The 62094-nt window shown below is 40.1% G+C and overlaps 1 protein-coding gene across 2 annotated transcripts; it reads left to right on the top strand.

Moving 5' to 3' along the window:
• The first annotated feature begins 6297 nt into the window (after positions 1–6297).
• On the top strand, positions 6298–56283 carry CDH17 (cadherin 17). Of its 2 annotated transcripts, XM_026690862.2 has the most exons (18): positions 6298–6402; positions 6747–6823; positions 20216–20317; positions 20508–20645; positions 28677–28815; positions 30371–30526; positions 31589–31788; positions 33347–33481; positions 33805–33955; positions 39009–39224; positions 40830–40906; positions 43745–43936; positions 45100–45344; positions 47243–47373; positions 48046–48270; positions 49630–49746; positions 49855–49974; positions 55926–56165. In XM_026690862.2, the coding sequence occupies exons 2-18, from the start codon at positions 6773–6775 to the stop codon at positions 56030–56032; spliced, it is 2502 nt and encodes an 833-aa protein (XP_026546647.2). In that variant the 5' UTR covers positions 6298–6402; positions 6747–6772; the 3' UTR covers positions 56033–56165. The 2 variants fall into 2 exon arrangements, with proteins under 2 accessions (XP_026546647.2, XP_087818133.1); XM_087962007.1 differs by lacking the exon at positions 6298–6402 and having other exon boundaries at positions 6512–6823; positions 55926–56283.
• The last annotated feature ends 5811 nt before the right edge of the window (positions 56284–62094 follow it).

The raw sequence follows: 62094 nt of genomic DNA, 5'->3' as shown, positions 1-62094 counted from the left end.
CACACATTTCCCTGTTAGGTTGCCTTGAGAGCTCCTATCAGTTTGGTCTACAGCCCTTGAATTTGTTGCAGGCTAACCTCAGTGGTGGATTGTCTATTTTGTAGAAGGCAGAGCCAATGTTAGCTTTCTTTAGCATGGAAGAAGGCTGGGTGATTTTGGACAAACTGCTCCCTCTCTTATCCCAACCCATCTTGCAGGGTTGTGTTGTGGGGAAAACAGGAGGAGAAGAACACCACCATAAGTTGTACCAAAATAAAGGCAGGTCATGAATCTAGTAAATAAAGAAAAGATAGCTTTTGTTTTCAGTCTTGCAATGAATATAGTAAAAGTATAACCAGTAAAAAGTTTGCTTGTTGGTTGAATGTTGGTGATTGGAATCCCATCAAAATTTCATATATATATATATATATAGCTTTCTACGTCTCTCACATCTGAGATGTGAAACAAAAGATTCATCCTCAGCACTCAGATACATCAAACGGCCCAGTAGAAATGACAATACAAAGGAACATACAGTGGTCCCGGTGACCAACCCAGATTGAATCCTGCAACAAAACAACATCGGGTGTGGTTTCTAGGCAGGGGTGGGATTCAAATTTTTTAACGACCGGTTCTGTGGGCATGGCTTAGTTGGTGGGCGTGGCTTGGTGGTCATGTTATTGGCTGGATGTGGCCAACTCAATATCACTCACATCGAGGTGAAGCGGAGGAAGAACAGGGATGAAATATATCTTTCATATAAAAATATCTAAAACATTATTCTATTACTATGAGCAAGCCATATTAAGAAATACCTGTAGCTTCCTGTAGCGAGTCATATTAAGAAACATTTGTAACTTCCTATATTCCAACTGTACTGAGGAACTAAAGCTCACCACATAGCTGTAAACAAGGGTGAAACATGGAAAATAACCAAATGGTATAAGATAACTGGAAACTCTGAAATGAACTCTGAAATGAACTTTTTATTTCCTCTACTATAATCCATATATAGAAACATGTAATAGAAATATGTATAACCGTCCTTATTTGGTGAATAGTGTTAAGAATAACGCCCAGATTCTAGCTGATGTCATTTTGGGTATAAAAGCAATGTTTCAGGAAGAGATGGGGGTTCAGAATTTGTCATGTGAATGCTCTGAACGCTTTGCGCAAAATAAACAGCTGTACTCTCCAACCTTTCGTGGTCTTGTGTCCTGATTTGGAAACAGGATTTGCTGCAACAGAGGCACAGATCTCCTCGCCTGGCCTCTCATGACCGTGGGGATGCTGCAACAGTCGTAAGTGTGAAAAATGGTCATAAGTCATCCCCACAGTCATGAGAGGCCAGGCGAGGAGATGCGTGCCTCGATGTGAGTGATATTGAGTTGGCCACATCCAGCCAATAACATGACCACCAAGCCATGTCCACCCAGTCACATGACCACCAAGCCACGGCCACCACCACACCCAAAGAACCAGTTGTTAAAATTTTGAATCCCACCCCTGGTGCCATTGTAACTTTGAATGGTCATTCCATACAAGCAAAGTACCAGCAAAGGAGGGGAAAAAAACTCCAGAGACATTCCTGAGATAGGAAGTCTAGTCCTGCCAATAATGTAACAAGGGTTAACAGAGAGGCAGTTTCTATAAGCAATACCAGAATGTTTCCTTCCTGCCTTCCTTACAGGATTAGGCCAGTAATTTCTTCTAACAACCGGTTCTCCGAACTGCTTAGAATGTTAACAACCGGTTCTAGCGAATAGGTGTGAACTGGTTGAATCCTACCCCTATTTCTAGGGTATTCATGTCACAAGGGTAGTACTGAATTTCCTAAGGGTCCCTCCCCCTCCTATATTTGCCTTCCAGAAGATGTAAAGAGGATGGGAAGGTGTTGAGGAAATGTTTTGCAATTGCTTTTTTGGAAAAGAGGAGAGGAATAGCCTAAATAGTAAGTGTGGCTAAGCCCACAGCCTGATTTCAGTTTTTCAATGGAAATTGGAAGCAACCAGGAGGACAGGATTTCATTTCATGTAGGGTACGAACTGGGAGGTCTTGAAGTTGGTTGACACAAATATTCTTTTCCAAGTTTGACGCAGAATCAGCCATTGAGCTATGGATTGCAAAGGCCTGTTTGCCTCCACTATACTCTGCTTGTATATTTTCAAACAAAACAGATTTTATAAGGCATCTTAAATCTTCCGACTTCTCTTTCATCCAAGAAATTTAAATCTGCCAGCTCTGCTCCTTAATCCTCTCCCTGCTTAGAGAAGAGGGAACTGAGCCCATAACACCATAAATTCTGTTTTCTTTCATACTTACAATATTTATTTCATAAATATTTGATCATCGGAATAGTCTCCTATTAAGAAATTAAGGCTGAATTTTTTAAAATTAAAATGATGACTACATTTTTATCATAAGTTTAAAAATGGAAGAGTAGTTACACTATTTCAAAGGAATAAATAAAAGATGCTCCCTTCCTCAGTTGCATTGTATTTTACAAAGAATATGAATAAAACTTGGGTTTGTTATATCCACATTTAAGGTAGAAAAGCAATTAGCTTGGAGTTGTTCACTGATATGTTGCCCACAAGTATGGGCTAAGTATGATATGAAGAAACCAATTTGGACACAGAATCAAGGAACAAATAAACCATGTTTATTTCTACACAAAAGCGGGATAAGAGGATGAGCACACCAGAAATCAGGCACATTTTAATACAATTTAATATAGGAAACAAAAGTAAGAGATTGCTGACTGGTCACAAAATTTTAATGATAGACACATATGCACACAAAGCAAAGCTATCTCCTAAATACCCCATTACTTATTTAATCCTATTTCATTATCGTAAATGTTGACTATTTTGGGGTGTTTTACTATGCCAAAAATGAGTTTTATTTACCTGTATGCCTTTGTCTGAACCCATCTGACCATTGCTTAATCTAATTATGATACCCTCCTTGATTTCAGTAATGCATTTGTTTGCAAAGTGTTTTAGCTGAGTGTTAAAGCCACAATCTATTAACTAGTCTATGTGGGAGACATTTGTGAGCAGCCATAGAGCGTTTATGGTAGACCCCTCTAGCTCTTGCTTGCAGGTGTTAAATTAATGCTATTTCTAGCAGACAAAAACACAACTAATAACTCTGGCTAAAATTAATTCATAGCTTACAAAAGCTTCTAATTATTTCTTAATAAGCTAAGAAAAACTAGGCAAATTTCTACTCATCCTACAGATATATATAAAAGGGGAAAAGACCACAGATATTCCAGAGAAATGGAAAAATGAGCAACATGAACAGAGGAAACAGAAATCAACTGAGGTAAGAAAAAAAGCAAGAAGAAAGTTAATGGATAGCAGGGAAAGCATAAGCACAAAAAAGTTGTATATGGAAAAACTGACTCAAGCATTAAACATCTTACTGCTCTATGTGTTTTCATCACTCACACTCAAAAATGTGACTGAGAGAGAAAGATATTTTCTTTTGTTGCTAATTTTCTTTCACTTAGAGCTATAAAAATGCTTGATTTGGATTATTTTTAAAGTTTTATTTCCTAATATCCATGCTCTCCTTCGTTTTTGATTTATTTTGCTATACTCTGGAGATGCTTTTAATTATGGAACGTTACCTCTATCAACTAAATAATCTTTCAGGAGGTGAATTTTCTTCAGAAGGTTGTTACTTAGAGTAGAGAAGGCCATATTCCCCTGTCAAAATTGTTTTTGCCCCATTAATGGTCCTAAATGGAAGTCTAACATTACATTCCTTCATCATTTTCAGTTTCAGCTAATTTCTAAAATACAATTAATATGGGCATTCAGATTAGACTTCTTAGATTTTGAAGCCCACTGTATCCTGAGTTGATGGAGCAAGAGATTTGAGGAGGGATCCCAATAAATCTCCTACTTGATCTTGATCTGGTTACAGGGATCCATCTTTAGCAATTATGATCTGTGCTCTCTTAGGAGAAACAGCCAACTAGCAAGGATCACACAGCATATACAGAATAACCATTGTTTTAGTGGTTTATTCCCTCCAAAATCAAAATTAAAAGCCTATGTATATCCTTTCCCTGGTTCTTCCATTATGTTATGTGGGAAGAACTTAAATGAAATTAAGCTGGCTATTCTACTGCCATCTTTTTAAACATTAACAACTATCATACTTTTATCTATAAAACAACTGAGTAGTTAAACAGCAAGAAAAAAAATGTCCCTGTATTTACTTTCTTTTGCCAGAACTAGAGTTTGGCACTAAAGAGAAAATTTTTATAAGACTATTCAGTAATGAACAGGAAGGTATAAAGTAACTTGGACTTGTAAAGTTAGTTTTGATTAGAGGAACAGGAGCACTATACTACTGGAAAATGCAGTGTGGAAATATTGCAGCAAATAATTGGTTTTTTAAAATCACTATATTTGAAAGGAATAGTTCTGATTACAATTGTTAAAATTCTTTGCTGATGCAATAACTTTATTAAAGGCTATTGTCCAGGAGAAAACACTTCTGAATAATATTTTTTTTTAAATTTCATCTTGTATTTTCAATGTATCCAATATTTTACATAGCAGGAAAGAAACTGACTTTCTTTGTAATGCTTTTTGGTCTACTTGCTGATTGCTATCTTGGGAATAGGAATATACCCTATTTCTATTCATTCACCCAGGCAATTTTCAGGATATTTGCCAAGTTTGGAAAAGGATTACTCATTTCCAAAAGTTTTGAGTATCATTCACTTCTGACATTTGTCCTGCAATGTTGAATGATATCGTAACAAACAATTGTCTTCAGTTTTGCATTTCTAATGTTATGAATTGTCTTCTGATAGCCCTTATGTGTTCAGGTTTAAGTGAGGGACATATTTATCTGAATATGTGCTATCAATAGACACATAGACAAACTAGGCATACTAGGCAAAAGAGACAATCAATAAGCCAAAAAGAAAACAAAAAGACCAGAATACCTCCCCACCAGCAATCAGCACACAGATGAGCATAGATTAACTCCACAATTAACATCAGACCAACAGTCAAGAAGTAAATAATATCCCAAACAAAGAACTGCCAAACAAGCTAATAGTAAACAGCCCAACCAAACAACTTCTAAGATTACTCCCACCAACACCGACAGGGCAAGTGACTAAAACAAGGGTCTCCAAACTTGGCAAGTTTAAGACTTGTGGACTTCAACTTCCAGAATTCCCGATCTAATATGACTGGAGGAGGAATTCTGGGAGTTACAGTCCACAAGTCTTAAAGCTGTCAAGTTTGAAGACCCCCGCACTAGAACATAAACTGAGAGCAAACTCCTCACTAGCACTAATGAAGTTACCTAATTTGGGTAATGAAATGTCTGCAAGAAAACAAGTAAAAATTAGAGAACACCCAGGTTTAAATCACTATTCTCCAGGTATTGCCTTTTAGTCAAATATCTCAGGAGTGTCTGGCTTAAATTAACCGAGGTCATTATTATGTTAATTATGTTACTTTAAAAAATCTATTAAAATAATACCTTCTGAAACTTGTTTGTTGATAATGTCTATAATTTATTTTTTTAAAAAAAGGAAAATATCATAAGTTTGCACGGAGGGATCCATGGAAAATGTACCTAGCCTTTTCATATTTTATTGCTATGGTTGCTTGTTGTAAATCACGCCCTGATGTTAAAGATCAGGGGTTGTCCTGGTAGAAAGTTAATGTTTGATTACACATATAAATCTCCAGGTATTCTGAGAAACTACCAGGAGAATTCAGAGGCGAAGTCAAGCAGGTGTTATTTTAAAACAATTTGAAATTTTTATTCCCCAGGTAAGACATAATCTTTTTACCAATTTTCATAGATTTTATATAGTACCTGATACCTGTTTAATTGTTCTATCAGCCTGACTTGTAAAATATGCCACTTCTCCAATAGGCCACTTCTCCATTTGTTGTCAAGTGCATTTTTCTAGATATTTGTTTTACTTTTGATTGATTTATCTAAGATCATGTTCCTTTTTTACGTATGAATTAAATTTCATATTGCTACTAGTAGGACAGCGGTAGGTTGATTGGAGAACTTGACAATAAATGAAGCATAAAGGGATTGAATGTAAGTACTTTCTTCCCCCATGTTGGGAAGACAGTTTCATAAATTTAACAGTGAGCAGCTATAGCGGCACTTGTGATAACACCATTATACAGTATTCAGTAGCCCCTGCCCTTTCCACCATTTTGGATTACTTTGCCTTTTCCAGAAATATTTCTCTGCTTCTGCCCTCTCTCCTTTGAATCTTTTTTTCTTATTTGTTTCAAACAGAATCATCCTTTACCTTCCATTAGAATCTGTATCCATGTTATATCTTTAGAGGAAGGACAAACTATTGTTTGGCTCCAAAATTTTCTTCAAGTCTCTTGCTACAAGGAGAATTCTCAGGTATATGACACTTTCTTCGTCACACAAAGGGAAACTTTGTGTCTAACAGGTTGTTTGCTGAGGGTTGTGTAAAGCAAAAGGGTTTCCTTTTCTCTTTTAATAATAATCTTATGGTATTTTCAAGTGTCTTCTCACTTCCTTTCTGTTGTCTGTGTTTATTTCAAAATAAAAATCCCATGCTGAAAACAAAAACAAATCAAAAGAGAGACAAATTCCTGTAAAGGTTTCCTGCCTAGAAAAGAAACTAGGGCAGTACAATTGACAGAAGTGAATAGCATACTTGCTGGAATGAGATTTTAACAGTTTTGAATCAGTGCTCAAAAATTTGTTTCAACTGTTAATAGGAATCTAAAGAGGAAGCCTTAACAAGATGTTTAAGCTAAATGGACTTAATTTACTGTGTCTCCTTAGTCTTCACCAGGTAAGTGACAAAAACTTTCATTTCCCTTTAATAAATCTGATTTGGAATGTACGGGAAAACAGTTGTTTTATATTGGAAATTATTGAGATAGGGGAAATAGTACATTGCCTGCTTTTTAAAAGAAAGTTCATAGTCTAATTATGGCAGACAAATTATTCAGTTTCCCCCAATCGCAACTGGTGATACTGTCTCTTACCAACTCTTAGCATTTATTTGGTTTTATTTGTGTGGGTATATTAATTGCAATTTTGTTGCTGTTTTTTTGATCCATGCTCATAACTCTATCTCTTGTTAGGATTCACATTCTCTAATATGTAAAATTTTATTTCCCTTGTATAAATAGCAGCATATAGAAGTTGAATAATGGCAATTACTTAGAATGCATATTAAATATCAAACATTCTGCATTCAAATTCAGAATGTTTTTTTAATTTACTTCTGATTTTCATTTATTGTATGCAGGTTTCACTTTTCTTAAAAACAGGTGGGAGATAGATGTGTTTATCATTTAGATTGTGTCTACATTGCAGGTACCACTTATGGCTGTGAAAGCATTATTTGTCCTTTTTTATGGAATCCAACTTTTTATCGGAAGGGCATGTCTGCTTTTAAAATAAAGAGTCATGAGAAAGGAGAGAAATGTATCATTGACCTTCAAAAACTGGAAAGCAGGCAGGCTAAACAGAGGTCATCTGCTCGCAGACTGTCTATTATGTTGAGAGGCATGATACATTTCTACTTAAGTTATATTAATTCAAAATGTATATTTTTGCTAGAGACGGGCAAGTGTTTTGCTTTTTTAGAAGTTGGAAACATTCCAAGACAATCAACCCAAGTGGCTCCTACTAATCAGAGTAATTCAATCATTCTAATGAATGGGCAACTGAGTTGGGGATGATAGTTTGCTACTTCAGAATGTATCACTTTATGGATCTTGTAAATCTTAGGAATACAAATAGGAGTCCCCAGACTTTTGGAGGTTGATGAGTAACCTTGGAGGTCTGTGAACATATTATGGGAACTTTTGCAAAATGGTTGTCATGGAATAGCTTTGGGGGGGTGGAGTCAATCAAAAACCCCTTTTATCAGAAGACAACTGGTGGGGTTAGTTCTCACCATCAGCTTGAATTTCTCCTTTTTTTTCTGCACAAGTAGTAGCTGAGACAAATCATTGGGCTCTAGACCCCACACATTTTAATTTCCTAAGAAAATCTATGGAGTTTATGTGGGGCCCAGATACAATCTTGGAAATAAAAACTATCCTATGGCCTATCTTGCTTTTTTACTATGCCGATTTCTAATGAAAAGTTGAAAACTGGATTTTGTTTTAAGTCTGGTGAGTCAGGGAGTTTGGCAGGCATGATGGAAATCTCTGTTGTCACACTGCTAGACATTGGATCAGGTTAAACATCAATTTAATCCTTTCTGAAACGTTTGTTCTTGTAACGGCACCTGTATGACTGTAATGTCATCCAGCAGGTCCAGCAGGAGAGGCATGTTGTGGGTCCTGGCAGCCAGAGGGTTTTGTCAGATAGGACTTGAGAGAAAAACCTTTTCTGCTGTGGCTGCCACTCTATGGAATATCAGCATCATGAGGCTGGCCCCCAACCCTATTTTGCCCTTTTGAAGAGCCCAATAAAACATGGTTCTGTCAACTAGCTTGGAAACTCAGTATAGAGTGAAGTGTGCTAGATGGCGATATGATAATTATTTCAATGCACTCTTTTGTATGTTTTTCTTGTCATTTTTGGTCTTTTAAAAAAATATTTAAATTAGTTGTTGGCTTTTAAAGTACTTTGATGGGTTTACTATATACGCCACTAGAGTCACTATGTGAGATGGGCAGCTCTAACAAATGTGATAGATAAATAAATAAACAAATAAATACAGTTCTCTCTTAGGAATAGCTAATTAGAGGAATGATGTTTCTAAACATTTAGGTTCCATTTATTCTGTTAGGTTTAGTAGCAGTCATTAGGGACAGAAGTTTTGCTTGACATGTTTAACTTCTTGAAGATTTAATGATTGTTGCCATAGGTCAAGCTTTCAGAACGCCTGGGTAAAGCACAGAGAGTTAGATTGGGCAGGTTAGCCTGTGTAAGAATGCAGAATGAGTTCTGTTTCTTCTCTACTTGGTAGGAGTCCTGATTCTTATTACTAAGACTCCCAGCCCTTTGAAAGCAACAGAATGCTCTGCCCCAAGCTTACTTGGGTATCACTGCGTACATGTTACTGTGGGTGAAATTTGAAGGAAGCCAAAATAGTATTTTCTGCATGCCAAGTGGAAAGTATCAGGAACAGATTTGAAGATTCTCAATGTTTGCAGAAATATACGTATATATAAACAAACAATTAGAGAAAGAGAAAAAATGGTTGCAAGAACAGAAAAGTATAGAGGTATATGGTTGGCATAAATTAGCTTCAGGTTCTTTTCATTTATCATCTAATTCTTCTTAATAGTAAATGGGTTACTCTTTTTTTTATACCACCTCTGGGTTTTGCATAATGTTGTTGACCCCAAAGTAGAATAGCATGAGGGACATGTATATTGTACATGTCAAAAAAAGTCTTCTGTTTTTCTGTATCCATAGAAATCTATTATAACTGCAAGAAGGATAGGTTGTATATTCCATTCTTTGGGTGGGAGTTCCACATAAGCCAATGGTATTGCTTAAAACATCTATATATACCCATCATACAACTCAATTTTGGGGTAAGTGCAAAATACGGAAACATTATAAGAAGCAGTAAGCCAAAGAAATTAGGAACAAAATATAAAAAGGGAAACAAAGCTAAACCTAACATACCTTATCAACACCATTCAGTATACTTCTATATTTTTATTTTATTTTATTTTATTTGTCAATCGCTTACAAGAAATAGGTATAAGGATAAACATAGTTATGAATACATGAAATGAATACATATAAGAAAATAAAAGAAACAATAGGACAGGGACGGTAGGCACGTTGGTGCGCTTATGCACACCCCCTACAGACCTCTTAGGAAAGGGGTGAGGTCAATAGTAGAAAGTCTAAGGTTAAAGTTTTTGGGGTTTGGGGAAGAAACCACAGAGTCAGGTAGAGAATTCCAGACATTGACCACTCTGTTGCTAGTCGTATTTCCTGCAATCAATTTTGGTGCTGTTAACCTTGAGTTTGTATCTATTGTGTGCTCTTGTATTGTTATGGTTGAAGCTGAAGTATTCATTGACAAGTAAGACATTGCAATGTATGATTTTATATACTATATGTAGATTGGACCAAAGATGGCATAGTTCTAGATTTTCTAGATCTAGAATTTCAAGTCTGGTAGCATAAGGCAGTGATCCCCAACCTTTTATGAGTAGATCAGGCGCGCCCGTCGCAGCTATAGAACTCTTTTCTTGTGAAATATTTTCTGGACCCTTTATTCTGCAAAATATTTCTGTGTGTAATATCAGATACGTAATGTGGGTTCCAGACTGATGAGCTGTATTCGAGTATTGGTCTAGCAAATGTTTTGTATGCTCTAGTTAGTAGTGTGATATTACCAGAGAAAAAGCTACATAGGATTAGATTAACAACTCTTAATGCCTTTTTGCCTATGTAGTTACAGTGGGCTCTAGCACTTAGATCATTAGAGATGAGTATTTCAAGGCCCTTGACAGAGTTTGGATCATCAACAAGGTCTTGACTATTCAGCTTGTATTTTATTTTCTGATTTTTTTTTTTGCCAATATGTAAGACAGAGCATTTATTTGTTGAGATTTGAAGTTGCCATTTGTTTGACCATTCTGATACATATTTGAGGTCTTTTTGAAGGGTAGCAGTATTGTCTGTGGTGTTGAATAGCTTTACATCATCAGCGAAGAGAACGCAGTTGCTCTTAATATGATCACAGAGGTCATTTATGTAGAGTATGAAGAGAGTTGGTCCTAGAACACTGACCTGGGGGACACCACTGTTGACAGGTACAGAATTTGATAAGACGGTCCCAATTTTGACCATTTGTTGTCTGTTTGACAAGAATACTTCTATCCAGTTATGCAGTTGTCCAGAGATACCATACGATTTTAGTTTTAGTAGTAGTTTGTCGTGTACCATTGAATCAAAGACTTTACAGAAGTCTAGGTAGATTGTGTCTATTGCTTTGCCCCGATCAAGTTGTGTAGTCCATATGTTTTTGCAGTGTAAGAGTTGCAGATTACAAAATAGTTTTTTTCTGAAACCAAATTGTTTGTTAGAGAGTAGGTTGTTTGTCTCTAAGTGGAGGATAATGGATTGATTAATAATTGATTCCATGACTTTACAGGTGATGCAGCATAAAGAGATTGGTCTGTAGTTTTTAACTAGGCTGGGCTCTCCCTTTTTGAGGATGGGGATGACCATGGCCAATGACCATAGGTTAGGCAAGAAGCTGGTCCTGAAAGATTTTTCAAAGATTATGCTTAGAGGTTCTGCTATGGCAGTGGAAAGCTTTTTTAAGAAGTAGGCACATATTCCATCTGGTCCAGTAGATAGATATGGTTTTAGATTGCGTAGTGCTTTTTCAACATTGTCTTCTGTAAAATCGATATGTATTAGATCATTGTAGTTTTGTGTAGCTTGACTAAGAAACTTTGCAAATCATTTTGTTTCTATATACAGTATCTGTACATTGATACCATGAATTAATGAGTATAAAAATCATATAATAAATATATGTAGGAATAGCAAATTCCATCTATTCACTGTTTTTTGGTCTTTTCCTCCTACTTGATCAATTTATTTAAGCTTACTGTTCCTTCCCCATTTCAACATATGTTTTTCATAATGGTGACTCTCTTGAATTCAATCCATATTCATTCAGTACCCATCCTATTTCTCCTTGTTTCACCATCTCCATCTTTTAGGAGGTTGGTATGGCAGGAGAAATTTATACCAGCCGTTGTCTTTTTCTCAATAGATAAATATGACCTCTCTTATTTGCACAGAGCAGCATTCTCAACAACTTCAGGCCACAGAATCTGTTAATTAAAAAAAATAAAATCCTGGAGCCTTGATTCAGGAGGCAAAAAGCTCTAGTAATAGAAAGTTGACTCTAGAAAAGTGAACATTTTTTTTGGAAGACCATAACAAGTTCTCAAGGAACCCTAAGGTTTTGTGGCATACAATTTAAAAACCCTGACAAAAGCATAGTCAACCTCTCCCCCACCAGATAAGAAAGATGGTGCACACTTCCTGTATCTTATAGATGAAGATTACCTTCAATTTTTTTTACACTGAGCTTTTGCCTTGGACACATTTTTTTATTTTTATTTTATTTATTTATTTTGATTTATCAATCACTTACAAGATAATAGGTATAAGTATATACATAGTTATGAATACATGAAATGGGTACATATAAGAAAAATAAAAGAAACAATAGGACAGGGATGGTAGGCACGTTGGTACACTTATGCAAGCCCCCTACAGACCTCTTAGGAAAGGGGTGAGGTCAATAGTAGACAGTCTAAGGTTAAAGTTTTTGGGGTTTGGGGAAGAAACCACAGAGTCAGGTAGAGTATTCCAGACATTGACCACTGTTGCTGAAGTCATATTTCCTGCAATCAAGTTTGGTGCGGTTAACCTTGAGTTTGTATCTATTGTTTGCTCTTGTGTTGTTATAGTTGAAGTTGAAGTATTCATTGACAGGTAGGACATTACAATGATTTTATATACCATACTTAGATCAGACCGAAGACAGCGTAATTCAAGGTTTTCTAGGTCTAGAATTTCAAGTTTGGTGGCATAAGGTATTCTACAACGAGTAGAGGAGTGGAGAACTCTTCTTGTGAAATATTTCTGGACTTTCTCAACTGTGCTAATATGAGATACGTAATGTGGGTTCCAGACTGATGAGCTGTATTTGAATATTGGTCTAGCAAATGTTTTGTATGCATATACATGATATGAATGTCTGTGTCATGATGGCTAATTTCACTCTAACATCAGATACTGAATAGGACTTGGTCACATATAGTTCAAGTTCTTTGAATCAAAAGTGCGACAGGTGTTCAAACACTTCTTTGCAGAGCTCTTGTGCAACCAATTTTCAATAAATTGAACACAGGAAAAACCCAGAAGGAACCACCCTTTATTGTTCCTATGTTACATTATGATCCATCTTTTATAGCTCACATAAAACCAATCCAACAGACACGGAAGAGTCAGCACAATGATATGTAATTTAATATTTGATCTTTGCAATACGTTGAAGACTTTGATCTTTCTAAATGTTTCCCCAGAAAGTACAACAAAGGCTTCTTGTTTCCTGCATTACAGCCTTCAGCTACTTATTTTTTGTGTGTAATCTGGGTGAAAATGAAACTACTTTAAGAATTCTGGATTTCAGCTCCTTTTTTTCAATTTATCTTTTTGTCTTGGAGCCTTGATTAGAAAATTCCAGATTTTTTTCAGCCCCTCTTGGATTGTTTACAAAAAAGAAAATTCCACCATTTTATCATTTTTCCTATTAGGGCTAGAAGGGGAAAGTGCCAAGTACTTGTGAATTCCACATGGTTAAAAGAAACATTGTTTTATCATATAACATTTTAAATGCTAATTTTTATATTTCCACTGATCAACTTGTAATAAACAAACATACAAACAAAGTAAGTAAATACGTAAGTAAGGCTGGAGGAGGCAATGACCACTGATGAGACAGAAAACAGGGAGAAAACAGAACTGCTTACTTCATTTTTTTTTTTTTTTGGAAAAATACTTTATTAGTTTTACCTTTAAAAGCACAACACAACTACAAGTTATGTACAACAAAAAGACAAACAGGCCTTAGCATAGGCCAAGAGGGAAAGAGGGGAAAGCCTAAGAGAGGAAAAAGGGAAGAATAAGGGAGGGGAAGGGTAGAGTAGGGAAAACAGTTAAAATAAAACCATATTTTGTGACTGTCTGTAAGATCCTTACTTCATTTTTTTGTATCTGTCTTTACATAAAAAGAAAAAACAGTCCAACCTGTCAAATAAAACACTGTAAAATGCAAATTAAGAATGCAAGTCAAAATAAGCAAGAAAATGGTAAGAGAATATCTATCTAATCTAGACTTCAAATCACCAAGACCAGATGGATTAAACCCCACGGTTCTTAAGAAACTGGCAGATATGATCTTAGAACCACTGAACCATATTTTTCGAAGATCCTGGAGCAGTGGGAACTACCAGATGACTGGAAAAGGGCTGATGTGGTTCCCATTTTTTAAAAAGGGGGGGAAATGGATCCAGGAAACTACAGATCTATCAGTGTGACATCAATACCTAGAAGATTCTTGAAAAGATGATCAAGCAACAAATTTGCAAACACCTAGAGGCAAACAAAGTCATAATCAGAAATCAACATGGGTTTGTCAAAAACAGTTCATGCCAGACAAATCTTATTGCATTCCTTGACTATGTGGCAAAATTAGTGGAGGAGCAAAATGCTTCAGCAATGATTTAGACAAAAGGATAGAAAAGAAACTCAACAAATTTTCAGATGACACCAACCTGGTAGGAATAGCCAACAGTCCAGAAGATAAGTTCAAAATCCAGAAGGATCTCAACAGACTTGAACATTGGCCCTATTTAACAAAATGAAATTCAATGATCAGAAAAATAAAATTCTACATTTAGGCAAGAAAAACCAAATGTGCATGTATAAAATAGTAGGTAACATTATTTTCCCAAGTAATTGTGAAATGCAAGTTTAAATTTCTTTACATTGGAAACATTAATCTTGCAGTTACAATAAATAGCTTACTTTTCATACTTTTCTTAAGTGGAAGATCTCTCTGGGACAACAACTAAGAGGACTTTTTGTGAAATTAAAATAACTTTAATATATACATTTGCACGGATAAGTTAAAGTGAACAGATGTTTTATTTTATTGAGAGTCTTATGTCTCTAAAACTAGATTAGAGTTCCTGGAATATTTTTAATTGGTTCTACAGCCTGAAACAAATCGAAAAGCCCTAAACTAGAGTATATAAATTAGATTTATTAAAGGAGAGAAATTAGACTGGTTAAATTTAGGGGTAGTTATTGGGCATTTATCTTGGAAACACATCCTATTTTCCCCATTCCTGCGCTGAGATCATTTCTTCATCGAATCAAGCAATAGCTTGCTTCCAAAGCAGAATTAGAGAATCATTTCAAGGTACACTGAAATGTAACGGAACACTGAAAATATGGGGAATTGGAATGTAGAAGCAAAGGAGCTCTTTGAGGTAATTTAGATAGAAAACTGAAACCAAAACTACAAGAACTTCAATTCTGAGATGCCTTCTGTATCCCATTCCTCCTTTGGACTCAGATTTTATTTATCAGATTGTCCTGAAGATGAGAAATATGTTTTTCTTTTCATTAGATTCAGAGGAATGGAATGCCTTTAAAACTGTTTATGAAAAGGAAGAAAAGATGCAGACCATTGTCTCATTTCTTCCATACTAATAGGTGTACTATTACATACTAATAGGCGACATTTTCAGTCTACAATTGTGGAAGCTTTCTGAATCATGGAATCGCAGAAAATGTGGATTGGCAGGACATTGAGGACATTGAGTTTAACTGCAAGCAGGTGAATGCCCAAAGTTCCTTTTGCACATGCACAGGATCAGGTTGCATATGGGCAACCATCCCCTCCCTCCCTGTTGCCACAACACATACCACTGCCACTGTTGGTCCACAAAAGGGTTGGAGACCACTAAACCATCCCCACAAGAGGCTCTCCACCTCCACTTGAAAACGTCTATAAACAGACATTCCACTACTGTTCTTGTCAGGCTGTCCCACTGCTTCACAGCTCTTAACCAGAGGTGATATTCAGCAGATTCTGACCAGTTCTAGAGAACCGGTAGCGGAAATTTTGAGTAGTTCGGAGAACCGGCAAATACCACCTCTGACTGGAGATTTTACAGTATCCTTCCCCTGCCACGACCACCAAGCTACGCCCACAGAACTGGTAGTGAAAAAAATTGAATCCCACCACTTCTCTTAACCAAGACATTCTTCCTAAGAATCTGAATCTCCTGAATTTCAACTGCTTGATCTTTGTCCTACTCTCTCAGTTTTAGTAGAGAAGATGCCTCTCCCCTCTTGCGTGGGACAATATTGTAGATATTGGTAGTTATAATCTCATATCCGGATCCTTTCATCATTATTTGTCATCCAGATAACAGAAATCTTGTTCCAGCTTTTCCAATGTCCCTTTCTAGGTGTGGTTCTCAGAATGGTATGCAGGATAGTACTCCCTGTTCAAAGGGCAACTTTTTCTTATGTCTTTCCCACTTGAGAATAAGAAAGAAATGTAATGATAAAGGGTGCCATAAGAAAGAGAGAAGTACTATTTACATTAGCATAGCTAAAGTCTGCCTTAGTCATGGGCTGGGGAAAAATTGAAGGTGATGTCATGGGAGCGTAGCCCAAAAGGGGGAGGGGGGAAGATGTTGGCAGGACATGTTTGTGTTGTAAGTAGGTTCAGGTAAGAAGAAGCTCTAATTTATGCCTGAATGTGGAATTTTAATCAGATTCAAACCCCGAATACTACAGGGGAATAAAAACTGTGGATCAAGATCATGTACGTACATATTTATAGGACTTATATGGCCACTAATCTCATATAATGACAGTAGGTGACAATAAGGGTGCTTACTGCAAGGTGATAGAGAGTTTGGTGAAGTGGTGTAATGCTAACAACCTTGATTTAAATGTTAGAAAAACTAAAGAGATCATTGTTGATTTCAGAAAAGGCAGCCACAGCCACACTGCTCTGTGTATAAATGATTTACCTGTGGAGATAGTTACGGTAGCAACATCAAATTTCTGGGTGTGCAGCTAACGAGAAGGCTGGCTTGGTTGCTCAACAGCAAGACACTGGTGAAGTGGGCACAGCTGTGCCCGCATTTCCTGTGTCGCATGAGAAAAGTACATCTTCCTCCCCCTGTCCTTACCACTTATGCCACCAGACTTGAAATTCTAGACCTAGAAAATCTAGAACTACAACGCCTTCGATCCGATCTAAGTATAGTATATAAAATCATACATTGCAATGTCCTACCTGTCAATGAATACTTCAGCTTCAACCATAACAATACAAGAGCACACAATAGATACAAACTCAAGGTTAACCGCACCAAACTTGATTGCAGGAAATACGACTTCAGCAACAGAGTGGTCAATGTCTGGAATGCTCTACCTGACTCTGTGGTTTCTTCCCCAAACCCCAAAAACTTTAACCTTAGACTTTCTACTATTGACCTCACCCCTTTCCTAAGAGGTCTGTAGGGGGTGTGCATAAGCGCACCAACGTGCCTACCGTCCCTGTCCTATTGTTTCTTTTTTATTTTTATTTCTTTTATTTTTCTTATATGTATCCATTTCATGTATCCATAGCTATGTTTCTACTTATACCTGTTATCTTATAATTGCTTGACAAAATAAATAAATAAAATAAATAAACAATTGAGAGCATCCTATCATGTTGCATTACTATCTGGTTCGGAAGCATTACTGCTTCAGACAGGAAGGCGGTGTAGAGAGTGGTGAGGATGGCAGAAAAGATTATTGGCAGTTCACTCCCTTCTATCCAGGACAAAGCATATAAGCGATGCTTAGGTAGGGTCTGAAGGATTATCTGGGATGCTACACATCCTCTTCATGACCTGTTTTCCTTGTTACCTTCTGGGACGAGGCTGTTCTGACCTAGGCTTCCCCAACAGCACAAAGACGACACCTCATCCCGATAAACCCCTTTTATTGAGTTTCCAGTGAATTCCTCTCCTGCAAAATCCCAGCCAACAGTCTTTCAAGATATTTCCCAATTATAGAACTTTATCAGGCTTGGGAAGTTGCCAGGTCAATATCTTTCAGATGTTACACTGTAGCAAGAATGCAGGAACAGATCTTCACCCAAATGAACTAATTATTTCCTGCAAAACCCCACTCTCCTTTTGCTCCTTTTTTATTCCCTGTGGGGAATTCACCATCCACCTGTGGTTTTGCTCCCAAGTCAATCCTTGTTCCTTAGCTGTTCCCTTCTGGCAACTCTGTGCATGTGCAAACTGGGAACAGGCTCCAGATGTTCTTCTGCCTCACTAATGTCGACTCTAAAAGCAGCTGATAACTTTCAGATGGCCCTGGCTCCATCTCTGCCTCCGACACACAACACTTGTCAGAGCCTTCCCCAGACTCCAGGACTGGCCCATGTTCCTCCCCAACCTCCTCACTGTCAGCTCTGCTGGCCTCTGGCAGGCCACAACAGAGGCTTTGTGGTATCCAAAACAGAACATCCAGATTTAGCCACAGTTTTGTTCCATACAGTATCAGTCTTGTGAACTCTTAAGTTTCCTATTTCCGCTACATATTCAAGATGGACATTGATTAATATTTATATGTTAGAGTGTAGGTATATATACATAAGTATGTATGTAACATATCTATGTATGTATCTATGTATGTATGTGTATGCTTTTGAGAACAGGCAACAGAATTTCATTTTCAATGTGTGCCAGAATGCCCACAGAAAAAAATAACAATAAAGGTTATTTATCTAGGTAGCTTACATATAACATAATTAAAACATACCAAACATTTTCACAGCTCAACTGCACCAGCCCAGCCTAAGGCTAGAGGAAAGAGCTAGGTCTTCATAGTTGTCTGTGACTAACAGGGTAGGAATCTTCTGATCTTTAGTGGGAGGCTGTTCCAAAGGTCTGGTTCTGAGAAGGCATGCCTCCAAGATCCCATCAAAGTAGGGAGCCGACCTGAGGAGTATGTACCCTATCTAACCTAGTTGGAAAAGAAGAGGCCCTCAGGAAGAAGCCATGCTGCAGGTAACCTGGCCTTCTCCCATGTAGAGAGTGATAAACAGCACATTGAATTATATCTGGAAAGCAAGTGGAAACCAGTACAGCTCACTCAGCAATTGTGTTACTTGGCTGAATCATGTGGCTCCTAAAACTGCATGTGCTGCTACATTTTGGATCAGGTGCAGCTACCAGCTTCCAGGGTAGCTCCATGTACAGCACATTGTAATAACCCAAATGGGAGATGACTAAAGTGAGTGACTGAATGTGTGGCCTTCTAATCTAGGAAGATGAATGATTTTGTGAGAAAAGATCTGTAGAACTGTATTATTCAAGGGGAAGTGTCTGCATAATAGCTCTGCTTATTCATTATAGCACTTAGACTTATATACCACTTTACAGTACTTTACAGCCCTCTATAAGTGGTTTTACAGTCAGCATATTGCCCCAAACAATCTGGGTCCTCATCTTACTCACCCCAGAAGGATGGATGAATGAGTCAACCTTGACCCTGCTGAGATTTGAACTGCCAAATTGCAGGCAGCCGGCAGGCAGCAGAAGTAGCCTGCAGTACTACACTCTAACCACTGTGCCACGGTGGCTCATCATAATAACCAAAATTATTTTGTGAGAAAGTGATAGCAATATATCCAGAATAAAATATAGGTTAAGATTTAAGCAACAAAAGCAGAGTTAGAAGATGTCACTGTTTTTTTTAATGTTTCCATTATTAATTAGACCTTGCAGGAATCAAGATTTATTACTGTTGTTGAAATAATACAATATAATATTGAAACAATAGTAGAGAAACTGATTAAGGGCTAAAGAAACACAACCCTCAATAATTTAAATAACCATGACCTATTTGCAAATAATGTACTCAGACTATATTTTTTTGCAATTTCAATATTAATACCTCAAAGTTAAAGTCAAACTTATGTTTTGAATTTGGTTTTATCTCAATTTTAGGAATTTAACTGAAAATATTTTAGACTCTCTTATTTTGATTTTTAGAAACTTCTGCCAGGATTCATTGTGTTCAGTATAAATGTAAAATGCTAAGCACTCTTGTCTGATACCTGCTGAATCTTTTGGAAATAAAATTTATTCTCCATTCTTAAGAAAGCACTGCTATTCCCTCTATTATATTTTCAAAGAATGAACCGGCTTTTGGCAATGACATCATACCTCTTTGTCAATGGTGGGGTTCGATTTTTTTTTACTACCGGTTCTGTGGATGTGGCATGGTGGGCATGGCAGGGGAAGGATACTGCAAAATCTCCATTCCCTCCCCACTCTTGGTGGAAGGTTACTGCAAAATCCCATTCCTTCCCCACCCCACTAACCTGCTTTCCAGCTCCGTTCTCCTGTGCAGGGCAACAAAAGAAGGCCCAGCCGATCAGCTGGGACTCTGGAGGCAGAGATTAGATGGGGGCGGGGCCAGTCAGAGGTGGTATTTGCTGGTTCTTTGAACTACTCAAAATTTCTGCTAGCGGTTCTCCAGAGCTGGTCAGAACCTGCTGAATACCACCTCTGCTCTTTGTAATCATAATATGTAAAATATGAGTAAACTTTGTAATTTCTTGTCCTTGCAGGTTGCTTGCCTTCTTGAAGAGAAGTCGCAATTATCTGGACCTTTGGAGAACAAAGTTTTTTATGTTGAAGAGGGTAGAACGGAACCACAGTATTTGTACAGGGTAATGTCCACTGACTCTTCTCTTTCTTTGGAACAAATTTGAAAAATGATTGAAGGTGTATGAAGAGGAAATAAATTATGTTGCCCTTTTAAAACAGAATGAGGAGAACAAGACAAGAAAAGGGGAGGGGGAAATTGGATTTACATAAGAAAAAATGGATTTCTGAGTTTCTTCTTTTTTTTCATACCAGTTTACATTCGAACCCCCTACCTACAGTGTGAGTCTGATCAGTGAAGCAGATCACCTCATGGAGGTCACACCAAAAGATGGAGTCCTGTTTGTCAATGGGCTTCTAGACTGGGAAAAAAAACCACAATATAGATTACAGGTAAACCAAAAATGATATGAAGTGTTCTGTTATTTTTCCCCAAAAGGTTGAGTGAAGGCTTCTAAGATGAAAACAATAATAAGCAAAACAAAACTGGTAACTTTCTACTAGTCCAGTGCTTATGTTTGTATGCAAGAATGGATGGATGACTTGATCATTTATTTTATTTTTAATCTGGTAATACAGGACGTGATGACCAATGTATTAAATAATTTTTTTTTAGTAAGAACAGAAAAATATAGCATAATATGTTTCAATTAGAAAGAGAAATACAATTAAAATAAAAGTCGCCATTCATGTATAACATTTTAACCTCCCAGAACCTAAATTTATCAAAGATCATAAACCAAAAAGAAAGGCAAAATAATATTATCCCTTTCAGAACTATTGCATTCATAGCAGGGGTGGGATTCAACCAGTGTTACTACCAGTTCAGTGATTACGTTTTGTGTGCACATGCGTGTTTTGCGCGCACGTAGGCCAGAAGCATGCAGCGTGTGCGTGTAATACATCTTAAGCTGTGCTGCCTGGACAGCTGATGAACACTGTGCATGGGTGCGCAGCATTTCAAAAGCCACTTTTTTACTGCTTTTTCAACCTCAGCAATGCCGCGCAAAGCAGCTGAGGTTGAAAAAGCAGGAAATAAAGGTCAGGTAAGAGCCTGGGCAGGTTGGTGGGCCAAACAGCAGCAAACACAGAACCGGTTCAGTGTCTGTTGCTCTTCAGAGCTACTGGTTCTATAGAACCGGTAGCATCCCACCCCTGATTCATAGTTGGAGTGTGTTGTGAATCAATAAAAGTTACTAGCATAAATGCAAATCAGGGTTTGGAAAACCTGCATACCTGATTGGCCCTTATACAACAACTAGGGATTGGTCCATAAGTAGTCCCTGATTGGCCACTATTTTGACACTTCTCATTGGTTATAAGTTTGAACTTGTTGCACATGTCATTGGTTAATAGGGTAGCAGATAACCCTATAAAAGGGTTGCTGTTGCCCATAGCCTTGCTCTGTTCTGTTCTAGTTATGATTATTAAAGAGTTGAAGTCACTGGTCAGATGTCTGGTCTCCATTATTCCCCAAACTTAACACTGGCGACGAGGATGGGATACGGAGACCGAAGAGCTGACTGAGTTACAGAGCAACTAACAGAGCACGTGGTCGAACACGCACCATCAACGGCAACATGGCCAGCGGTGCCGTACCACCCGCTCCATTCAACCCAGAAACCGAAGACTGGGAGGCATACATCGATCGGTTCCAGATGTTTCTGGAGACCAACAATTTGAAAGATGCAACAACCGGCAAAAAAAGAGCTATCTTTCTAACTCACTGCGGGCCTACCATGTTTAAAATGGCAAAATCACTTGCCAAGCCAGCAGAGGTAAAAGAGATGGACTGGGACGTCATCGAGCCTTTACTACGGGCTCACTACGCGCCCACCGTGCCAACCTTAGTCAGAAGACACGAATATTACCAGAGGGACCAACGGAAGGGCGAAAGCCTTGCCAATTACATCGCGGACCTCCGCAACCTTGGAGGCCTCTGCGGATTCGCCGACTTAGAAGAAGCCCTCCGGGACCGCCTGGTTCTGGGCCTAGAAGACGGCACGATCCAGAGCAAAATTATGGCTAAGGGGGACATCAGCCTCACCGATGCCCTTAAAGAAGCCTCGGCAGCGGAGGCGACCAAGAAGTCGGCAGCCCGAATGCGCCGCACCAACGCACCACTACGTAAACTCGCCAATGATACCTCGCCTCGCTCAGAGAGACACCCGGTATCGACTCACCACGAAGACCTAGAATCCCCATCAGAAAGCGATGAGGAAGAGGTCAACCGACTCCGAACGGAACGAGACCAGTTCACACAACCCTCATTCCGACCGTGTGCAGGATGTGGGGCGAATCACCCACGATCCAGCTGCAAATTCCTCGACGCACTCTGCCGCAATTGCGGGAGACGAGGTCACATCGCAAAGGTTTGCAGAAGCAAACAAAACTCCAAACCCCGACAGGCCGAATGCCAATCTTCAGGATTCTTCGGCACACACCAAGAGAAACTGAACCACCAATGGGGAAACCACTCCTACAGAAACAAGCCGTCCACCACTTCCACCAGGCGTGAAGAAACCAGGCGGGAAGAGACCCACCAAACAATCACCATAGGCCACGCTACATCCCTTGATGCCGGGGAAATCCGAGTAAAGGTCGCCATCGAAAACAAACCTTGCGTGATGGAGGTAGACTCGGGATCTTCCCTCTCGATGGTGTCGTGGAAAACGCTCCAACAGCTCATTCCAACGATTTGCCGCCAAGACCTTAACCCTCAAAGGGTTATACTCAAAGACTATCAGGGCAACCGAATTCCCGTCGTCGGGTCCTGCAGATTCCAGATCTCTTTCAAGGACCGTACCGTCGCTCTACCACTGACTGTCGTGGACCGCGACAGGCCTAGTCTTTTAGGCCTTCAATGGTTCAGGCCGCTCGGAATTACTGTAGCTGGAGTCCACCGAGCCGAGAGCAACGATTGGGAGGAGGCACTCGTGCAAGAATTCCAAGACGTTTTCGCGAACGGACTAGGCAAGTACAAGGGGACCCCGATCTCGTTTAACTTGAACCCTGAGATAGCACCCATCCGCCTTAAGCCGCGTCGGGTGCCATTCGCCTTGAAGCCTAAAATCGACGAACAACTCGATAAGCTAATAGCGCAGGGCGTGCTGGAACCCACTGACCACGCCCGCTGGGAAACCCCTATAGTGACACCTATCAAGCCTGATGGGTCACTAAGAATTTGCGGAGACTACCGGGCCACCTTAAACCACGCACTACAGCAAAGTGCATATCCAGTGCCGGTAGTGCAACACTTGCTCCATTCCCTGGGTGGTGGGAAAGTTTTCGCTAAACTAGATCTAGCCCAGGCGTATCAGCAATTGCCTGTAGATCCGACCATGGCAGAGACGCAAACTATCGTAACGCATAGGGGCGCATTTAAATGCAACCGGCTCCAGTTCGGGGTAAGCGTTGCCCCCGGAATTTTTCAGAGCTTAATGGAAAGGTTGTTACAAGGGATCAGAGGGGTCGTACCATATTTCGACGATGTACTCATCGCCGCCCTAACAAAGACATCCTAGAAAAACGACTCAGAGAGGTTTTACGAAGATTCCAAAACGCAGGCCTCAGAGTTAAAAAAGATAAATGCCAGTTATGTACCGAAAAAGTAGAATTTTTGGGATACCTCCTGGACAGCCAAGGAATCCATCCCACCGAAGACAAATTAAGGGCAATTAAAAAGGCCCCCACTCCAAGGAACAAGGCAGACCTACAGGCGTTCCTTGGACTTATCAATTTCTATAATGTCTTTTTACCCCACAAAGCAACGGTAGCAGAACCATTGCATAGACTATTAGACAAAAAAGCAACGTGGGTTTGGGGACAACGGGAACAATGTGCTTTCCAACAACTAAATAAATTGCTAACTTCTGATTCTGTACTTATGCAGTACAACGAGACTCTTCCGCTCACTATCACGTGTGACGCATCACCTTTTGGGGTTGGGGCAATTCTGGCCCACGTATTACCAAATGGAGCGGAAGCCCCCATCGCGTTTTTTTCGCGAACCTTAGCTAAAGCTGAAAGAAATTATAGTCAGCTGGACAAAGAAGCTTTAGCTATTGTGGCTGCAGTTAAAAGATTTCATGAATATGTTTATGGCCGTGCGTTTACGATAATTACTGATTATAAACCGCTACTGGGGATCATTGGTAATAAACCAACCCGTATATATTGTCCCCCAGAATGACCCGTTGGTCTGAATTCTTGGCGGCCTACAACTACACCTTGCAACATCGCCCGGGGAAATCAATTTTCCACGCTGATGCATTGAGCAGAACACCGCTCCCAGACTCTGTTGTAGATCCAGCCCCAACCATCTCAACACTACAGATCGAAGCTCTACATGCACCACCCTTGATGGCTAGAGACATTGCCTTTGAAACGAAACATGACCCAGTTCTGCAACACATCCTACGCTGGGTTGAACGGGGGTGGCCGACGGACCAAATAGCACTGGAATGGGCGCCTTTCAAAGCCTGCCAAACCGAACTGTTTTCCCAAAAAGGCTGTATCTTGTGGGGCGATCGAGTCGTAATCCCTGGCAAATTGCAACAAACTTTTGGCGGTATTGCATGAAGGACATCCGGGTATCGTGCGGATGAAAGCACTCGCACGCAGCTACGCTTGGTGGCCGGGAATCGACAAAGAATCGAGGCCTGGGTCGCTACTTGTCAACGTTGCCAGGGCGTCAGCAACGCCCGCCCGAAAGCAAGCCCAACCGAATGGGAAACTCCGAGGGGACCTTGGTCCCGTATTCATATTGACTTTGCGGGGCCTACCAAAGGACACACTTTCCTTATTACTGTCGACGCCTATTCAAACTGGCTCGAGATTCATCGAATGAACACAACTACAATGGACTCAGTTATCAATAAATTAAACAGACTATTTGCCACACACGGGTTTCCGGACGTGTTGGTCTCGACAACGGCCCACAGTTTACTGCATTACCCTTTGAACAATATCTTGCTGATCGGGGCATCCGCCATGCGCTAACCTCGCCCGCGCACCCTGCGGCGAATGGACGTGCAGAACGCATGGTACAATTTGTAAAAAAGACCCTTCACAAAATGGAATTTGGCAACATCGACGAGAAAATCAATCGAATTCTCTTGTTGCAGCACATCACGCCCCACAGCGTGACCAACAAAATGCCCGCTGAACTTCTTATGGGGTGGAAACTACGATCGCACCTTGACCGGCTCCACCCCGCATTCGCACCGGAAAAGCCTTTCGGCTCCAGCAGCAAATGCCGGGAATTTAAGGTAGGCGATTTAATCTTTGCCAAAAACTTTTCCGGCGACCCGTTATGGATACCCGCAACCGTTACCCACCTTACCGGGCCTAGATCTTACCGCCTGCTAACGGACGATGGGAGGGTGTGGAAACGCCACATAGACCAACTCCGATCGAGATTACCACCCAGCACCCATGACTCCCCGGGTTCACCAACTCAAGGGGGAGGAAATATCGAGGAAATTGACTTTGATATGACAAATAGCAGGCCAACGGAAACCCTACGGCCCAGCGAAACACCGGAACTTGAAGCGGGGAGGGAGTTGAATTTTTCAGGGAACTTTAATACGGGGGAAACCGAACTGCAAAACCCCGAAGAAACACGGAGTAGCAGAGACAACCACAGTGAAAGCAGCACGGAATCACCGCGCAGCGAAACTGAAGTTAATAAAGATCATCCAAACGCTCCACCGGAACCGGACCTTAGACCAAAACCGGTGGAGCCACGGAAATCATCCAGACAGACCAAACGGCCTGTCTATCTTGAGGATTTTATTACAGCTCCCCTCAAACGGAACCCAAGGGGGAGGGGTGTTGTGAATCAATAAAAGTTACTAGCATAAATGCAAATCAGGGTTTGGAAAACCTGCACACCTGATTGGCCCTTATACAACAACTAGGGATTGGTCCATAAGTAGTCCCTGATTGGCCACTATTTTGACACTTCTCATTGGTTATAAGTTTGAACTTGTTGCACATGTCATTGGTTAATAGGGTAGCAGATAACCCTATAAAAGGGTTGCTGTTGCCCATAGCCTTGCTCTGTTCTGTTCTAGTTACGATTATTAAAGAGTTGAAGTCACTGGTCAGATGTCTGGTCTCCATTATTCCCCAAACTTAACAGAGTGGGTATTAGTGTAGGAAACTGACAATTTTAAAAGCTTTTGGGGGGCTTTTAGGCAGAGCACATAACAACAATATAGTAATTATATTGCAAAAGACAAGACTGCAAACTTTGGTCATCCTTGAGGTATTTTGAGGGTTTGAGGTACACCCCCCCAATAAAATAGGTATATAGAGAAATAACTAAATATCATTTAATTTAGTGGCTTGCCATTGAAAGTAGCATATTTAGTAGCATGTTCTGGAGGGCTTGAACCAAATAAAGTGGTCTGGGGTACTTTGTCCAATTTATTGCCTGCAGATTTAATGATTGAGAGGCAAATAATATCAACTACACTTGCAAAAATAAAAAAAATAGAATGGTCTCTACCATCCCTCTAATTTCTGCAAAACTATAATTCCACTTTTATTCATTTCCCCTACCTATCATGACTTATTTCTCTCTTTCTTCTTCTCCTCACCCCCTCCCAAAAAAGTTAACTCTTTCTCAAACCAACCCTTTCTGTGGCTATTTCATTACCCCATGGATCAGAATTTCTTAGTGGTAGCAATTTTAAGTTGCATGGACTTCAACTATCAAATTTCCCCAGCCATGCTGGGAGTTGAAGTCCACATATCTTAAAGTGGTTGAAGCTGAGAAACACTGGCTTAGACAACAAAAGCTATTTATAACAATGGGAGACAACTGCCAGTTTGCTCAATAGAGATCCTTTACCCATTTCACAAATCCTGCTTTCTAAGCCTGTTGATTACCATAGTTTTAGCCTTGACAAGAAAGAAGCAGACAAGACTAGGAATAAGCAGAGGAGAAAATTTGAAAATAAACTGTAACATTTGTTATGTTAACAAGTGTGAGGCTAGTCAATTTGCTGTTAATAAGTGAGAGATTAGCTATTTTGCTTTTGTCTCCTGGGTTGTCCCCACCTGTTTCTTAGACTCACTTCAGAAATTTCAATCTGCTGCAAAAGTCTTCTTTGTAGACTCTTTGTAGACTTCAGTTCAGCATTCAATACCATCATTCCAGACATTCTTCTAACTAAATTAAACCAACTAGCAGTACCTGAACACACTTGTAAGTGGATCATAAGCTTCCTAACAGACAGGAAGCAGCAGGTGAAGCTAGGCAGAATCACATTTGATACCTGTACAATCAGCACAGGGCCCCCGCGAGGCTGTGTGCTTTCTCCACTTCTCTTCTCCCTATATACCAATGACTGCATCTCAAATGATCCATCTGTTAAAATACTGACGTTTGCTGATAACAACAGTGATTAGTCTCATTTGAGACGACGAATCCACATACAGACAGGAGGTTGTACAACTTGCCTCATGGTGTAACTGGAACACACTCAAAACCATAGAAATGGTGGTAGACTTTTGAAGAAACCCTCCCATACTACCACCTCTTACAATACTAGACAACACAGTATCAACAGTAGAGACCTTCAAATTTCTAGGTTCTATTATATCACAAGACCTAAAATGGACACCTAACATCAAAAATGTCATCAAAAAAGATCAACAAGTTTTCAGAACAGTGATACAGTACCGTGATGTTGTTTTTATTTGTTTTCTTTCCTGTGATTCTCCAGTTTTCATCCAAAGAATAAAATCCATCATTACATCTTCGATTTAATGTAGAGGCATTTTATAAAAATGTTGTGTGAAAACTTCAGCAATAATTTCCTTGAGATTATTTCTGATGTACATTTTCCTGTCACAGGGAATCTTTCACAAATCAATGTTCTTGTTTGTGCTGATTTTATTCCCAAAACCCCATGAAGCTATAATACTTTATTCCGTTTCTGCCTATGTAGAAGAAGAGCCCGTGTTTTGAAGGATTATTCACACCTGCTCTTTCATAAATATATACCAGATGATTTGCTACATTTATAACCATCACTAGCTAGTTATTCCCCATACTGGCTAGGGAATTCTAGGAATTTCAGTCCCCAGAATTAAAATTCCCAAGGCTGAGGAACAATTGTGTAAGCAGCAGCATTACCATATAATCCGCAATACACGTTTCTGTTGTAGCTTATACCTGACTAACTCAAGAGTGTTCATTCTGGCCTTGTGAGATTCATTAAACCTCAGCTTCCATCATTTTGAGTTGTACTGGTTGGAATTGGGAATGATGGGAATTGTTGGCTGACACTTCATGAAGGCATGTGGCTGGGAAATCTGGAAAGCCAATTCAAACAGGAAGGAGACAATATATTGTGTTATGGAAAATGCTTTGTTTTAATACTGTTTTTCTCTGCCTCTCTCCCAATTTAGTTGGAAGGTCTAGATCAATATGGCAAGAGGGTGCAAGGCCCCTATTCTATCATCATAAATGTTGTGGATATCAATGACAATGCACCTGAATTCAATAAATCAGCCTACTCTGGTGAAGTTAGACAACACTTCAGACCAGGTATTTGTTTCCATATTTATTTTGACTTATGTTTGAGCTTCCTGGAAATTTTAGATATTAAACATGAAACTGTGTATAATACTTGTTGAGGTAATTCCCCGTTAGGAGAATGAGCGCATACAGGGAGACATATTTGAGAGTAGTGTTTGAATAATACACACACACAGCACACAGATACACTGTACAGTAAATGTAGGTTTTTACTTCCAGAAATGTTAAGCAAAGTACAAAACAAGCAGTCCAAAGTCATTCACAGGTAAATCAGTCAGTTTTTCAATCCAGGGATAATCCAATAACAAAGTCCAGACTTACATCAAATCCAGGAATAGCAGTCAGTTAGAAGGAACGGCAATATTCTCCAACAGAAGGAAACAGAGACTTACTCACACTCTCTTCTGAGACTAAAACTAACCAGGTTTCTGGCTCCATCTTATGGCCATTTGAGAAACCACACCTAATTACAGTTTTGCATTTTCTTAAAGATACAGTTTTAAAATGTCTATCCTGGTTTATATATTGTCCAATCCAAATACCTGTTAGGTGACTTATATTCCTAACAATACTGTATAAAAAAGCTACTTTCCCTCTGTCTATGGAGATTCTCAGTCAACCAAGTCATGGTTGACCCTAAGTTGCTTTTTTAAGAGGCAACTGGATTTTCTAGTTTTTTTCTTTTTCTTTGAAGACGTTTTGCTTCTCATCCAAGAAGTCTCTTCACCATCCAGTCAGAATTGAAGAAGCTTCTTGGATGAGAAGCGAAACATCTTCAAAGAAAAAGAAAAAAACAGAAAGTCCAGTTGCCTCTTGAAAAAGCATCTTTGGGACAACTTTCTCTCTATTGTACTTTCAAGCAATCATGGGAGACTATGACATACAGGCTAAATTCCTGAAAAACCTGCAGAGCTATTTTTGAATACGCTAGCCCTTTCAATGATCCAAATTTAATATGCATCCTGGATGCTTCTTTATTGGGCACACCTTTAAAGAGAAAGTACCAAATAAAATTAAATGCCATGTTTTTCTCCTAAATTTACATAACTATTTCAGGGATCTAGGTGAAATTCCAAAGATACCTTTGCAACTTTGACTGAAGAGCAGAGTATAGTACTATTCCAAATTCCTGCCAACTAGACTTAATTCAATCTATCCTAAATCACTTTTCTTCATGTCCACTTTGGAGTTTGTTGAAATATTAGGTTGAGGAACCAGATGGGAAAAATGGCTAAAAGATGCAACAGTTGACATGTGAAGGATATAAAATAAGAGAGCCAGTGAAAAGTTATTAAAAGAAAGGAATGTTCCCAGCATCTCACAAATCAAAATCATGTGAAAAAGATAATCCTTCCTCCCTTTAAAATGCTGAAATATCTAAAGCCAATCCTGACCTGGAGGGTTTTTCATGATGTTTCTAACTAAAAAAAAATGCTTAGGATGTTCCATTTAAGAGATTGGCATGTATGTTGAAACTCAGTAATTCTCCTTTGGTGCAGAGTGAGAATTTCCATTTCCAAACTGTTTCTTTTCTTTTCTTTTTTAAAAAAACCCCACCATACAGGAAAGCCTTTCATGTATGTTACTGCTTTTGACCGTGATGATCCAAGCACCTTACATTCAGAGCTCAGTTATAGTATCCTTCAACAGTTTCCCACCACTCGTGAGATGTATTTTCAGATTGACAATGTTACAGGAGCAATTTCTACAACCGATGCTGGTAGGTAGCTTTTTTTCATAGTGATGCTATGAATGTATAATGAAATACGGCACACATTTATCCATAATATCACAGGTCATCAAAAGATAGTCATGTAAATGTATTAGAAATATATACATATTTGAATAATATGTGCATTAGACAACTATATATAGAATTGTTACTGTGTATTATAATAGTATATGTTTTTTCCTTGTCGGATTTCTTGCACTTTTTTATTAGAGTGCCTTTTGTGTATTGTTTTCTTTTCTTTGACACTATTACCTTTGTGTTTTGCTTTTTTCTCTTTTTATAAAGGTATAAGATGAAAATGATTAAGTCTTGTACAGTTTAACCTAGACTTCATTGACAACATATGGCCATGTCAAAATCAATAGTCTTTCACATTTCTAAATCTAATTTTCTCACATTTGGAAACGTGACATTTCCATGAGGACTCCAAATCCCCAAGTAAACTCCCAGTAAAACCAAACCTAGAAGGTTTAAATCCCCACCCCCAAATGTAGAATGAGGTCCCAATATTTTACTAGCTACATAGGGCTTGGTGTATATATGTGAAAGATACATAAAGAAACCATTACATAACATCTGGCTCCAGTACTATTGCTGGGAAAATGTGATATAACTTCTGAGAAAATGATGACTGGCAACATGGAAACTTAGCAAAAGCACAATATTCTCACAAATGCAAAATACTTATGCAAACTGAAGAGCTGCATCCCTCCAAAATCTCCACAATCATACATCATCAAAATCCGCAGATAAATGAAGCAGAAATAGATTCCTATGTTGTGATATGCTAAAGTGTCTTCTGTAGCTACTTCATATTTGGGGTCCTCGATAGACTTTGGCAGAAGAGAAGGAAAAAAATGAAAACTGACTTTCAAGGTTACAGCAGAACCTGCCATTATTCAGAAACATAAATATTATGGTAACAAGCAAGCTTTATGAAGAAAATAAGTGATGGGGTTATTGCTAAAGAAAGGGAGCTGTAATTGTTTCAGAATGTAGGAAAAAGAATGAGTGCATATTTTCAAGTTTTATTCTCTGTTACATTTTCAGGAACAAAAAACTTGGACCCAACAGTACGGAATCAGTTTATCCTTGTGGTGACAGCAAAAGATATGGCAGGACAGTCCATAAATAGTTTTGCTACTAATGTTGATGTGAAGATCACTGTTTTAGAAAACCTTTGGAAATCTCCTCCAGAAGTATTGCTCCTGGAGAACTCTACAATGCCACACCCCATGAACATCACTCATGTAAGCTCCTAAAATTATCAGGCAACTCACCATCAATTATTAAAGACATAGCCTTTGACTTCCACCATGTGTGCTACAATTGGGCCATTCAGCAAATTCACTTCTCAGTAGCATCCAATTGAGCAATGCCACTGTAGCATGCAAATATGACCTTGGATAATTAGAATGGTTACCTTGAGAAAAATTATAGAAATAAAAAATGAAAACCCATGATTGTAACAATTTTATATTGCAATCTAATTTAATTGGCAGGAGATTCCCTAGAGGGAATAGAAGTACTTTCTTATGCTTCACAATATGGGCAGTTGTCATAATAAGCTTGGATAGTTTTGATAAAAAGGATAGAAATATTGCTAGAGATAAATTTGATAATGTCATATGTAACAGAAACATATTGATATCAGGTTGATATCATGTTGAGTCATATGTTGATTGTTTGATGCCCAGAAGCATTTGACTGGCTACTGTGAATAGTAGAAAAAGGAATGCTGAAAGGTAATCTTTGGCCTAAAATATTATCTCCAGATAATAGAAATCTATTTAATCTCTAGTACCTAAAAAGCAAATGTGTCAGTCCATCGGAAAGGAATATCAACAAATTCATACCTGGTTATATAGCTACTATTTCAAAATGACCATTTTCTTTGAGTTGGCCTCTAACCAGGTGAATTCATGGATGCACAAAAATAGTTTTAGCACCAAAATACAAACAGTTTTCAATTTTTAACTTCTAGATCTAGATTATTGTGTTTTCTGCAGTCCTTCCATCCAAGTAATAGCTAGTGCTTATTCTACATAGGCCTTTGTTATAATTATCTTGTAAGTCCTTGAGCAATGATATCTTCATTAGACTCATTGTCAGGTGCAGGAAATCGGGAGCCAGGATAGAATTCAAAAGCACTAAGCGTTTATTTCATTTTAGGTATTAACAAGAATCTCATCTACAAATAATCAAGGCAATTGATAAAATAAGAGTCAATGGGCTTCAAGGGGCTGGACCTAGGTCTTTTACCGAGGCATAGTGACTCCAAACTGATGACACATTTGACCCTGCCTTCAGACTCAGCCTGGTCAGCTCTTATACCAATCTAGAATATCAACATGCACAAATTTTTGATTTTCCCAGAGCTCTTCAAGTTACAAAAAGCAACAGAAGAGAGCAAAAAATGTAGGCTAAATGCAAGTTTGTCAAGATACTATTCTAGATTCCTTGCAAACTTTTTGAGCATTTTATAGATATGTCATTTCTTTCTCAAATAACTGATTGGTAGTCTTTGGTTAATGATGGCAATTGGGATTGGAATTGTTATTATTATTAATTAAATTTATTTGTCACCCATCTCATTTTGAAGCAACTCTGGGCAGCTTATGCTATAAAGGAATTGGCATTGCAAAGTAGCATGTTGGAAAGCACTATGTCACATGACTGCACTGCATAGCAATGGCAATTCTGACAGTCCCAGTTGCATTAAAGAGAGAAAAAATATTTTTAAACCATCTACCAGGTCAAAACTTTTCATTTGCATACTTGTTGTTTACGTTTACATTGTAATATTAGGTACAATGGAACGATCCATATGCAACGTATACAATTCAACCCAAAGAAAAGCCTTCTTTTGAAGTCCCATTTACAGTTGATCAGAATGGAACAGTTTATGTAACTAAACCACTAGACAGAGAAGAGAAAGACCATGTAAGTACATGAAAGTAGATAGCAGGTATGCTTTAAAATATGGGGAAAGCAAAACTGCAGTGCCTTTCAGGTGGTTTTCTACCTGCGTTTCATTATCAGCATTGCATTCTATATTAGTTTTTTTTTGTTTAATTAATTATTGTTTACTCAGCTTATTAGATATCAACATTTCAAATATATTCTGTTGCTCTTGAATGGGTTTTATATGAGACGGGGCAAAACTCTGATAATGTAGTTTGCACTACATTAGTAATTTCTTAAGCCTGTATTCATTATTCCTGCAATTTTTAACTGTATAATTTTAATTATATATCCTATTTCAGTATTTATTCTATATCTCTGCAAATGATGAGGAGGGAGACAGTCTGGCTGAACCAGTCATTGTTTCAGTCCGTGTTATAGACATCAATGACAACCCCCCTGTGTGTGACAAAGTTTTGACAAAATTTGAAGTTCAAGAAAATGAGGATGTGGGTAAGAAATATCACATTTCATGTGCTGAATGGGTAAAAATGATTTAATGCAAAGCATTTTTGGAAGTTAAATGAGTATAAAATTTAATATCACCATATCAATTCTTATGAGTTGAATAGCATAAGAAATTTTAATAGAAGGGAATATGTGTAGCTCAGGGTTTAAGCGGTGGTCTCTGAGGTAGGCTATTTGCTTGCAGACATTTCACTACCCAACTAGGTAAGATCATCAACACTCACACATCTGAAAATACATACATGGTTAGAGAAAATGAGAAACACATAGTCTTAAAACCAGAAATATTTTTGTTAGATATATTACCAGAAATTATAATAAAGGGATTGCATAATTAATAATACATGTGCTGACAGCAGCGAGAATAGTATTTGCACAATGTTGAAAAAATGAGGATATACCTACAGATTAAAGTATAATTAGAAAAATATTAGATTGTGTGGAGATGGATAAATTGACATTAATAATAAAAGATAAGGAAGAAACAGAATATTTTTTAACGTGGGATTTGTTTTATCAATGGTTAGATAAAAGAGGCAGAAATTAGAGGATGAAAGATTACTGATATGCATAAGTAAATTAGGTAAGAATTTCATTATATATATAAGTAAACATCAGTATTATTATTATGCTTATATTATTATGGTTATTATCATCATCATCATCATCACCACCACCACCAACAGTAGTATCATTAATATTTTGTATAAGCAAATTGGTCCAGACAATACACTGTTTATTAAGCACTTACGTATTTTAAAGAAAAAATGTATAAATAAAATTAAAACAAAACAAATCACACATCTGAAAGCAAACAGCTCAGAGAGCACCAAAAACTCTACAATACGAACTACTTACAAAGAGGTGCTAAATATATAATTTAGGAGTTGTTGAGAATAAAATCTGCACACTTCAAATGAGACTGCACCTAGTCTCATCCTATCAGAGAATTAATTGGTTGGTTCCCAGGCTCAGGACCTGGATGGCTTCTCCTCTTCCCCAGGAGTTACCTTGAGCATCCTAAAGAACCAGTCCTATCCAAACAGATCAGGTATGAAAGAAGGTGGTCAGATCCTTGTGTCTGTGCTACTGAGAAGAGTATTTAGCTATTTAGAAATTTTAGTCTTTTCCAAATTGCATGTGTGCATCCATGTAGGGATGTCATGACTTAATGGGATTGGCTAGTTTAGGGCTTAATCTCTTGAGAGCAACCGGTTAATATAAGTAAGTGGTAGCATGATATATGAAATGTGCCCTTTTAGTTTATTCATCGAGTAAATACTAAGTTCTCTAATTTCATAAGATGAGTATGAGTTGAGGTCATATATTAACATTGGGTAAATGCATACTTTGTGCTTGGCCCACTGCCTGCATAGGTCATTCATCACTTCCTCAATAAAGAAATGAGTAATCACCTCCTGTCGTTTCCTCTCCTCTTGACATATTGTAAATGTATCCTGAACTTACATCTTCCAGGTCTGCTTCAAAACAACTGTTTTCTAACCTTATATCTTCCAGAATGGATGGTTTCCTGTTCTTTATTCCTTTCTAATAACAAGCTTTGCATACCTTCCTTGCTCTTTCAGGCTTCTGTATAGTGTTCATCTGTGAGTCAGACTTTTACAGTGGTTTCAGATTTAAATTTGGGGCAGCCTATTGCTGTGCCAGGATGGTTTTTTCTTCATCCTGATTGGTTGGGAGTCTTGGTCTGTGTTTATTGGTCTTGGAGTTTGTTGTGTTCTGCTTGATTGGTGTTTCTAATATCTTCTGTCTGTTTTTTGGCTCTTTTTGTATCTTAATTGGCTGGCAACATTGTGTTACTTTATTGGAGGCCTTTAGTGCAGCTTGGCTCCGAGTAAATGGATGGCTATCATTAGTTAGGAAGCTAGGTTTCTAACTGGAGGTGTGTTCTGTTCAGGTGGGGGCTTGGTTGTGCTCAGGTTAGTCTTAGTTGCTGGGGGATTTGAGCTGGTGAGCTGTGATCTTGCTGTTTGGCTTCAAGTTCGTGGTCGTGCCGCATCTTCATGGTGGGGGTCAGTTCGCTTCATGTATGGTTCGGAGGGGTTTGAAGTGGGTAGTGATGCAGCTGCAGTGCGGCTTCTGGTCCGTGGTCGTGTCTCATCTTCTGTGTGGGTGTGAGTCTGCTTTTTACGTGGAAGTGTGGTGGTGGCATCTTGTGTGGCCCTCGTGGGTGTGGGTCTGGTGTCATTCTTCATGTTAGGTACTCGTCTGTTCATAAGGGTGGGTTTCCAAATGGCTGGTAGGCGGGAGGTGTCATCTTTTTTATTCATGCTGTGTGGGCGTTTTTCTATCTCTATGGCTTCTCTGATTATTCTGTTGTTGAAGTGTTTCTTCACCCAAGTGCCAATAAAAGAAGCCTTGACAGCCATCCAAAACAAATACAACCCCCCCAAGCACATCCTAGATCTGACCAACCACTGCCTATCCAATACATACTTCACCTACAATGGACAAAAATACAAACAAATAGAAGGAGCACCCATGGGATCACCCCTCTCACCTGTCATCGCAAACCTCTACATGGAACACTTTGAAACACAAGCTTTAGAAAAATATGATCACAAACCCAAACTCTGGCTCAGATACGTAGATGACAGCTTCATAATCTGGCCACACGGGAAAGAAAAACTGAATAACTTCCTCACACACCTCAACAGCCTACACCCCAAAATACAATTCACCATGGAAACAGAAGCTAACAATCAACTTCCCTTCCTAGATGTCTTGGTATACAAAAAATCCAATGGCTCCCTAGGACACACCATCTACCAGAAGAAAACACATACAAACCGCTATCTACACGCACTCTCACACTACCACCCAGCACAGATCAATTCTGTAGCCGAGACACTCATCTCCAGAACAAAATGCTTAGCTGACGAACAACACCTAAAAACCGAACTACACACTCTCACCAACGTACTAACAGCCAATGGATTCCAAAGAAAGAAGATTACCCACCTAATCCAAAAAGAAATCCCAACAAAAATCCAAGACAGAGAACAAGACAACGGCAAAGCCCTCCTCCCATATATAAAAGGCACTACAGACAAAATCAGCAAGATCCTCCAAAAACACAACATTAAAACAGCATTCTGCACAAACAGAAAAATATCCACCATCCTAAGAAACCCTAAAGACAAAATCGAGTTAGAAAACCAAGGAGTATACGAAATCCCTTGCACCGCCTGCCCCACCACATACATTGGACAAACTAACAGAAGAATAAGTGCACACATTGAAGAACATAAGAACTCAATCAAAAAAGAAGAACCGACCTCTTCCCTGGTCCAACACCTCAAAGCCACAGGACATGAGATTGACTTTAAAAATACCAGAACTATTGCCAAAACCGAACACTTCAACAACAGAATAATCAGAGAAGCCATAGAGATAGAAAAACGCCCACACAGCATGAATAAAAGAGATGACACCTCCCGCCTACCAGCCATTTGGAAACCCGCCCTCATGAACAGACGAGTACCTAACATGAAGAATGACACCAGACCCACACCCACGAGGGCCACACAAGATGCCACCACCACACTTCCACATAAAAAGCAGATTCACACCCACACAGAAGATGAGACACGACCACGGACCAGAAGCCGCACTGCAGCTGCATCACTACCCACTTCAAACCCCTCCGAACCATACATGAAGCAAACTGACCCCCACCATGAAGATGCGGCACGACCACAAACTCGAAGCCAAACAGCAAGATCACAGCTCACCAGCTCAAATCCCCCAGCAACTAAGACTAACCTGAGCACAACCAAGCCCACACCTGAACAGAACACACCTCCAGCCAATCAGAACACGGCCAACCCCCCAACCAATCAGATCACAGCCAAACCCCCAACCAATGAGAACACACCCCCACCCAATCAGAACACAGCCAAGCCCCCACCCAATCAAGTCACCCCCCACTAGCAGTTAAAAGGAAGAAGCAGCTGCAAGCTCACATCACTCTGAGAAGCACAGAGCAGAAGACACAAGCCTGAAGATGATGAATGAGACTTCATCAAACGTTGCCTAGGTACTTCCAATCTTACGCGGGAGAAAACCCGAATAACCAAAGATCCCATATATATATATATATATATATATATATATATATATATATATATATATATATATATATATATATTTGTTTGTTTTCTGAGGTTCTCAGCGGTATTTGTATGTGGATCTTTGGTTATTCGGGTTTCTCCGCGTAAGATTGGAAGTATCTAGGCAACGTTTGATGAAGTCTCATTCATCATCTTCAGGCTTCTGTCTTCAACTCTGTGCTTCTCTGAGAAGCACAGAGTTGAAGACAGAAGCCTGAAGATGATGAATGAGACTTCATCGAAACGTTGCCTAGATACTTCCAATCTTACGCGGGAGAAAACCCGAATAACCAAAGATCCATATATATATATATATATATATATATATATATATATATATATATATATATATACACACACACACACACACACACACACACACACACACACACACACACACACATATATATATAAAACTTGAAATTGATTCAACAATAGGCTGTTAAATCAATGAACAAATGTCAATCCTAAACACTCATGCTCCATTCAACACATCTCCCATTGTTGATATTAGTGTTAATATTAATATTAGTAATATTAATAATTATGCATGTAGATTGATCCTAAACCATTTTGCTTTCCAAGCTGCTTCTGCATGGCAAGGTCCTTTATACATGCAATCCCCTCACTGCAAGGATGAAATTGAAAAAAAAAAGTGATTTTGCTCATCACTAATCTTTTTTTGGCCACTCTGGATTCCACTGAAAAGTATTAACTGCCTTTTGTTAGGCTTTAAAGAGATGATGTTTCATCCAAATAGCTCTATCATTAATTTGTGAGTAAGTGTATATCGAAATCTTGTTAAATCCCGAAAGTTACATTTGTCTTTGTATAAGTAATTTATTTTATTTTCTACTATGCTTTTTTGCTATTGATCTAACTACAGTTTTTTCTGCAACCAACAGGGAATTTAATAGGAATTGTCCTTGCCTCAGACAATGACAAGAAGGGGTCTCTTAATTCTCGCCTGCAGTTCAGCCTTTTGGACCAGACCCCCAAAATCCCACAAGATAATCTCTTCCGTATCGAATCGGGAACTGGGGCAGTCCACTTATTCAAATCAAAATTAAACAGACAAGTGGCCGAAACTTACTCTTTGAAGGTGAATGTGACAGATTCAGGTTAGTGCATCACACATTACATGTATTCCCCAAATACTCTGTTAAAGCAACATGGACCACAAGATTGTCTACACCAGGGGTGTCAACCTCGATTTCATTGAGGGCCGCATCAGAGTTGTATTTGACCTCAGGGGGGCTGGAGTTGGCGTGGCCACCTCAACATCACTCATGTTGGGGGCACCTGTGGAGGCTGGAGTGCACTGACAGAGAAAATGGGCTACTGAGCTCTGTTTTTTGTTGCGACTGCCTCCTGCAACACTTTGCCAATGAAAACGGAACTCAGAAGGACCCATGTGTGGCCGTCCCAAACCCTGTTTTCTCTGGCAGAGGCACTGCAGGCCAGTCCTTCAATTGTTTCCAGGGTGGCCCCATGGGCCAGATCTAAGGCTGGATCTGGCCCCTAGACCTTGAGTTTGATACCCCTAGTCTACACTCTCTCATCTATACTTCTTTCATTTCTTCCATCCATCCCTTTTCACTCCTCTCCCTTTTTCCTTTCATTAAGAGCTGCACATGTAAAAGCAAAATTATAAATCTTTTATGTGCTCCTTTTAAAAAGAAGGTGTCCATAAGATATTGTCGAAAAGGGCAATATGGCACTGTGACTGAAGCTCAACCTACAACTCCAGGCCCTCAAGCTCCTTATTATAGCCCCAAAATACCTTTTGACCGTGCTAGTCAATTTCATGGCAAGATTGCTGAAAATTGGCATTGCAGTTTCCTTCTGTGTTGGAGCCGTGAATATTCAGACATAAACTCTAAAATAAAGAACAGCATTAAAATCCTGATTTATTCCCCTTGAAATAGTAATAGTAGTAGTAGTAGTAGTAGTAGTAGCAGTAGTAGTAGTAGTAGTAGTAGTAGTAGTACAGGTAGCCCTTGACTTATGATCAGTTGTTTAGTGACCGTTTGAATTACAATGAAACCCAAACCTAGATGGCCCAGATTCAAAGTTCTGACGGCTGCCCACCCTCTCGCCACAGTCACATAATCATATTTTGGGTACTCGGCCACCAGCAGGGCCCTGCATCCCCAGGATGGCAAGTTAGGGTTTTTTTTCCCTTTGGCAAAAACCAGCAATTACTTCTGATTTTTTGGCAAAGAAAAAAAAAGAGCCCATTGTGGAGGAATGAGTTTGCTAAACAATCACAGTATTTCACAACGACCATCAAAAAGTCTTAAAATTGTGTTGGTCATGTGAGGAGCTGCTTAATGACTGGCACATCTTATGACTAAATTCCAGGTTTAGTACTGGCTATAAATTGAGGACCGCCGGTATTCTTATTTGTTAAATGTATTTCTTGTTTTTCCTACAAGAAGTCAAAGCAATGCACTTTATAACTTGCTTCTCAGATTCCCCACATATATCCCATAATGGCAACTTTTGGTAGGGTGAATTAAGAGGAAATGACTGGTGCAAAGTTTATTCTTGAGCTTTCAGAGCTGGGATGAATTTGAGCTTGACTCACCCTGATTCTACACCTATGAAGGGCTATTAATTGTTGTGGAATATTTTAACTATATTTTGATGCGTCTAAAAGGTTTGAAAATTTGTTTTGTGCAAATCAGCTCACATTTGATTTCATTATATCCTTTTCCTTGTAGTTTTCTCAACTATATGTGATCTGCAAATTCAAGTCATTGACATCAATGATAAAATCCCAATATTTGAAAAATCAGATGTGAGTATCTTGTTAACTGTTTTTGCCTTCACAAGAAATTGGAAAAATATCAAACTTTTGGTTTGATGGTGTCCAGGGGTGGGATTCTATCAGTTCGCACCTATTCGCTAGAACCGGTTGTTAACATTCTAAGCAGTTCAGAGAACCGGTTGTTAGAAGAAATTACTGGCCTAATCCTGTAAGGAAGACAGGAAGGAAACATTCTGGTGTTGCTTACAGAAACTGCCTCTCCATTAACCCTTATTACATTCTTGGCAGGACTCGACTTCCTGTCACAGGAATGTCTCTGGAGTTTTTCTTCCCTCCTTTGCTGGTACTTTGCTTGTGTGGAGTGACCATTCAAAGTTACAATGGCACTGAAAAGAGTGACTTATGACTATTTTTCACACTTACGACTGTTGCAACATCCCCACAGTCATGAGAGGCCAGGCGAGGAGATGTGTGCCTCGATGTAAGTGATGTTGAGTTGGCCATATCCAGCCAATAACATGACCACCAAGCCATATCCACCCAGTCACATGACTACCAAGCCACTCCCACCACCTAAGCCATGCCCACAGAACCGGCTGTTAAAATTTTTGAATCCCACCTCTGACAGTGTCCTGTTCCGAGATATTTGCTTGGCATGTACATGTTGATGTTGCATATCTGTGGCTAGTTAGGTAAGTCTTTCCCAAGCTGATTCCCAACAGATATTTTAGGACTATAATCCCCAGAACTTCCAGCAACAGACATGTAGAATGGGAATTTTGAAAGTTGTAATCCTTAACACTTCTGGAGAAAATCAAATTACAAAAGTCTGCACAGGAGCTCAGAAGAAACTCAAAGAAAAAATGTTGTTGATTTTTTTCATAAAACGGCTCCACTATTGCCCTATTCTCATCTTGGACTGGTAGGATTAACACTGTCTAAATCATACCCTTTGAAGTACATGCTTACTAGCTGAGTCATGAAAGGCTTCATACTATGCTGCTGCTGTCCATGCAGCTTTAATAAACATGCCACTTAAAGACTATAATTGGTAGTTCCCAGGGGTGGGATTCAAAAATCCCAGCAATCAGTTTGCTGCCCAGTTGCTGGGTGGGTGTGGCCATGGTGGTGTGGCCTACCAGAACTTCCAAAGGACGATTTTTTGCCTTTCCTAGGATCCGGAGGCTTCCCTCGGGCATCTGGGAGGGTGAAAATGGTCTCCCCCAGGCTCCAGAGGGCCTGCAGAACCCAGAAACAGGCCTGTTTCTAGACTCCCAGAACTTCCAGTTTGGCCCATTTTTTGCCCTCCCAGAGCCTCTGTGCAGACCCTACACTTACCTGCATCCAAAATGGTAACGGCGGGGTGGGGTGGGCAGGGCCAGCCAGTTGGTTCAACTACCAGTTTGGAGAACCAGATGTAAATTTAACATCTGGTTCGCCTAAATTGGTCCAAACCGGTAGAATCCCACCCCTGGTAGTTCCCTCAGCTGTGAAAATTCTGCTCCAACTGGCACACACAATGTTTTGATTACTCCATGCGCACATCTTTTTAGTTTCCTGTCAGTTAACTTTTTATTTTTTAAGTTGCCTTTATAATAGGGGTTCCCAACCCCTGATCCACTGACCAGTATTGTTGAGAGGCTTGTTGAGATCAGGGCAAGTGGTGGGTGAGTATGCAAAACTCCATTTGCACAAGCGGAGGGCCTGCACAAAAAACTTCCCCTCCCCACCACCACTGCTGTCACTGGTTCATAGAGTCTGAAAGGTTGGGGACCTCTGCCTTATAACTATCATTTGATTGGTTGAGCAGTCAACCTATAGACCTGAAGGTGGCAGCAAAGAGTTGTAGGAGCAACAAATTCAGGGGTCAGATTCTACCGGTTCGGACCGGTTCAAGTGAACTGGATGTTAAATTTACATCTGGTTTGCTGAACCGGTAGTTGAATTGACCAGCTGTTCCTGCCCACCCTCCCTGTCCCTCCTAGGAATCTCCATGCAGCCTGTTTTGGATGTAGGTAAGTGCAAGGTCCGTGCAGAGGCTCTGGAAGGGCGAAAAATGGGCCAAACCAGAAATTCCGGAAGTCCAGAAACGGACCTGTTTCTCGCTTTTGTATGCCCTCCGGATTCTGGAGGAGGTCATTTTTGCCCCCCCAGAGGCCCGAGGGAAGCCTCTGGACTCTGGGGAAGGTGAAAAACAGTCAAAATGGAAGTTTCGGAAGTCTGGAAATGGGGCTGTTTCCAGCTTCCGGAAGGCCTCCAGAGCCTGGGGGTGGCCGTTTTGCCTTCCCAGAGGTCCAAGGGAAGCTTCTGGACCCTGGGGAAGGCAAAAAATGGCACTCCCGAAAGTTCTGGTGGGCCATGCCCACCCAGCAACCGGGCAGCAAACTGGGGTTGGAAGTTTTGAATCCCATCCCTGCACAAATCCAGTCTCCCTTGCATCTAAATGAAATCATAGAAGAGATCCTGAACCCTGAGATTAAATGGAAGAGGTCCACACAGCACATTTGCTGAATCAACTGGAACCAAACAGTAAACTCTAACCCAAAGTCACCTAAAGTCTTCTTCTTCGCGTGTCATGAATTGTCCTGACGGAAGATCTTGAGCATGAATAATAAAAAAAAGAAAACACCATTTTCAGGATGGAGAACTTTAAAAAATCAGGCTGAGGAGATGTTTAGTGGAGCATCATCACACCAGAGCAATGAGGCTGTCTGGAGATGGTCTTAGAATGTTGTGCAGCAGCAAATTATGATTTCAAATTATTCCATCATAAAGCTCTCTTCAAAATAGCCAGTTCTTTTTAGAAGTGTTATTTCTTCTTTTCTGTTCTATTGTTTTATATTTATTGTGTTTTGTTTTTCACTGTAGTATGGCACTGTGATTGTTGCAGAAGATCGGAAAAAAGGATCCCTTATATTTAAAATTCAAGCCACAGATGATGATGAACCATTCACTGGAAGTTCTCAGATTATTTACACCATCACAAAGGGTGACCCAAGTAATAGTTTTAAAATACTGACTGATCCAGAAACAAATATAGGATCTATTATAATTAACAAGGTGAATGAATGTCATTTCATTTATTGTTATATTACATAGATTTAATTAACATTTTTTCAAGGCACAAAGCAGTTGAATGACTAAGAAAATATCTACATTAATTTGAGAATAGCAATAGGATGTCTGTATGATACCTACAAAATCTCCAAATTTAAGAAAATTGAGAAAAAATGTCTTTATATGGTTGCAGTTTTGCAAGAGATTAAAATCTTATGAGATTCTATTTTCTTTTGAGATCTTGTGTGTTTTAAGGCCAAAATGCTAAATGACATAATGAATGCTTCCACATTTACCAAACCCGAAGTTGCAGATTTTTGGAGAATAGTTAAAAACAATACACTTAGAGGTGTACCCAATAAAGCAGTTTCTTCTCCCTAACTCCTCCAACTATTTTGAAGGCAGTCATGTGATAAACACAAACATCTTTACTTACAGTAAAAATAAAACACAGCCATATTATTTTATTGTCTTGGAATACCGAGAGAACATGGAGATGCCACGTGCTCCCTTGAGGAGACTAAAAAGAAAACTCAAAAATCCAGTCAATCAAACCTTCATCTCCTAGATAGTACAGACCTGAGAAAATGCCTCTTGTACACCTCAATATCAGGCATTTCCCACAAGTAGGCAGATAGCCAAAAAACTGATAAATTTAATCCTAGGTTGCAGAAAATGTAAATAGTCTTTCTAAAAATTTGACCTCTCTTCTGGCAAAATCTATTCAAACAGAGAATGGTTGCCAGTAAAAACAAACAAGCAAGCAAATAAATAGATGTTTGGCACTTTAGCATTTTTGACCTTAAAACTGTCCGAGATGCATTTGATCTGTTTTGTTCTGAATAAGCAATGATCATTCAGGGTACCCAAATTGTACAGTTTCAGTTGCTGCTGTCAGGTAAGCTCTTTGTGATCTACCAAAGAAGGAAAACCCTTTGTTCAGTTTACCCTTAGATTAGGCCACCTGAACTAGTGGGGGTCTAGTTCAGGGCCTATTTTGAAGTGGCCTAGCTGCAGATGATGAAAAATTGTAGTGTCCTAGAATACTTCCTAGAGGATAGGAAGTTGGGGAACTCTATATATATTTCAAGAAGATAATGTTTTCTTCTGGTGTAAGTTCCTGGTGGGCTGTTATCCCTGTTTTAATTTCACCTTTGCTTTTGTAGGGTCTGGATTTCGAAACAAATTCAGTGTATAACCTTACAATCAATGCTACTAATCCTGAACCTCTCGTGGACGGAATAAAATATAATTCAAGTTCATCTACTTTCTTGCTGGTCCTTGTTATTAATGTGGAAGAACCACCGGTTTTCCTCCATCCCAGCCACATAGTTATGCTTTATGAAAATGTGACCATTGGTTCCAATGTGACAACCATAAAAGCTTTTGATCCAGAAGGATACCCAATAAGGTAAAGGCAAAAATATATTTTTGGGGTGGGGTGGGGTGGGATTAGAGTTGTACTAATTGCATTGCTGAATCCAATCCAGAAGATCCTCCTGCTTTCTTGCCTTGAAAGAACCTCCTAAAATGTTATATTGTATTTGCATAGCCTGTTTAATGTGACTGTGTGCATTTTTTGGATGAACATAAAATATTGTATCACCAAAACATGATACAAGGTTGGGCTTGTCATCTAGGATATTTATCCAGAAAAACACCACTGAGGATTAAAAAGAGCCAAACTTAGCACGTGCAAAAGTAACCCCTGTATTACTTAAGTATATTATAAAGATGTCAGTTTCTGTAGGCAGAAAGGGCATAATCCAGATTAGAAACCCATCATAGGGCTACATGTATAAACCCAGGGGTGGGATTCTACCAGTTCGGACCGGTTCATGTGAACCAGATGTTAAAGTTAAAACTGGTTCACCAAACCGGTATTTCAACCAACCGGCTGGCCCCACCCACCGCTCCCAGGAGTCTCCACGTGGCCCATTTTTGATGGAGGTAAGTGCAGGGTCCACACGGAGGCTCTGGGAGGGGGAAAAATGAGACTTCTGGCTTCCAGAGGACCACCAGTGCCCGGGGGAGGCTGTTTTTACCCTCCCAGAGGCCCAGGGGGAGGCCTCCGGACCCTTGGGAAGCAAAAATGGCCTCTCTGGGCTCTGGAGGCACACCGGAAGCAGGAAACAGGAAGTTCTGGTAGGCCATGCCCACCATGGCCACACCCACCCAGCAAACCGGGCAGCGAACTGGTTGCTGGGAATTTTGAATCCCACCCCTGTATAAACCTGAATCTAGACGGCATACATTTTTTCATACTCATGGCTTGATTTTTGAGTGGTGGGACAGAAAAAACAAATGGCTTTATATTTAATTCAGCAGTATAATATATACAAATCTATTTCAAAAACCTTATAGTTTTATTAATTAAATATACTTCATATGATTAAATGCCATGTTAGATCTCTGCACATTAAAAATGTATTATGATTGAAAAAACTCTGAATAGGGGTTGCACCCAAGGTTATGGGGGGTGACATCTCCCCTAAAACTTCATGCTGTATTTCACTGGAATAGTAGAAGAATTTTTCAAACACTTGTTAATTTCCTGTTGAAAACTGTTGTCCACTGAAGCTTCTCTTTGCAACAAAGAATGTGACTTTGAGGAGGATGTCCCTTTTTATAATACTCAGTATTATAAAAAAACCGTCAAGATCATAGCCACATTCATGCAATGTCTCTTGGTGCAGGAGTCTGATTGCATAGTGGTGGCTTTTATCTTGATTTTTTTTCAGTGCCCCCATCTTCTACCCTATTTCCATCAAAAACTTGTAACAAAAGATGGGAAATTGATTCTCTGTGATAAGAAAGTTGAACAAATGGATCAAAATATGTTGCTTGATTGAGAGACTGTTTGCTTTGCAACAGTGATCACAGTTATGAATAAAGCACCAGGATAGAAACTGGAAGACCCTGAATTCTAGTCCCACTTTAGGCACAAAGCCAACTGGATAACCTTGGTCAATCACTCTCTCTTCGCCTTAAGAAGCAGGCAATGGCATTTGGAATCATGCCAAGAAAGCTGCAGGAATTTGTCCAGCAGTTGTCAGGATCCAACATTCAACAACTTCAATCCTTGAAGACAAAAAGAGGGGAGGGGAGGGGAGAGGAGAGGAGAGGAGAGAGCTTAGATAGATAGACCATTTGCCAGATAAAAACGGCTCATCTATTCTTATGGGCAATGAACAGGGCTAGGATTCCAAAAGCGATGGAAGGAAAATGCACAAATTGATGCATGCTACTGTTGAAAATGATGCTTTTTGGCTATGTTTTTTTCTTATGTCTTATTTTCCTTGTTGCAAGGTACTGGCTGAAAAATCCTGACAGGAATTGGCTGGAGATTGATCCTGTCAATGGCCATGTATACACAGCTGCCCCACTGGATTTTGAACTGTACAAATCCTACATAGTAGACATTGTTGCAACTGAACAAAGTAAGAAAGCAAAACTTTATCCTCCAAGGAGACCTTGGCTGTTTGAAAGGGCCTTGGCTAAAATGCCTCCTAATAGGTTCTATGTTTGATTTTCTCCGTATATGGCGACAGTGGCTCGGAGAGTCAAGTTATGCTATTTAAAATTATCTATATTCATATCAATGTTACATTATGTATTTTAGAATTACATATATATTTAATATGGCAGCTTGCACTGCCTAGAAAGTCAGTCCACAGCAGATGCGCGTGCTACTGGGAGTCTTTACCAGGGCACTGGGATGTCATTGATGCCAAGAGATGAAGGTGGTATCACCAGTCTTGGTCTTGTATTGATAGGTATTTTAGCAACTTATAAACTTGAAATGGAGTAACTCACAGCTTTAAATAAACAAGTTGGCAGCAATGGGGTTATAGATGAGACCGGATCTCCTCTTCTCCATTATGAACTAGAAATTCGTTATTCATTATTTCCAGTGTCAGGATCACAGAGAGAAGTGTTTTTCTGTAAAGATCATAGCAACTACCGTATCTTCAACCTACAAAACAACTTCTTAATTTTGAAATCTGCCCCTTAGCTCTGTTCCTTTTTGTAATGTTTATAAGCATTACCAACCAGCTATAAATTTCTCAAAACAAGTTTTAAAATATCTCTTGCTCTATTCAAATGTACAGGTGAAGCATTTAAAAGCAGTGTTACACAGCTGATACTGCATCTCTTGGATGTCAATGATAATCCTCCATATTTAGTAAACGAGAATGTGTTCTTGTGTCACCCACTCCAAAACGACAAGAGTGCAAAATTTGAAGTTGCTGATCCAGATTCAGAAACTCCAAAGTTTACATACTCCCTCATTGGCAGAGAGTATGAGGACAACTGGATCATTTCTAAAGTGGATGGTAAGTATGTTTGTGATAACACTAATAGCACTTAGACTTATATACTTCTACACAGTGCTTTATAAACCTCTCTAAGTGGTATACCGAGTCAGCATATTGCCCCCGACAATCTGGGTCCTCGTTTTACCAACCTCAAAAGTATGGAAGGCTGAGTCATCCTTGAGCCAGTGAGGATCAAACTCTTGGCACACAGTAGAATTAGCTTGCAACACTGCATTCCAACCATTGCACCATCATGGCCCTTTTAAGCTAGTTCCTACTTACGCATAGGTTTTATAAAATTTTATCTTTTTTAATATTCTAAATCGTCCAGATTTACTTTGTGGTAAGACGAGTGGCTAATAAATGTAAATAAATAAATAATAAATAAATAAATATTAGCTAGATAGGTAGATAGATGGGAGGGAGGGAGGGAGGGAGGGAGGGAGGGAGGGAGGGAGGGAGGAGAGAGAGAGAGAGAGAGAGAGAGAGTAGAACCTCTGGTCACAACCATAATTCATTCCATAACTTCATTTTGGAAATTTGGTGCTTATAAAAAAAATGGTGCGGAAGAGGAAATTGGCAGGGGGAAAAAAAATTGGTCATGGTCAGAAGCGTTCATGACCAGAGGTTCTACTCAATCTACTGTAATAAATAAATAAATAAATGGCATGTTCTGAATTTTTGACTTGCCCAGCCCAAAAGGTTTAACTGTCTTTCTGCCTATTTCTTAAGATTTGATAGATATTTCCTTCTCTTGTCTCAACCTGGTTGATACATGTTTAATTGAGACAAGAGAAAAGACAAGATCTTTTCACTGGCCACTACTAAACTCTGGAGCTATCTTTGGAAGCCTGGTTAACATCCTTTCTATTGGTATTGCATTTGCCTTTGAGGTTTTTTTGAAAGTATTCGCTCCATACGCAACATCAATTTTAGAAGTTACTATGTCCTGCTTCCATTAGTTTGATAATATTTATTAAATATTATTAAATATTTTTGTCAATGTTTTTGTCAATGTTTTGATATTGTATCTTTTTTTCTATTTTTTTTTAATTCTTAAACACTTAACGTTTGTACTAAATTTAAACATTGTCAACTCTGTGGGTGAAAAATATGCATTGGAAGATTAATAGATTTCCAGTAGGCTACAAATCTTTATATATAAAAATGACCAGACAAATAATTAAATAACTAAATGAATGCTGAATTCAGCCATATTGAAATCTGAGCCAGTGAAGATTTGATATTTGTTTGGATCTGGCCAGAAAGTGAAAACCTTCTAATACTTTAATTATTTAAATTAAATTATTTAAGTTTTTGCTAGTCATTATGATCATTATAATAATCACACTATCATCATCCTATTTGTTTTGTCAGACAAACATGCTTCCATTACCCCAAGGAACTTGAAACTTGAACAGAAGGTCTATGAGGTGCCACTGAAAATTAGTGACAATGGAAGGCCACCAATGGAAGCTGTTGTCAATCTGAAAGGTATGCAGGCGAAAATGTCCCTCATTCTGCTTTCAAAATTTTATTTTTATTATTGCAGATGCAAGAGTTTGTCTTATAATGGATCTATGTTTTTTTTTTTTATTACAGTGGATGTGTGCAGGTGTGTCGATGACAATAGCAGGTGCTTTATAGAAATTGAAAATCCAAATTCATTCCCAACAGTAGGAGCAACAATTGGCATACTGGTTGGTGTTCTAGTAGTTATAGGTAAGTGTTTGTTTTAAATACAGAATAACAGAGTCGGAAGGGACCTTGGAGGTCTTCCAGGCCAGCCCCCTGCTCATGCAGGAAACCCTATATTATTAATTGATATACCTACCAAGAGTTGAGTTGATGTCCATGGGGCTTGTATAGAATAAAATAAAATAGAATAACAGAATTGGAAGGGACCTTGGAGTCTATCCAACCCTCTGCTTAGGCAGGAAACCCTACACCATTTCAAACAAATGGTTGTCCAATTTCTTAAAAACTTCAACTATTGGAGCATTCACAACTTCTGGAGGAAAGTTGTTCCACTGATTAATTAATTAATTAATAGTCCTTAACTTACGACTGCAATTGAGCCCAAAATTTATGTTAAGTGAAACATTCATGAAGTGAATTTTTCCCCATTTTACAACCTTCCTTGCCTCAGTTGTTAAGTGAAGCACTGCCATTGATAAGTTAGTAACCCAGTTGTTCAGTGAATCTGGCTTCCCCATTGACTTTGCCTGTCAGAAAGTCACAAGAGGGGAATCACTTGGTCTTGAGACACAGCAATAGTCAGTTGCCAAGCATCTGGATTTTGATCACATGATCATTGGGATGCTGGAAAAGTCATAACTGAAAAACAATCATAAGTCACTTTTTTCAGTGATGTTGTAACTTTGAACAGTCACTAAATGAACTTGTCAACTCATAAAACATTTTTATGCACGTTTTATAGTTGACAACAGAAAGAAGGGGGGGAGTTTCAAAGAGCAGGCAGCACTGTGGAATTGAAAGTACATTCCATTCATATTTTCTTCAAAGACTGATTAGATGACTAAAGCTTCTGCCGGGCAAAAATCTAATTGAAGAGCATGATTAATGACTCTTGGCTATGGATGTTTTCTGGTGGATGGTATACCCAGAGGGGTGGTGGGAAAAGCAGGATCAAGGGTGACAGTGAATTACATATCTCAGAGTTGGCTACGCCCAGTTTAATGCCAGACGTAGAATGTTAACTTCAAATAAATCCTTTTAAGTTTTGGGAGTGTGGCTCGAGGCTCATGATTTAATTGGAGTAACTGCTGGAATCCCGACACTTGTAAGTAAGGACTTTGTAAGTTGAGGGCTACCTGTATTCTTTTCTATTGGAAAAACTGATATTACTGCAATACTATATTTGCAAAATAATACAGCATTTTTCTGTACAATATATAACTCTAGGCAGGCAATAAGAAGAGATTGGACAGTCATTTGTCCAGAATAATATGGGGTCTCCTGCATGAGCAGAGAGTTGGACTAGGGGTCGCCAACCTTTTGGACTTCAGGGACCACCAAACTCATAATTTTAGATTCCAGGGACCACTAACTGGTTCTGTGGGCGTGGCCTAATTTGTGAGTGTGGCTTGATGGTCATGTGACTGGCTGGGCATGGCTTGTATGTAAATATTATAAACATTTATATAAATATTGAATTTTTTATAAAAAAAGAACAACTTTTACCCAAAATCAGTCAAAGCAGGCAGATTGAGTTGCTCACAGAATCATTCAGTGATCTATCTATCTGACATCAGCTAGCTCAGTCTCTCAAATTTGCTTGCCGTGAGTCTGCACTGAATTTGCTTGCAAGCAAACCTTCAGTCTTAAGGGAGGTTCGGCTGTACTTACAAGCAGAATCAAAGATCTAAAAACTATCGAGAAAGCAAGAAATTCAACCATTTCCTGCTTCCTAGCTAGTCTAAATCTCCTGGCACAGCAGAACAGATGATGGTTGGAAAAAGGAAAAAAGAAATTTAGCAGGCAAGTTTACCAGGTAAGGAGTGAGTGGGCAGGGAGGGTTCCCGCGGGCCATGTGGGTGGCGCAGCCTTGTGTTTCTGCACAGCCTGGATTAATTGCTTTGGGGGGGTGCTCTGGGGGTGAGATTTCTCTGCGGCCCACCAAAATTTTCTCACGGCCCAGCACTGGGCCGTGGCCCACCGGTTGGCGACCACTGGCACTAGAAGACCTCCAAGGGTCTTTCCAACTCTGTTATTCTGTATTTTAACATGTTGCTTATATCTGTACATGTCTAAATGTTTCATCTTGACTCTATTAATTTATTCTCCAAGTGCCAACTTTCTACAGTTAGATAATAGTTATTGTGTTTAGCCTGAACTAGACAATTTGATAATACTAGAAGACACTGTACTGCATCCCTTTCCTGGAGATGGAATGAGAATTCTCTGCGATTTTGAAAACACATAAAGGAGCCAGGATGAATGATAGAACTATTAAAGAATTTGCCCTTTCAATATATAAATAAATAATAATAATATTTAGACTATAGATATGTTTTTATAAAGATAGTACTTGTGAAAATAGATTGAATTAGCCAACATCTGGATTTTTAATGGAAAAATATTTATAATTCTTGAATGACATAAAACAGGCTGACTTTAACATTTGCCTGAGTGGTAGATCCAGTCCCCAGTTTGAAAGCAAGAGTGACCATAGACTCATTTTATTGTATTTCTTAGGCAGGAACTATTGAAATCATCAAGAGTTACAAGAAATAAGCAAAAGCAAAGTGTTCCATATTTTGAGCTTGAAGGCCTGAGACCCAAACCCTGAAAGCACTTCATTTGAAAAAGGAGTGTATTCTTTGCAATTCTTTTCAGTTTGCCTTTGTTGTTGTCTGCATAGAAACTCAGAACAGGAAGTTGCCAGCAGCTTAGTTAGGTCAGAACAAGATCAGTGCATTTGACAAGGGAGGGTGAAAGCAGATTCTAAGAGAAACCATAGCTAGATTCAGAGGATGTGGTCAGAACAGTACCTAGAAGCTTGTTGCATCTTGCGTTGAGGGGCAAGCAGGGGTCTATATGGTATAGGTCATGCTAAGAACACCTGAACAGCACAATGTCTACATGCTGAACAGCATCACTTACATACATGCCGTATTGATAAGAAATTTGTAACCAACCATTGTATTTGTCAGGATTCCAGCGATCACCCTAATTCAATCATGAGCCTCGAGCCAAAAAACTTCAAAGAATTTATTAGGAGCCGGCATGACCTATATGAAGCCAACTCTGGCATATGTAATTTACAGTCACCTGTGACCCTGTTTCCCCCCTCCCCCCTGAGTGTGTCATAAATCAGATTCTCCAATTAAACAGTTCACAACCTGGGTGTCATCAATCACATTCTCCAGTTAAGGAATTTCCCAGGCAAAAGCTCCAATAACTTAGCTACAATCTTTTTGAGATAAGATTGGAATGTGCTTCTGAATTCATTTGCCGTATGCTCCTTCAGGTTCCCTTTCTTTCTTATGGCAACTTGGAAACAGGTATGGAAATGTTTTCAAATTTCCTATAACCTGAGGTATAAAAATAGAATGCCAGTCCTGCTCAGTGCTCCCCCCACAGCTCTTTGCTAACAGAGAGATCCTTATTTTTGATCAGAAATAAAGAGATATATTTCCACTTTCTTCAAGCCTGTGTTATTGAATGGCACTTGCGCTGGGTAAATGTACAATGGATTGGCTCTTGGCCAACAAGCTGACAGCATCAAGAGATGCAGATAAAATAACTGCATCTCGAGAACACAAGCCTAGTACTGTTGACCTGGGCCCTAAAGACACAGTATATGTGCAGATGGCTCCCCTGGCCTCAGATACTTGCAGAGTCATGGGAGGTCACCAGGAGAAGCACCCAAGATCCCAAGTCATTGGAGAACATGTGGCATCTTTAGATCCAAAAGAACATCTTTAGCTATTTCCGGTAATTTCTACTTCTTCTTATCTTATCTATGGTGCACCAAGCTCTCTGGGTAAATCCGGCACAACAGTATATAGTACATCTGTCATGGTGGATGTTTGTAATTACTTGACTAGGTAATTACTAAGGTAGACTGCCATTCATGGGATGAATGGTTGCACTGATGAAATGATACTATTAATTTCTCCAAAGCACCTGAGGGCAGGAAGAGGCAATGGGTGGAAACTAATCAAGGAGAAAAGCAACTTGAAACTAAGGAGAAATTTCCTGACAGTTAGAACAATTAATCAGTGGATCAGCTTGCCTCCAGAAGTTGTGAATGCTCCAACAGTGAAAGTTTTTAAAAATATGTTGGATTACCATTTGTCTGAAGTGGTTAGGGTTTCCTGCCTAGGCAGGGGGTTGGACTAGAAGACCTCCAAGGTCCCTTCCAACTCTGCTATTCTATTCTATTCTATTCTATTCTATTCTATTCTATTCTATTCTATTCTAATTTGGGCCTCCAAAATGGCCTTCACAGTGGTGTTGGTTGTAGAAAAAAATAGACAGGTGTTGATTTCCATGGAAGGATTATTGCTCAATTGTAGAACACAATTGTTTTTGTATAAGGACACTTCCAGGCCCAGCAGGCCCTTGCAACTTTAGTGAAGAAGATAACAGATAATCAGAGTTGGAAGGGACCTTGTAGGTCATCTAGTCCAAGCCCCTGCCCAAACAGGAGACCCTACACCATTTCTGACAAATGGAAGTCCAATCTCTTCTTGAAGTGTGATGGTGCTCCCACAACTTCCGAAGGCAAGCTGTTCCATTGGTTGATTGTTCTCACTGTCTGATGGTTCTCACTGTTCTCAGATGTTACGGTGTAATTTTCTTACTGATCAGGTTTGACTCTACTTAACTTTTCAAGTTTGATTATTATCTAAATGTTGTCTCTTAACTAGGTTCATGTTTAAATTAAGAACAATGAAATTAAGTTGTAGTTGTAGTTATAATTAATTTTGTAATAACAGAGAAACACACCACTATATTCGGAACCATTAAACTGATCATTGAGAGTTGACTTCATATTTGTGAAAATAACCATATCAAAGGTTCTGAACTTAATCTGGAGACTACCATCTACTTAGGCAAGATATGAACCCATTCAAACCCTGGTTTAAGACCAAATTATAGTAGATATAATATATGTTCCTTAGGATACAACATTTATTAATATTATGTACATTAATCCCAAGTGACTGTTAATAAGATTGTATTGTTATGAGAAATTGGAGGAAGAGAAATGAAGACCAGACAGAAAAACTCAAGAAAGAGAAGGCGAGTCTATGGGCAGTTTATCTCATAAATGGAAACTCAGCTCAGGTTACAAGAAATTTGGGAAGAAATGCTCTGAATCACTCACAGACTCCGCCTTAATGAACCAGGAGTGAGAAATTCCTTCTACCATTTCCAAGATTTTGTATTTATTTGCTGTCTAGTATTAAAGGTACCTTCCTGAAATCTGTGTAGTTGTATATAGCCTGACAATTGTTAAGGCTATTCTGGGACACACTTAATGGAGAATAAGCTCTGCTGAACATGAGATTTTAATTGAGTAAGCACACAGAGTGTAAGCACGGTAGAAGTACTATTTGCTTGTGACATGGTTGCAAAATATGGTTTTGCGTAAAGCAACTTTCCTGGACCTAGTACCTTTTATATGTCTTAGGTGATGAGACCCATGATCCCCAGCCACCACAGACCATAGACTGAACTAGCAGGGAGCAGGGGAAGAGGTAGGATATATCTAGAGCAGGGGGGTCAAACTCGATTTCACTGAGGGCTGCATTAGGTTTGTGTTTCACCTCCGGGGGCTGGAGGGGGCATGGTCAGGGTGTGTGTGGCCAGATTGACATCACTCGTGTTGGGGGCAACTGTGGTGGCCCAAGCACTCTGCCAGTGAAAACAGGATCCCGAACTCCGTTTTCAGCTGGAATGGCCTCCTGAAACCCTCAGCCAGCAAAAAGGGACCTTGGAGTTCTATTTTCGCTGGCTCCACGAGCCGGTCCTTCACTGTTCCCAGGGCAACCCCACGGGCCAGATCTCTAGGTACCCTGCAGGTCAGATCCAGCCCATGGGCCTTGAGTTTGACACCCCAGCTCTAGAGGGTTCTAGTTTGAGAAAAAACTGAGTTGAATATAAATTAAATTTATTTTCCTGTTTGTTTGTTTATTTAGGTGTCATCTTGGGACTAGTGTTTTTTCATCTTGATCGCAAAAAGAAGAATGAGAAAAACATTACACCTATTGCCATCAGGAGCTCTGAACTGGATGCCTTGACTTAAAGGATTCAATGAAACTGCACATTCATGTTTTTCCTGTTCTCATTGTTGATATCTCCTTTTTAAAAAAATAGATTTTATTAAAACAATTTACATAAGTAACAAGAAATACTTTCAAAAAAAGTTAAAATACAGGGAAGAAATGTGAAAAATAAAAAAAAACAAAAGAAAGAAACAGAAAATAAAAGAACAAAAACATAGACACACAGATACACACACACACACACAAATAAAAGAAAAGGCTTCTAATCTTCCTCTTGTTAGTTATACATACAATTCTAATCAAACCTCTCTCTCCAGGATTTCATCACACAGGTAGTCCTCACAAACATTACTTAATGACTGTTTGAAGCTACATTGGTGCTCTAAAAAGTCTTATGAATGGGCCTCACACTTACGACTATCACAGCATCCCTGCAGTCACACGATCAAAATTTGGGTGCTTGCCAACTGACATCAGAGGTGGTATTCAACAGGTTCTGACCAGTTCTGGAGAACCGGTAGCAAAAATTTTGAGTAGTTTGGAGAACTGGCAAATACCACCTCTGACTGGCCCCGCCTCCATCTATTCTCTGCCTTCCGAGTCCCGGGTGATTCGCTGGGTCTTCTTTTGTTGCCCTGCACAGGAGAACAGAGCTGGAAAGCAGGGATGGAGAGGGAATGGAGATTTTCAGTATCCTTCCCTTGTCATGCCCACCAAGCCATGCCCACAGAACCGGTAGCAGTGGTGGTATTCAGCCGGTTCGCAACGGATCAGGCAAACTGGTAGCAAGAATTTGGCGTGGGTCGCCGAACCGGTAGTAAGTTCTGGCTGGCCACACACCCCACCCGGTCGCCCTTCTGCCCGATGCTCGCTCACCCCGCTCGCCTGCCTGACATTCGCCTAAGGTATGTATTTCTTTTTTCCCCCTCCCGATAATCAGCTGTAGATAAGATCAGTTGTGCTGGGATTCCCCTTGCTGAGGCCCAGGAAGGCAAAAAATGGAGGGAGGAGCTCAGCCCCCCCTCTTTTTTGCCTTCCAGAGCCCCAGAGGAGCCTTAGGGGAGCAAAAATGCCCCCCACCCCGAGACTAGGAAGCTCCCAAAAACAGGTGGGGGCTGCAAAAAGAGGCACGCCCACCCAGTCACATGGCCACACCCACCAAGCCACGCCCACAGAACCAGTAGTAAAAGTTTTTGAATCCCACCACTGACCGGTAGTAAAAAAAAATTGAATCCCACCACTGACTGACATGTATTCTGATGATCCTAAGGTCCTAGGGTCATGTATCAATATTTGTAACCCTCCCGGGGGTTTCCATCAAACAAAGACAATGGAGGAAGCTGGATTTACTTAACAACTGCAGTGATTTACTTAACAATTTCAACAACAACAAAAAGTCATCAAATCAGGCACGGCTCACTAAATGACCATATTGCTTAGTGATGAAAGTTTCAGTCCCATTGTGGCCATAAGTTTAGCATTACCTGTAATTCCTTTCTTTATATAGCTTATTCCTTCTAACCATCAAAATCATAAGTCATTAAAAAACCCTTTCCTACACAAAAGGAAGGGGATTGCCAACTATTTATGAATGTCAGTAACAAAGTTTCTCAAATTAAAAAAATGTCAATTTCACCAATCATTTTTTCATGAGGGGTAGTGCTGAATCTTTCCATTGTTGTGTATAATCTTGCTGTAACCATATATTGAAGTAATCTTCCATGATGCTTTCCTGTTTATTCATCAGTCCTAAAAGCAAATGTTCTGACTTCAATGAAATATTAATCTTTTAAATCCTCTATATTGACGTATTTATTTTAATCCTATTTTTAAAGCTTTTTCATACGTCCCCTAAGCATGATAAAACATCTCTTCATGTTACTCATATTTCCAACAAACTTTTGAAATGCTTTTATACATTCTAGAAATGTTTTTGGCATTACGTATCAACCATACATCATTTCATAAATATACTTGTTTGATCATACCATAATTTAGCCACATATATTTCCCACTGATAAACATTATTCTAGGCAAAACATTTATTTTTATCACATTTTTTCTTAACAATGGCAATTTTAATTGTTCCCATCTTAACATGTCCTTCTTAATTTCATTCCATGATTTAACATAATTATTTTGAAATATACAATTCATATTCATTACAGTAATACTTCTACTCCCTGCTGTGGGTCTTCCAAAACTAATTCCAGATCATTTGCAAATGCCCTTAGCTTTAATTATTTGTCAAACATGTACAAGACAACAAGTATAAGTGTTGTGTCCCTGACTAGCTAAGTCTTCAACCTGGTCCGCATTTTGAGCGGGACCACCGACTGTTCCCATTGGTTGGTGCCGTTTGACAGCAGACTATATAAGGAGCTGTCAAACGGCATCAACCGGCTCCGGCTCCAGCCAGCTGGCTGCCAGCCCAGCTGGGCAACCACGATAATCTGTTACTGCTTCAAATAAAGAAACGTTATTCTACAGCTCCTGTGTCTGCCTGGTGTGTCCGTCCAACCAAACTCAACACTGGCGACGAGGATGGGATAGACAGAAGAGACACCCAGGCAAGACAGCTGAGCTAAGTCACTGAAGATAGAGCTGAAGCCACTGAATGTCTGGAGCCGCAGACAGTCTCTGCGCGCGCCAAATTTAAAGAGCCTCCTCAGCTGAGGAGAAAGTCTCCCTGACTGAGGAGAAAGTCACTGCCTGACAGGCCCTGTTGCGTGCACCCTTTTGAGGGCGCGAAGCTGAAAGTCTCCCTGACTGAGGAGAAAGGCACTCTAGCCTCCCGTGCGAAAGGCACCCCCGTTGGCGCTACCAAGAGCGCAGAAGTCTGAAAGCCTCCCCAGCCGAGGAACAGACATCGCCCGAAAGGCACCCCCGTTGGCGCTACCAAAAGCGCAGAAGTCTGAAAGCCTCCCCCAGCCGAGGAACAGACATCGCCCAAAAGACACCCCCATTGGCGCTACCAAAAGCGCAGAAGTCTGAAAAGCCTCCCCAGCCGAGGAACAGACATCGCCCTCAAGGCCCGTGAAGGCCGGCGAGACTTCCCCCCGTAGAGCAGGCATAGAGCCGCCTCCCGTGCCAAAGGCACCCCCATTGGCGCTACCAAAGCGCAGAAGTCTGAAAAGCCTCCCCAGCCGAGGAACAGACATCGCCCTCAAGGCCCGTGAAGGCCGGCGAGACCTACCCCCGTAGGGCAGGCATAGAGCCGCCTCCTGAGCTGCCGCCTCTGCCGCCGCTGCGGCCTCCGTTGCTGCCGCCTCTTCCTCTGCCGCCGCCACGCCGGCCGCTCGCCGCCGCAGCCTCCGCTGCTACCAGCTCTTCTGTCGCCGCCGCAGCCGCTGCCCAGCTCTTCTGCCGCCGCCGCGTCTCTGCCGCCCACCGTGGCCTCCGCTGCAGCCGCCCCGTCTGGGATGCCGCTGCCTCTTCTGCCGCTGAGGCCTTCCGCCGCCGCCGCGCGGCCTCTTCAGCCTCCTCTGCCGCCGCGCGCCTCTTGGCCTCCTCTGCCGCCACGCGCGGCCTCTTCCGCCGCCACTGCGGCCTCCGCTGCGCCGCCTCTTCTGGGCGCCGCCGCCTCTTCTGCCGCTGAGGCCTTCCGCCGCCTCTGCCGCAGCCTCCACTGCAGCCGCTCCCGCCGTGGGCGCCAAGCGCCTCTTCTGCCGCTGCGGTCTCCGCCTCTTCTGCCGCTGAGGCCTTCCGCCGCCGCCGCAGCCTCCCTGCAGCCGCTCCCGCCGAGGACGCCAAGCGCCTCTTCTGCCGCTGCGGCCTCCGCCTCTTCTGCCGCCGCGCGCTCTCCGCCGCCGCCGCCTCCAGCCGCCACCGCCGCGCGCCTCCGCTGCTGCTGCCTACTGTTCCGGCCGCCGCTGCCGTTTTCCGCCGCTGCCGCCTCGCTCCGCCGCCGTGGCCACGGCCTCTGCTGCAGCTGCCTCCCGTCACCGCCGCCGCCCGTTTCCGCCGCTGCCGCCTCTGCCGCCGCCGCGCAAGAAGGCTCCTCTGAAACGGCTGCGTGTGAATGAAGCGGGAAAGTTTCCCCACCTCGGCAGTCTATTGCCTACTCCGTCCCTTGTTTTAGGGAGCGCGAGGGAGCGGGGACGACACTGAGGCGCTGTAAAAGCTGAGGAGCTCCTGTAAGCCAAAGGAGGAAGGCAGGCTCCCAGTTTTCATTTTGGGTGACTAGGGGAGCTATCGAGGGGAGGGATGGGAGACCTGTGGAGGTGAGAAGCTGTCAGATGGTTCCTTCTCCCTCTGCCTCCCTTTATTCCCATCTTTGAGGGGACTTGAGGCTTCCCAGGCAATATGCTACTAATAATGGTCAGAGCTTGTTTGGAAAATCAGTGAAGGCCAGTTTATTATTATTAGCTAGGTGGGTAGGTTGGATGGTCACTACCCTAAGGGTTGGTTTGTCACTACCCTTGTCAGTAGCTGATCAAGGAGGTGCGCACCCACCATTAGAGTCCTTCCATGCACCCACCTCTAGGGTTTTTCCCACCTGGGCTTGTATTCCTTGACAGTAGCACTACTCTCCCCAGGGGGTAGGGTTGAAAGCTAGGTAGGTGGGGTGCCATTTTTTGGAAGCCTAGTGGATAGGTGCGCAAAGCAGCTACTAGTTCAATTTTATTATTTGTACCATTGTATTCCCAAAAGGCTGGGCAGTGCATGCCCTTAGCTAGGGGAAAGGGGTGTTGTGTCCCTGACTAGCTAAGTCTTCAACCTGGTCCGCATTTTGAGCGGGACCACCGACTGTTCCCATTGGTTGGTGCCGTTTGACAGCAGACTATATAAGGAGCTGTCAAACTGCATCAACCGGCTCCGGCTCCAGCCAGCTGGCTGCCAGCCCAGCTGGGCAGCCACGATAATCTGTTACTGCTTCAAATAAAGAAACGTTATTCTACAGCTCCTGTGTCTGCCTGGTGTGTCCGTCCAACCAAACTCAACAATAAGTATGAACATAAACAAGAACAAAGGAAGTAAATACAGATAAATGGGGACAGTAAGACAGGGACGGTAGGCATGCTGGTGTGCTTATGCACGCCCCCTTTAAGGACCTCTTAGGAATGGGGTGAGGTCTATGGTAGACAGTTTGAGGTTGAAGCTGTGAGTGGTTGAGGCTGTAACAATGGAGTTAGGTAGGGCGTTTCAGGGGTTGAACACTCCGTTCCTGAAGTTGTGTTTTCTGCAATCAAGTTTGGAGTGATGATAATTTCAGTTGATAAAGTCATGTCCTGGACCTCTACATTATCCTCTTTACAGATGTAATTAACTTTCTATTCTGTAAAATAGTATTCATTGTTTGTTGTAAAGGTTCATCTTCAAAATATTTATGGTAAGAGGCCAGCAGAGTATCTAGACCAAGTTTTCCTATTACAGTCTTCTTAATAGCTTCACAAACTTTTCTTATTTCTATAGGTCCATTCAAAATTTGTCTCTGTAGATTCACTCTGATCTATATGAAAATCAGTAAGTTCTGTTTATTCACCCACTTTTCCCATAGAAATTATCTGACCTTTATATAAAGTAGAATAATATTGATGAAACAATATTTGCATTATCTGTTATTTCAATATTTTTTCTTGTAACTTTATTATCTTTCTTTTCTTTTCATAATTTATATGCCAATCATTCCCCTGGTTTATTTGAAAATTTAAAAAATGCTGTTTTGCATAATTTATCTTTATTTCCATCCTCTCACTGTTAACAATTGTCTCTGTAGAAGTTAATTTGGTAGACAATAGTTGTCCTCCCTGGGGATTTTTAAAGTTGTTCTTCCTTTTTTCCCCCCATCCCAATTCACTTGTATTTTCTCTTTACTTTTCTTTTAAATTCACTTTTACATTACATACAATTCCTCTTACAATTGCTTTATTTGCATCCCAAACCTCTCTTACTCCTGCACCTTTATTCAGAATTATTCTCAAAAAATTCTTTTAACTTCTTTTTGCAATCCTCCACAACCGTTTCCTTTTGCAACAACATCTCATTCAAACTCCATCAAAAAGAGCCATTTTTCCTTTTAAAGTTTAGTCACCGGATCGTGGTCTGACTTCTGTTTTCTCTCCTATTGAATGTTAGAAAT

The sequence above is a fragment of the Notechis scutatus genome, chromosome 3, assembly GCF_049901735.1.
Source record: "Notechis scutatus isolate UNSWTSFEM ecotype Mainland chromosome 3, rNotScu1.2, whole genome shotgun sequence".
Lineage (NCBI taxonomy): Eukaryota > Metazoa > Chordata > Lepidosauria > Squamata > Elapidae > Notechis > Notechis scutatus.
This window is presented reverse-complemented; position numbering and strand designations above follow the sequence as displayed.

Bases quoted from the DNA above. Each gene is read 5' to 3' on its own strand.
- CDH17 (XM_087962007.1), top strand. From the start codon at position 6,773: ATGTTTAAGCTAAATGGACTTAATTTACTGTGTCTCCTTAGTCTTCAC. The intron at 33,956-39,008 runs GTAAGAAATATC...TGCAACCAACAG, and splicing joins TCAAGAAAATGAGGATGTGG to GGAATTTAATAGGAATTGTC. The intron at 39,225-40,829 runs GTTAGTGCATCA...TTTTCCTTGTAG, and splicing joins GGTGAATGTGACAGATTCAG to TTTTCTCAACTATATGTGAT.